At 43.8% G+C, this 72,089-nt stretch overlaps 3 protein-coding genes across 3 annotated transcripts; 1 reads left to right on the top strand and 2 right to left on the bottom strand.

Annotated features, from left to right (window-relative positions):
- Positions 1-20,203: 20,203 nt before the first annotated feature.
- LOC124650137 (DNA-directed RNA polymerase V subunit 7-like) lies at positions 20,204-22,942 on the top strand. Its single transcript, XM_047189694.1, has 2 exons — positions 20,204-20,293; positions 22,201-22,942. Exon 2 carries the CDS (start codon positions 22,211-22,213, stop codon positions 22,736-22,738), a length of 528 nt encoding a protein of 175 aa, XP_047045650.1. The 5' UTR covers positions 20,204-20,293; positions 22,201-22,210; the 3' UTR covers positions 22,739-22,942.
- A 1,623-nt stretch (positions 22,943-24,565) lies between these two features.
- LOC124649426 (disease resistance protein RPM1-like) lies at positions 24,566-27,767 on the bottom strand. Its single transcript, XM_047189070.1, has one exon. The coding sequence runs from the start codon at positions 27,359-27,361 to the stop codon at positions 24,587-24,589; it is 2,775 nt and encodes a 924-aa protein (XP_047045026.1). The 5' UTR covers positions 27,362-27,767; the 3' UTR covers positions 24,566-24,586.
- A 34,939-nt stretch (positions 27,768-62,706) lies between these two features.
- On the bottom strand, positions 62,707-65,242 carry LOC124647232 (protein INVOLVED IN DE NOVO 2-like). The gene is made up of 6 exons (XM_047187199.1): positions 64,693-65,242; positions 64,467-64,615; positions 63,843-63,929; positions 63,463-63,747; positions 63,141-63,359; positions 62,707-63,037 (listed from the first exon to the last, which is right to left on the bottom strand). Exons 1-6 carry the CDS (start codon positions 65,240-65,242, stop codon positions 62,762-62,764), a joined length of 1,566 nt encoding a protein of 521 aa, XP_047043155.1. The 3' UTR covers positions 62,707-62,761.
- Positions 65,243-72,089: the final 6,847 nt, after the last annotated feature.

A 72,089-nucleotide genomic window follows, 5' to 3' on the forward strand; every position in this document is an offset into this window, starting at 1 on the left:
GATATAAGTGCTGGCTTATCTCAAGACGCGATCGTAGGGTTTAATTATAGGTATCTATAATTTCTATACTCCATGCTTGTTTTATGATAATATCTACAGTTTTGTTCATTTTTATATATCGCTTTTGGCATTGCGTTTTCTCTCGAATAGCTCTCGTTGCCGCTTTTGGTTTCGTATAGTAATTTTTCGAATTGACGAAATGCCTACATTTTAGTAAAATCACTATTCAATCAATTTAAACTTCCACATGTGCACGTAGCGCTGCACGCTTTGCTAGCCCCTGGTCAGCCGCTTTTTTCATCGCGTGGTGGCCTCGTTAAATTTTCTGATTGCCGTTTATTTAAAGCCTCATGATTTTAAAGTTCACGCAAGACGAAAGAAACCTTCTAGTGCCGCGCTTATCGCTAGCCAGCAACTGGGGAGCAGAGTTCAAGACATTGTGCCAGCCGATAGAGTTCCCCTAGTCTTCCATCGACATCATCGCTTCATTTTTCATCACCGCCGCCGCCTCCATGAGGAGGGAGTAGTTCTCGATCGGTAGTTAAGTGTGGCTGTACCGTATTATGTGGTGTTAATCCTCTCATATGTAGCTCAATACAATGATCCTTCATGAGTCGTTTTACATGATTGAGATTCATATGAGTTTTTGTATCACTATTGTCTACGCTACTTGTGATGTTATTGCTTTGTCTATTCTCCTTTCACGCAATTGCGACAGTTGTGTGCATCGCGGTAGTACTTGGCTTAGTTATGATCATGCAATTCAGAGGTTATGCGGAGTTAATTATTACTATGATAGTATTGATGTGCATTTATCTCTTCATAGGTGACAGCTGTGTATGCTATGCGTTCGTTTAAATTGCAAAGATCTATTATGCTCTAAAGGTTACTTAAATAGAATGCCGACGTTGTGGAGCTTGTTACTTAAGATTGAGGTGCTTAGGTTATTAATAATCCAATGGTGTTCATTATCGAACAGCTATATATGTATAATAAAGGAAGAGAACTTATTTATTTATGCGATCAATGTTGAGAGTGTCCGTGAAAGTATCCTAGGCCTTAGCTTACAAATATCGAATCATCGCTTGTTTATCGCTTTTATCTTTACTTCCTCAAGTATTATTACGCTCAAGCGCCATATTCATTTATAATTAATTTTGTATTCACTATCTTCTTCGCCGGTCCAGTGCATCTACTATCCACAAAGCGTAGTTGTGTGTCGGGACAATGTTAGACTTCTGTAGTCGCGGATCGCAGGTCAAAGAGAGACATTTTTGACCTCTTCTCTCGAAGTTCCGATAGCCTATAGTGATCCATTTCTAAGTGGAAACTTGTCGTCGTTTCTACAAAACCTTCTCGCTTGGAGGCTCAACATCGCCCGCTGAAGCACTCGCAGACTTATCGCTATCTTCTTCTAGCTCGCTGTCGCGGGCGCAACGCAGTTCGCAACGCTACTCCGGCCCCGTAATTAACTACTTTTTCAAGCGTTATGGCGTCGAAGCTTTCCTTTATAGATCTCGCAATTGCACTTTACTTTCTTGTTAAACACTAGTAAAGGTATAATGGGAAAATATCGCGGAGCTTCTTTGTCCACGTCAAGACACGGTTTAATGCTAAAATTAAAAAAATGAGCCGCCAGTATAAATATTAGTACGGCTTTGAACACCATACGATATAATTCTACTTGTGTGTCGGTTCTGAAAATGATCTTCTTTAGCTCCTCCGTATCGAGGAGAAAAGTTTCTGCAGCTGATTATGATATGCCTTCCATATACGATGATTATAATGATACGTAGTCTTGTCGCTTACTATGGAGGATAAAATCTATTATGACGATACATACTCCTATAAAATTGATTATGCTTATGTTGTATAATTTTATATGATATTCATGATAAGATCGTTCATTTGATAGTTATTGTTGAGTTTGTTCATGATGTTACTGAAAATTATTATGAGAGAGGAAAATAGGTTGTAGAAATTTTCATGTTACTAAAACACCTTCTCTATATGTCGAATTTTTTGAAGTGTCACATCAATGATCTTCTATACTCGCTATTTCTTGTACCAACTTCCGTTTATTTACAAGATATTCCTATGCATAGAAGCATTAGACTTAAAGCGTTTCTAATTTGCTTCTTCGAGTTTTCTTGCTTCAATCCTTATGCCGGAAGATCATTAAAATCGCCGGTTTCATCTTAATGGCTATATAATATTTCTTGGGAGATGTCCCATGTTTTTAGCTTTGCCATAGCATTTCTACCTTGGAATACTATCGTATAAACCTCTCCTATCCCTTTATCTTTTATTGCACGTTGTGCCAGTGTCTTAAATAATACTAGATTTGATTGTCGCCGTTAGTAAACGTATTCTATGTCGCCAACATGTCTTCTTTCAGTAGGTAACTCAGAAACTGCTAATTTATCGCTTGTGTGATCCTCGATGTACCTAACTTCATTCAATTTGAGCATTTTCAATCGGCATGCCTGAAAGCTACTTTGGTCGCTTCGCTTGACATTCCCTGCTCTTTTTTATGCACGTTTTTTGTCGCAGTTGGATTTCTTTGTTCCATTGACTTCCAAGAGCTTTGGGAAATATCCGTAGGCAACGATTGTCACCTCTGAACATGTGAATTTTGAATTGCACTAACCCTCTAATGAGTTTGTCTTGGTGGAGTGAAGCTCAAGGGTCAAGAGAGGAGGACGATATACTACGATCAAGACATGCTTGGGGACGCCCTCGCGGCTCAACTCCTATATTTCGCACTCAAGCCGCCTAGCTTGGGATGCTCCAATCCCCTTCTTCATCGACAACTGTGTTTCTTCTCTGAAAAACTATATTTTATTTTCTAAAAATACATCTTTTGTGCTTTTTCTGGAGTTGTCGTTTGTTTTGTTTTTGTTTGAACAAACTACGCTTGCGTGGGACACGCCGGCCTGCCGGTGTAACATGAACATTTACGTTCTAGCCCATATCGTCTATGGTGGAGTCGAGAAATCGCTTATTAACTGTGCTATTTGGTTGGAAACATATATGCTTCATGCAGTAATTGGTATCTTGAATAATTTGATATTCTTTGGCAATTGTTGTGCTTCATATGGATCATGTTTGGGCTCTTGCATCATGTATTTGTAAATTCCATTAATGAAGAATTACATGGAAGCCGCTAAATTCTTGGTTTGCATGATCAATTTAGAGTCTAGACACGTTAAGTGTTTGAACACCAGTGAAAGACGATGTAAAGTCTTATAATGCTTACAATATGTTCATATGTGTCTTGCTGCATCAGTTTTGAGTTTCGCTTTCAAATAATTTTGTTAGCTCAATTTCTTCGCATCCAAATCTCTGAGCCAAAAACAATGCCATTTGTAACTAATTCACTAATACATGGTATCACATTCCAAGCAAATACTTCATGTGCTACGTTTTAACAATTCAAAATATTATCCTTATTTGTGTCAATGTTTTATAAGCCATGAAGTGAAGTATGTGGTGCCGATCTTTCAACATTTCATTTTTTGACGCACTTTCACAATGGACTAGAGCCATCCGCTTATCCACAACTTTGCAGCATCGGCAATGGGGTTCCTGTACTTCCTTATTAATTTCAACTTGCATTAATAATTTCTTTCTTCACATACTTTGCCCTCGCCCACAAGAGCAACTTAATTTGCAAATAGACTTTTCATATGTGAATGTTGGAATTGGAGTTAGCCATGGCTTGTGTAAGCAAAGGTTGGGAGGAGTGTCATAAATAATTATCCAAAATACATTTTCGTAAACAAAAGAGAAGAGGATGATCTAATCTGTCGGGGTAGAGATAACGCCCTTTCATGGGAGTCACGCTCTGAAAGTCGCTGGTTGAGGTAGTTAGAGTACTCGCTACCATTCGCTTGACAACAACAGTCTCCTCAAGATTTTGCTTTTATGCTCTTTCATATGATTTCAAAATCTTAAAGAGCTTCTAGCACATGATTTAATCCTCAAGTTTCTCGGCGCTATTCTTCACTTCTATTGTTGAAAGTCAGCTCAATTCCACTTCTTCTATCTCGAAGAAAAAACACTTGTGTCAACCGTGTGCATTGATGTCTTTACATGTTCATCTATCGCGACTTGTTATAGCTTCAGCTATTAAAGTATGCTGACAACTATCCATGAGATACATGTTACAAGTTGAAAAGCAATCGCTGAAACTTAATCATTCTCAGTGCTGCTTCAATGCCTTCTACTTGAAGCTACCCATTGTTCTATGCCACCCGTTATGCAGTCTTGCCGATGCTTCGTCTTGAAAGTATTATTGACTGGGCTACGATCTCACGGTGGCTACCATCGTCCAATGCTGCTTCGGTCATCACGCATCTGCGCATCTCATGCGCTTCGCAATAATGCTGATCAAGATTATGCGTTGGTAGCATGTCACTTGCCAGATTCAATCATTGTTATCGCTTACCTGCTTCGGTAGGGCTTAAGTAGGAATCGCGTTGGGGCATGTCTTGACGTACGCCTCAAACGTGCATCTATAATTTCTCATGTTCCATGCTTGTTTTATGACAATATCTACATGTGTTTTTTTATATCGTGTTTTGATAGTGCGCCGAATTAACCTATCAAGATACCGGCATACTCCTTCGCTCGCTGTTTTGCCTCTATAGTTGAATCAATGGACTTTAAATCATCCTGGGCTCTGTTTTATCTTGCTAGTCCACGGCTCTGTAATCACTGCATAGTGGCCGCGCTACCGCAACCCAGCCTTCGCCGCGTCGCTTCCTTATCGCGGTGTGGTTCCTCGCCGTCTTCTGACTATTTATTTAGCCCGACCTAAATCTTCGAGACTTAAAGCCATTTCCGCATTTGCGAAACCTTCTTTTTTGTAGGATATCGCTGGGCTATCGCAGGCCAAAGATGACTGGGACAGATTGCTGCCGATCGCCGACGGAGCGCCTCCCCGAATAAGGGGCTCTCCATCGGCACATCGGCTATCTCATCGGTCGCCGTCGCCCCATGAGGAGGGAGTACTATTCCTCCATCGAAGTTAAGGGCCGCATCGCGAGCTATGTGGTTAACTTCCTTTTCCTATGTAATTAACATGAGCTGTTCTTGCATGATTGAGATTCATATGAGTTTTGTATCAATTATTAGTCTATGTGACATGTTATTAGTAGTCTAATTCTTCCTCACGGGCAGGGTGATATTGTGTGTATCGCGTATTTCTGGCGATCATAATCTTCTTGTAGGTTATGGAGTTAATTATTACTATGATTAGTATTGATGATTTTATTCCCCTTCATATGGGCATATGTATGCTATGTTAAGATTTAAGTTTAAATTGCAAAGACATCTATTATGCTCTAAAGGTTACTTGCTAACTCCGGTCAAGATTGAGGTGCTTTGTGTCCTTACAACGCAATCGGTAAATATCAACAAGAGTATGTACACAAAGGAAGAGAACTATTTATGTGATCAATGGAGTGTCTCACTAAGAAAGCATGATCTCCTGTCTCTGTTTCCAAATACGAATCATCGCTGTTAATGCTTATCGCTATCTTTACTTCCTCGCCATCAACCGCACGCTTGTTATTATACCGCGCCGTTAATTTTGAGATATGTCAAGAGGTAATAATAAAGTGGTTGTTATATCTTATGTTTGCTGATAAATGTTTATAAAGGTACCATGCTATATTATTAACCGGCTGTATGATATAGATAACAAGAAGTCCTAGTATGCCTCCTAAACTAGTTGTTGATTATCGGATGATTAGTTTCATAATCATGAACATTGGATGTTATTAATAACAAGGTTACATCATTATATGAATGATGGACACACTAATTAAAGTGTAGCACAAGATCTGTCGTATTATTATTTGTTATAGTAGCTTTCGATACACAGTTGTCTAGTTCATGAGATCATGCAAATCACTTATCGGAAAGGCACTTTGATTACACTCAAACGGCCACCGCAGGATGGTTATAAGGTGGGATTGTCCGGAAAATATGAGCTGAGGGCATATGATCAATAGTGGATTTGTCCATGAGACGATGATATATTTGCCCTCCGGTGGAATGTCGTCTGGTCGTTTCGTAAGCATATGAATAAGTTCATAAGAGACCATATACCACGGTACGAGTAGATTTGCCCTAATAGAGACGCGGAACATATATAGAGTGATTTTCATCAAACCTCGACAAGAATATCGCGGACAGGCGGGAATTGGTATTATACGTGAATGGCTCCATTCGATCACTAAAGTCATCGTTGACATGTGGGAGCCATTATGGACCCTCCAGATCCCGCCATTGGTTATTGGTCGGAAGTACTGCGAACCGGGGTGACACAACTTTTTAAAGTTACAAATGGTAGACATGGAATGGAGTTCGAATATCTCGGAGTCTCTGACGAGGATCCCGGACACAGAGTCGGAATGGTCCGAAGGTTCTATGGAGTAGTTCTAGAAGGTTCTAGAAACTGAAGAAACCACAAGGAAGGTGGAGTCCCTGGGACATGGCCGGGTCAGGCCCTAGTGGGGGAGGGACCCAAGGACTCCTGGCGGGTTACCATGGAAGGGGGGAATCCCACCCAAGCGGGATTCCCACCTGGGTTTCTATCACATGGCAGTTTTAGTCTGTCTTAGTCTGAAGACCCAGTAGTCCAACTGGGGGCTTCCACTATAGTAACGAGGGCCAGTGGGAGGGGGGCACTGGCCACTCCACGGGCACCGCCGCCCCTGAGCGGCCGGCCAATCTCCCAGTCTCAAGGTCAGGCCTGGTCGCCCTTGGAGTGGCCGGCAACCTCCCAAACCCTAGCCGCCCCCTCTCCTCCATAGCTCCTGGGCGTGCTTTGAAGGGGCGAAGCTCCGCCGGAGTTCTCCACCGCGCACGAATCCAAGCCAAGATGCAATCTAGAAGACGGTAGCAACGAGGGGATAATCGAGTCTCACCCTTGAAGAGATTCCAAAGCCTACAAGATGAGGCTCTTGTTGCTGCGGTAGACGATCACTTGCCGCTTGCAAAAGCGCGTAGAAGATCTTGATCACGGCGCCACGAACGGGCAGCACCTCCGTACTCGGTCACACGTTCGGTTGTTGATGAAGACGACGTCCACCTCCCGTTCCAGCGGGCAGCGGAAGTAGTAGCTCCTCTTGAATCCGACAGCATGACGGCGTGGTGTCGGTGGCGGTGGAGAACTCCGGCGGAGCTTCGCTAAAGCACGCGGGAGCTATGGAGGAGAGGGGGCGGCTAGGGTTTGGGAGGGGGTTGCCGGCCACTCAAGGGGGGCGGCCAGGTTGTGGTCTTGGGGTTTGGGAGGGGGTGGCCGGCCACTCAAGGGGGGCGGCCAGGTTGTGGTCTTGGGGTGGCCGGCCCCCTCCCCTTGGCCCCTCATTATATAGGTGGAAGCCCCAAGTGTTGGACTACAAGTCTCCGAATAAGACCCGAACCCAAAACCTTCCATGTGATAGGGAAACCTACCCAAGGTGGGAATCCCACTTGGGTGGGATTCCCCCCTTCCATGTGGGGGGTGGCCGGCCCCCATAGGGGGAGTCCACTTGGGACTCCTCCCCCACTAGGGTTGGCCGGCCATGGAGGTGGAGTCCCGGGGACTCCACCTTCCTTGGTGGTTTCTTCCGGACTTTTCTAGAACCTTCTAGAACCTTCCATAGAACCTTCCGCATCATTTTAATTCACATAAAATGACATCCTATATATGAATCTTATTCTCCGGACCATTCCGGAACTCCTCGTGATGTCCGGGATCTCATCCGGGACTCCGAACAAATATTCGAACTCCATTCCATATTCAAGTTCTACCATTTCAACATCCAACTTTAAGTGTGTCACCCTACGGTTCGCGAACTATGCGGACATGGTTGAGTACTCACTCCGACCAATAACCAATAGCGGGATCTGGAGATCCATAATGGCTCCCACATATTCAACGATGACTTTAGTGATCGAATGAACCATTCACATATAATACCAATTCCCTTTATCACGCGATATTTTACTTGTCCGAGGTTTGATCTTCGGTATCACTCTATACCTTGTTCAACCTCGTCTCCTGACAAGTACTCTTTACTCGTACCGTGGTATATGGTCTCTTATGAACTTATTCATATGCTTGCAAGACATTAGACGACATTCCACCGAGAGGGCCCAGAGTATATCTATCCGTCATCGGGATGGACAAATCCCACTATTGATCCATATGCCTCAACTCATATTTTCCGGATACTTAATCCCACCTTTATAACCATCCATTTACGCAGTGGCGTTTGGTGTAATCAAAGTACCTTTCCGGTATAAGTGATTTACATGATCTCATGGTCATAAGGACTAGGTAACTATGTATCGAAAGCTTATAGCAAATAACTTAATGACGAGATCTTATGCTACGCTTAATTGGGTGTGTCCATTACATCATTCATATAATGATATAACCTTGTTATTAATAACATCCAATGTTCATGATTATGAAACTAATCATCCATTAATCAACAAGCTAGTTTAGGAGGCATACTAAGGACTTCTTGTTGTCTACATATCATACATGTACTAATGTTTCGGTTAATACAATTATAGCATGGTATATAAACATTTATCATAAACATAAAGATATATAATAACCACTTTTATTATTACCTCTTGGGCATATCTCCAAGAGTAACGGCGCCAGAAAATAGCTTGCTGGCGTGCAGTTGATGGTAGTAATATTGCAGGAAGTAAAGATGCAGTAAAACAGTAAACAAGCGATGATTGCAGTATTTGGAAACAAGGCCTAGGGATCATACTTTCACTAGTGGACACTCTCAACATTGATCACATAAATAAATAAGTTCTCTTCCTTTGTGCTACATATACTCTTGTTCGATAATGAACACCATTCGTTGTGTAGGGCTACAAGAGCACCTCAATGCCGGAGTTAACAAGCTCCACAACATTCGGCATTCATATTTAAGTAACCTTTAGAGCATAATAGATCTTTGCAATTTAAACCGAGTACTAACATAGCATACACACCTTTACACTATGAAGGGGGAATGAATCATATCAATACTATCATAGTAATAATTAAGTCCATAACCTACAAGAGATTATGATCATAACCTACGCCAAGTACTACACGATGCACACACTCGTCACCATTACACCGTGAAGGAGGAATAGACTACTTTAATAACATCACAAGAGTAGCACATAGACTAATAGTGATACAAAACTCATATGAATCTCAATCATGTAAGGCAGCTCATGAGATCATTGTATTGAAGTACATAGGAGAGAGATTAACCACATAGCTACCGGTACAGCCCTTAGCCTCGATGGAGAACTACTCCCTCCTCATGGGAGACAAGCAGCGGTGATGAAGATGGCGGTGGTGTCGATGGAGGAGCCTTCCGGGGCACTTCCCCGTCCCGGCGGCGTGCCGGAACAGAGACTCCTGTCCCCCAGATCTTGGCTTCGCGATGGCGGCGGCTCTGGAAGGTTTCTCGTACCGTGGCTTTTCCGTCTCGAAGATTTAGGTCAGGGAGCTTTAAATAGGCGAAGAGGCGGAGTCGGAAGGCTGACGGGGCCACCACACAGTAGGGCGGCGCGGCCAGGGCCTGGGCCGCGCCGGCCTGGCGTGTGGCCCCCGAGGCTCCCCTCCGGCGGCTCTCGGGTGTTCCGGAAGCTTCGTGGATTTCTAAGATGTCTGGGCGTTGATTTCGTCCAATTCGGAGAATATTTCCTTACTAGGATTTCTGAAACCAAAAACAACGTGAAAACGGAAGCCGGCACTTCGGCATCTTGTCAATAGGTTAGTTCCGGAAAACGCATCAAAACGATATAAAGTGTGAACAAAACATGTAGGTATTGTCATAAAACAAGCATGGAACATAAGAAATTATAGATACGTTTGAGACGTATCAAGCATCCCCAAGCTTAGTTCCTACTCGCCCTCGAGTAGGTAAACGATAACAATGATAATTTCTTAAGTGACATGCTACCAACATAATCTTGATCAACATTATTGTAAAGCATATGAAATGAATGCAGCGATTCGAAGCAATGATGAAGACAATGAGTAAACAAATGAATCATATAGCAAAGACTTTTCATTAATAATACTTTCAAGACAAGCATCAATAAGACTTGCATAAGAGTTAACTCATAAAGCAATAGATTCAAAGTAGAAGGCATTGAAGCAACACAAAGGATGATTAAGTTTCAGCAATTGCTTTCAACTTGTAACATGTATATCTCATGGATAGTTGTCAACATAAAGCAATATAACAAGTGCAATAGGTAAACATGTAAGAATCAATGCACATTTGACACAAGTGTTTTCTTCTGAGATAGAAAGAAGTGGGTGAACTGAATCAACAATAAAGTAAAAGAAAGGCCCTTCGCAGAGGGAAGCAGAGATTAAATCATGTGCTAGAGCTTTTTTAAGTTTTGAAATCAAATAGAGAGCATAAAAGTAAAATTTTGAGAGGTGTTTGTTGTTGTCAACGAATGGTAGCGGGTACTCTAACTACCTTATCAACCAGACTTTCAAGAGCGGCTCCCATAAAGGACGTTATCTCTACCAGCAAGGTAGATCATCCCTCTTCTCTTTTGTTTACACATGTATTTTAGTTTCATTATTTATGACACTCCTCCCAACCTTTTGCTTACACAAGCCATGGCTAACCGAATCCTCGGGTGCCTTCCAACATTCACATACCATGAAGGAGTGTCTATTTGCAAAATTAAGTTGCTTACTGATAGATCAGGGCAAAGCATGTGAAGAGAATTATTAATGCAAGTTAATTAATAAGGGCTGGGAACCCCATTGCCAGCTCTTTTTGCAAAGTTATTGGATAAGCGGATGAAGCCACTAGTCCATTGTGAAAGTCTGTCAAAAGTAAATGACAAGATCGAAAGATAAAACACCACATACTTCCTCATGAGCTATAAAACATTGACACAAATAAGAGATAATATATTTTGAATTGTTTAAAGGTAGCACATGAAGTATTTGCTTGGAATGGCAGAGAAATACCATGTAGTAGGTAGGTATGGTGGACACAAATGGCATTGTTTTTGGCTCAAGGATTTGGATGCACGAGAAGAATTCCTCTCAATACAAGGCTAGGCTAGCAAGGTTGTTTGAAGCAAACTCAAGTATAAAACGGTGCAGAAAGACTCACATATGAACATATTGTAAGCATTATAAGACTCTACACCGTCTTCCTTGTTGTTCAAACACCTTAACCAGAAAATATCTAGACTCTAGAGACCAATCATGCAAACCAAATTTTAACAAGCTCTATGTAATTCTTCATTAATGGGTACAAAGTACATGATGCAAGAGCTTAAACATGATCCATATGAGCACAACAATTGCCAAGTATCAAATTATTCAAGACATTATACCAATTACCACATGAAGCATTTTATGTTTCCAACCAAATAGCAGTTAATGAAACGGTTCTCAACTCCACCATGAACATTAAGAGTAAAGCTAAGAACACATGTGTTCATACGCAACAGCGGAGCGTGTCTCTCTCCCACACAAGCATGAATTTGTTCAAACAAAACAAAAACAAACAGACGCTCCAAGAAAAGCACAAAAGATGTGACCGAATAAAAATATAGTTTCAAGAGAAGAAACCTGATAAGTTGTCGATGAAGAAGGGGATGCCTTGGGCATCCCCAAGCTTAGACGCTTGAGTCTTCTTGAAATATGCAGGGATGAACCACAGGGGCATCCCCAAGCTTAGACTTTTCACTCTTCTTGATCATAGTATATCATCCTCCTCTCTTGACCCTTGAAAACTTCCTCCACACCAAACTCAAAACAAACTCATTAGAGGGTTAGTGCAAATTCAAAATTCACATGTTCAGAGGTGACACAATCATTCTTAACACTTCTGGATATTTCCCAAAGCTACTGGAAGTCAATGGAACAAAGAAATCCATCCAACACAGCAAAAGAGGCAATGCGAAATAAAAGGCAGAATCTGTCAAAACAGAACAGTCCGTAAAGACGAATTTTCCAGGGCACTTAACTTGCTCAGATGAAAATGCTCAAATTGAATGAAAGTTGCGTACATATCTGAGGATCACACACGTAAATTGGCAGATTTTTCTGAGTTACCTACGAGAGAGGCATATTGAAATTCGTGACGAGCAAGAAATCTGTTTCTGCGCAGCAATCCAAATCTAGTATTGACTTTACTATCAAAGACTTTACTTGGCACAACAATGCAATAAAATAAAGATAAGGAGAGGTTGCTACAGTAGTAACAACTTCCAAGACTCAAATATAAAACAAATACTGTAGCAAAATAAAAACATGGGTTATCTCCCAAGAAGTGCTTTCTTTATAGCCATTAAGATGGGCTCAATGAGTTTTAATGATGCTCGCGCAAGAAATAAGAGTTGAAGCAAAAGAGAGCATCAAGAAGCAAATTAGAAACACTTTTAAGTCTAACATGCTTCCTATGCATAGGAATCTTGTAAATAAACAAGTTCATGAAGAGCAAAGTAACAAGCATAGGAAGATAAAACCAGTGTGACTTCAAAAATTTCAGCATATAGAGAGGTGTTTTAGTAACATGAAAATTTCTACAACCATATTTTCCTCTCTCATAATAATTTTCAGTAGCATCATGAACAAACTCAACAATATAACTATCAAATGAAACATTCTTATCATGAGTCTCATGCATAAAATTATTACTACTCCCAACATAAGCATAATCAATTTTATTAGTTGTAGTGGGAGCAAATTCAACAAAGTAGCTATCATTATTATTCTCATCATCAAATATAGGAGGTATAGTATCATCATAATAAACTTTATCCTCCATAGTAGGCGGCACCAAAAGACCATTATCATTATAATCATCGTATATGGGAGGCATATCATAATCAACATAAACTTTCTCCTCGATACCCGGAGGGCTAAAGAGATCATTTTCATCAAAACCGACCTCCCCAAGCTTAGAATTTTCTATATCATTATCAACAATGGTGTTCAAAGCGTTCATACTAATATTACTACTAGCATGCAAATAAGGTTCCATAGGTTTTTTAATTTTCGCATTAAACCATTCATGTCTTGACTCAGGAAATAGTTTAAAAAGCTCACAGATATTTTCCATTATACCTTACTAGTGTTTAACAAGAAACAAAAAGATGCAATTGCAGGATCTAAAGGAAATAGCTTCGAGCACCCACACAATGGCAACAGAAAAGTAGTTAGTTACCTGGGACCGGAGTATGAGTGCCTTTTACGTTACCTCCCCGGCAACGGCGCTAGAAAAGTGCTTGATGTCTACGGGTGCTTCTATTCTTGTAGACAGTGTTGGGCCTCCAAGAGCAGAGGTTTGTAGAACAGACAGACAAGTTTCCCTTAAGTGGATCACCCAAGGTTTATCGAACTCGTGGAGGAAGAGGTCAAAAATATCCCTCTCAAGCAACCCTGCAATCACGATACAAGAAGTCTCTTGTGTCCCCAACACACCTAATACACTTGTCAGATGTATAGGTGCACTAGTTCGGCGAAGAGATAGTGAAATACAAGTGGTATAAATGAATATGAGCAGTAGTAACGGCGCCGTAAAATAGCTTGTCGGCGTGCAGCTTGATGGTAGTAATATTGCAGGAAGTAAAGATGCAGTAAAACAGTAAACAAGCGATGATTGCAGTATTTGTAAGCAAGGCCTAGGGATCATACTTTCACTAGTGGACACTCTCAACATTGATCACATAAATAAATAAGTTCTCTTCCTTTGTGCTACATATACTCTTGTTCGATAATGAACACCATTCGTTGTGTAGGCCTACAAGAGCACCTCAATGCTAGAGTTAACAAGCTCCACAACATTCGGCATTCATATTTAAGTAACCTTTAGAGCATAATAGATCTTTGCAATTTAAACCGAGTACTAACATAGCATACACACTGTCACCTTTACACTATGAAGGGGGAATAAATCACATCAATACTATCATAGTAATAATTAACTCCATAACCTACAAGAGATTATGATCATAACCTACGCCAAGTACTACACGATGCACACACTTGTCACCATTACACCGTGAAGGAGGAATAGACTACTTTAATAACATCACAAGAGTAGCACATAGACTAATAGTGATACAAAACTCATATGAATCTCAATCATGTAAGGCAGCTCATGAGATCATTGTATTGAAGTACATATGAGAGAGATTAACCACATAGCTACCGGTACAGCCCTTAGCCTCGATGGAGAACTACTCCCTCCTCATGGGAGACAGCAGCGGTGATGAAGATGGCGGTGGTGTCGATGGAGGAGGCTTCCGGGGGCACTTCCCCATCCCGGCGGCGTGCCGGAACAGAGACTCCTGTCCCCCAGATCTTGGCTTCGCGATGGCGGCGGCTCTGGAAGGTTTCTCGTACCGTGGCTTTTCCGTCTCGAAGATTTAGGTCAGGGAGCTTTAAATAGGCGAAGAGGCGGAGTCGGAAGGCTGACGGGGCCACCACACAGTAGGGCGGCACGGCCAGGGCCTGGGCCGCGCCGGCCTGGCGTGTGGGCCCCCCAGGGCTCCCCTCTGGCGGCTCTCGGGTGTTCTGGAAGCTTCGTGGATTTCTAAGATGCTGGGCGTTGATTTCGTCCAATTCCGAGAATATTTCCTTACTATGATTTCTGAAACCAAAAACAGCAGAAAACAGGAACTGGCACTTCGACATCTTGTCAATAGGTTAGTTCCGGAAAACGCATCAAAACGATATAAAGTGTGAACAAAACATGTAGGTATTATCATAAAACAAGCATGGAACATAAGAAATTATAGATACCTATAATTCGCTTCGGTGCGTGCGGGATAAACCGCCGCACGCAGAGCTCCGCCGCGCCCGCTCCCTGGCGGGAAGGTCCAAATAAAGCTTTCTCCATATTTTTCTTTTTCTCTTTTCTATTTTAAAACTTATAATTTTAAAAACTTTAAGTTTTTAGCAAAAAAATTATTTTAGATTTGAAAGATGCTCAAACTAAAAATTGTGCAAAAACATTACGCAAAACTTTTATGTTTAGAAATTAATTTGTTTAGAAATAAAAATTTGTTCAAAAATAATTTTGTACATATTTTAAAAATGTTAAAATAAACATTCAGAAAAAGAAGAAAACAGAAAAATGAAAAAGAAACAGCAAATGAAAAACGGAAACCAGAGAACCGGGAAGAACCAGGAAAACCAAAAGAACCAGAATCAGAAGGTTCCGGAACCTCCACAAAAGCAGAATGACAGAAATACGGTGTCATGGGCTGCGACCCAGGTGGTCACCCCGTGGGCACGCACGCGGGCGATGTATAGGATTTGCGGCCGACGACCCCGTACACCAGAAATGAGAATGGAGAAAGGAAGAAACGAAAATATACTCGACACGGGCCATCTGCCCAACCCCTGAGTGCAAGCCCACAGCGTAAATAGATGGCGTTGTTTTCCTCACAAGGAAAAAAGGTAAATGGTGTTCTTTTCAAGCCCCTGCCGACGACTATTTAAGGATCGTCGGTGGAGATGCTCTAAAAGAACCAGAATCAGAAGGTTCCGGAACCTTCACAAAACCAGCATGACAAAAATACGGTGTTATGGGCCGCGACCCAGGTGGTCACCCCGTTGGGCGCGCACACGGGCGACGACCCATACACCAGAAATGAGAATGGAGAAAGGAAGAAAGTAAAATATACTCGTCACGGGCCGAATCCGTCTGCCCAACCCCTGAGTGCAGGCCCACGGCGTAAATAGCTGGAGTTGTTTTTCTCACAAGGGAAAAAAAAGAGCTAAATGGCGTTCTTTTCAAGCAATCCGGATCGTGTTCGTTCACAATTTTTCCCCTTTCCGCCTAGATAAATCTCCGGCCGTGCACCGTCTACAGCTTTTTTCCTCCCCTCTTCCTACGCGGGCCGGAGAGAGGCACGCCGGAGAATAAGCTCCTGGTGGGCAGCCATGGCGGTGGAGACGAGGATCCACGCCGGAGCTCCCACACGGTTCAACAAGTTCGACGGGGAGTGCGGCGGCGTCTCGTCCGTGCACCTCCGCTGCACGGTGACCTTCGAGCACGCATCCCGGCGGCTCCGCGGCGGCGGCGCCGCCGTCCCCGACCGCGTGAAGCCCGAGCTGCAGCAGCTGCCGTGGACGTCCGACGAGGTGCGCCCCTTGCGCGACCCCTCCATCCTCCTCCGCCCCGACGACACCCTCCGCGCCGTGCGCGACATGCTCGCCGCCACGCCGCGGCTGCGCGGCGTCGACCTCTCCCCCGCCAACTGGGACGGCGAGCACACGCCGCGCGTCGTCGCGGCGTGGCTGCAGGAGCAGGGGTCCCGGTGGCTCGGCGGCGCTGCCGGTTCGAGGTGGAGGCGCGGCTGCAGGTGAAGCAGGTGTTCCACGAGCCCAGGGCGGTGCTGCAGCGGTGCCTCGAGGTGGCGATGCAGACGGTCGCGCCGGGGTCCGACGAGGAGTGCGGGATCTGCCTCGACGAGTTCAGGAACGGCGGCAAGTCCGGCCCGGTCAACCTGCCCTGCTCGCACGCCTTCCACCGCCACTGCATGCTCACCTGGCTCGACCGGGGCACCAATTGCCCCTCCTGCCGCTACGACCTCACCGGCATGGTCGCCGCGCCCTGGACGTCACGGACGTCCAATGATACCATGGCCAGAGCCAGACGGCGGTGGCGCGGGTGAGGACGACGGCGGCGTAGGAGTAGTAGGAAGGCTGCCGTTGCAGGGGTGAGGGGAGAGTGGAGACCATGGCCTACAGGGGATTGTGCAGAATCTGTTGCGGTTTGGATCTTTCCCCGTTCCTCAAGTTACCTAGCAATCGGCATTCTCAAACACGATCGACTTTTTTTTCGATGAAAAGAGCAAAACTCCACAATCTTATTGGCAAAATCGTGTCCCAGCCAACGGGCAACAACCATACTCCACCAAAACATGTCCACAAACAACTTCAACAAAACATGCATTAGGTAGCTGACATGAGACACCACTGCATGTCACGCTAGGCGTTCGGGATTTCCCGAAATTTCAAAACGGGTAATTTGGGATATACATAATTTAGGTTTACGAAAATGACACCCAAAAATTTGGGTACCCAACTCGGGTTTGGGTTTGGGTAATCTCGAATTGCCCGACATACAACACTGTTACAGAGAGAAGAGACGTCGGCATCACGTTGCAAATAAGGGGGCCTCGCGCTAGGATGCATAAGCGGCGGTGCACTAGGAGGCGACTTGCTATCATTATTGCACAACTCGCCGTTATCGCCGATTTGGGGAAGAAAGAGGCGAGCGCCGATCTATTGCGGGCAGCGCAGCGACAGGTTGGAGCATGTGAGAGCGAGGGGCGCCGCCGTGTGCAGTTTGGGGTGGGCGGTGCAATGGCTTGGGTAGGCCTACGACCATGTGTTGTGTGCGGTAGGCGACGGCCAAGTCGTGGACTCCTGGTTGGTTGGAGAGAGATGGGAAGAGGAGTCGTGTGTGGTTGGTCTGGGCACAAACACCGACAAAACTAGGGTAGGCGCCTAGGAATTGAGTAGTTGGTGCTTTTACAATATTTTAGGATATTCAAGTTGTTCGGGTTCTGCTTGCTGAAACCCGAATTTCCTGAAACAAATTTGGGTAGTCAGATTTGACACTTGGAAATGTGTTCAGACTTTTCGTGTTCGGAATATAGGGCTTCGGGTTCGAGAATTTCAGGTTCAGTATTAGGGGTTCGGATTTTATGCTCGGCGTGACCCACGGGGAACGAATTTCAACCTGCATACATGCGCCTGGTATTCAATCCATCTCCCCCATGTTGACCTGAGAAGGTTTCATACGACTCTTTGGTGTCGCTGATGTGCCCTTCCTAGCATTATGGCCTACATAATCTATACTTCAAGTGACTAATTCTCACTGACTGAGTTAGTGAACTTATCTATCCTCAGTTGCAACTTGCAACTATACCTAGATCATTCTTCGGGCCGGACCTAACAAGGTCCAACGCAAAATAAAAAGAGAGAATTCCTTATTTGGCTCTGTCTAAAGTTTGCCTTCCTTTTTTGGTCCTGGCAATTTTTTTCTTCCTTTCATGACCCATAAAGTTTGGTTGGTTCCTTATTTGGCCCTCTAGTACAATTTAAACACTAAGATGACTATTTTGCCCTTGCTGCAATATGTGACGAAATTGCACTAAAAAAGTGGTGATATACTAGTTGGTTATTAAAAAAATGATCCCCACTGTGGCCGGTACCAGCGCACCATTTTGCCCCTGCTACAATTTATTCCGGAAAAACTCAAATTTATTGCGGAAATTACTGCATTTTTTTTGTATTTCCACAACTCCAAAAAAAATTGATATTAAATAGGCACAAACATATAGACAATCCGTAGGCACGATAGAAATTTCAGCCCAAAATACATTGTATTTTGAAAGATACAAAAAAGACAAATTTCTAACAGACTATACGTACACTATACGCCTATATAATGTTAGATTTTTGTTTTTTTTCACAGCCCAAAATAAAACGAGTTTGTGCTCGAAACATTGCACATACATCCCAAGCATATACATGTATTTCTGGAATAAATTTGAGATTTTTATAAAACTCAAAAAATTGGCAGCATATTGCAGCAGGGGCAAAATGGTCATCTTAATGCTTAAATTGTACTAGAGGGCCAAATAAGGAACCAGGCAAACTTTGTGGGTCATGAAAGGAAAAAAAAATTTGTCAGGGCCAAAAAAGGAAGGCAAACTTCAGCTAGGGCCAAATAAGGAATTCTCTCAAATAAAAACTCATGCCTATGCCTTGCCCAACTGCCGGACCTAACTTTCAAGGCCAAACCAGACCCATCACTACAAAAGCCCATCGGGTCTCGGGCCGAATCTCTTCTCTATTTCACGCATTTGTCAAGCCCATGCCTAGCCTAGCCCGTGTGTGCTATTAGGCTCGGCCCGGAACTTTTAGGTTGGGCCGGGCTGCTCATGCCCAGCTATAGTTGCAACAACTCATTTCTTAGCATGAATCATGAAGTAATCTAACAGTTTAGGGCATTTTTGGGTTGCAACACTATGAATCACGAAGCTCTATCATCTAAAAATATTTGGCCGTGTACTATATTCTTTCCATATTCGGCAACTTCATGTATATTATCTCTTATATTTTAATAATATATCCCATATCTACTATTTCATTTATCATATTTTTAATGACTATTCCAACGAATCAAATTTCGACTTATAAAACAATTAGTTTTTTTTGGGACGTACATATTATCAAACACTACATTTTCTGGTCTATACACTATATGCACAAGCCCCCCCCCCCCCTCCAACCTACATACTCACATTCCGAGATGTAACTCCTCTTATCTCACGGAATCCTCTTCCACAACACGACGAGTGATAGTGAGTTTGTTACGAAGATGCTCATGAATTCTTTCATCGTCCTAATCTAGAGAGGACGACATCATTCACAGGCATCATTCACATGCCCAGTAGTTGGTCAGTTAATCACAAGAGGGGTGAAGGAAATTTTCTTTTTTCATATGTGAAAACATTTTCTTCTTATTTTCTCTCAGGAATGGCCTGAAAAATATAGAGCAATGAAGAGAAAATTGCTTAAGCAAGAATCTAATTTGATGACATCGTGTTATTAAATCGATCAACAGTTCATCTTTCATTCCTTGGGAATCTCCAAAATGTAGGAATGTGATAGTCTTTGCACGTGTAAAACATAGGATTGTGAAAACACAAAAAATAACCGTGAAAATGGGTGTTTTATTCAGAGAATATAGAAAAACATAGAAATATAAAATGCATAACCAAGTCAAGGTTAAAACTACAAAGGTAAGATTGTGTCATTATTATGCAACTTATAGCATTTGCCTTGTTCTTTGTGCTGGGTAGAAATTGTTAAAAGATATTTGAGTGAATGGTAGAATTCCTTTGTTTTTCCTTCAAAACCTACACCAAAGATCCTCAGTTTTTCCTATTCTCCATCCCCTTGAATCAATGGTGTCATCATCAGAAAAAAAATCATGTTCCTTCACTATTCTTTTAAGGCGCCTTCTTTAAAATCAAAGAGGCCCTAATTAAGAAAACAGCTCAGCAGCCTCCTGTCGTGTGCGGTGGCAGCAGGGTAATTCCGCAGATATTCCTACCCTGCTGTAAAATAGTTGGCTCTGCACTGCTCTGATTCTCTCTGGGTCTCTCTCCCCCCTCACTCTCTGGACACAGCGGCGACCAGCAGTAGCGCGCGGCGGCCATCTCCGGCGCAAACTAGCGGGCGAGCGGCGGCGGTCAGGTATCCACCTCCCCCATGCCTAAATTTCTCCACTTGTCCCTTTGCCCATTGTTCTTTAACCTAAATTCCGAAATCCTAGGTCTTTCTAGACCTTTCCCCTAAATAAGCGTCCAGCGCTGTCGTTCGTTGCTGAATGTTTGCAATCAACCCCGAATCCTCCTCCGTCAGGATCCATCTAGTCGCGTTCTAGATTCGATTGATCTAGTAATAAAATATCGCCTATGCCCCCAAATCTTTGGGGGTTTGCCTAAACCCCACACGATGTTTCAATTCCTTCGGTTGAGAGGAGATGGCATTCATGCGTTCCCTGATAACGGGGTTAAAGATGTGCTATCTAGGTTGTGCCCAGATCGGGAAAATTTTGGCAGAGGGTCCAAAAGTTCCACCTTGAAATTTATGGCGTTTGGCTGTGCAGCCAAGCTGAAATGTTGAATGGTGGATAGATGATATGAGTGCTTCTCTCAGGAATGTTTCGATTCCTAGTTAGGTACAAGATGTGACCTCTAGCATTTTTTTTTTCACGCGAGCACCCCATTCAATTCTGCTGCGCACCCTGCGCCTCGAACCTGGGTGGGCGAGTTCACCACCGTGAGCTCGAGCCACCAAGCCAGCGCTTGGTTCTCAGTTAACTGGTGTTTACAGCATTATTGATACTGCAACAGACCTGGTTATCGTATATACTGTTTCCTTTTTCTTTCATGATCAGTTGATTCGGTTAGAAATGCTATTATGCCCTTCTAACAAAATTTTGGAGAAAGTCTTCAGCAAACAAGCAGCTGGAATTAATTAGAACATGTTCCGTATGTTAATAGCCATTGCAAATACATGCCTCCCTTTTGGTTGTTATATTAGGATATATCCCACTGCTAAAATTAGCGTCGATGATGGCGGAAATCTAGTAGTAATAACAGTTGGGGCCTTTGAATGCTCATAAATTTCTGACACCTTTTCACATCTATGGGACTGTTGCAAGAGAGATGTCCTCTCTGGTGTGGAGTTTTGAGTAGACAATTGAACTTGAAGGAACAAACTTCTTTATACACCGTGCACGCTGCAAGGGGTCCAAAGCCGGTACATTGGTGCACGTGCATATGCCAATTGTGCATAGATATCTTTGATTGCTTGGCTCTCCCGTGCGGGTGAAATGCGGTACTGCCCTTTGCAATAAGAACAGAATGCAGGAATTATTTCACTTAACAATGAGATTATGGGATTTGTGCAAAAAATTGATATAAGAATGCTGCAGCACAACTCTTCTTATAAGTTGACCAAAACTTCACTTTTTCTACAGTTGATGTGTGAAAACAGAGAGTATATAGGGAGTAGAACATTAGAAGAAAAAATCTGTAAATTTGAGCTTTTAGTGCAGATGCCTAATATGTTGTTGTAGCATAATGGTGTTCATATAAAAAGTAAAAACACCATGCCCCCAGTCATTTACAGGGAGTAGAAACACGGAGTCTGATATTTTTTCCCTTTTAAGTTTTACGGAGTACTTTTTTTGCGAGAACTACTTTTTTGTTGCTCCTAATTAAATTTTATGTTTGTTTGTGGACAGTAAATTTGCAATTGTATGTCCTCCATAACAGAAGCAATGCCATTTTTAGTTTATCTGCCATGAAGCATGTGCCTATGATATTTTACCAAGGCCACCTAGTCAGTTGTAGGAAATAAAAATACTATGGCTGACATTTTTTACTCTTTACTATTTTATTCATTTCTCCTAATTTTATTTTATGTTTATTTATGGACAGTAATTTTGCAATCGTATGTCCTCTGTAACAGAAGAAATGCATTTTAAGTTTCCATGCCCTGTAATTCCTTAAGCACGTGTCTCTATGATATTCGGTGAGGGATTGATGCACCACTAAAAGGCTGATTTCTTGTATAAATTTGACTTTTGGCAGGGAATCAACCATGGTTTTCCTTGAGGTGGAGATGTCTTGGAATGTTTTGATCTCTCCTGACCAGTTGAGCCCCAAGGGTCTATTGCTCCGCAAGTCCATCATCGTGCGTCTTCTAGAGGACATAACAAACAGGAAGGCCTCCAAGGACCATGGCTACTACATCGCTGTCAGTGAGCTCAAGGCGATATCTGAAGGGAAGGTTCGCGAGCTTACTGGGGATGTTCTTTTCCCGGTCACATTCAACTGCATCACTCAGAAGCCCATGAAGGGTGAGATCTTGGTGGGCTGTGTGGAGAAGATCCTGAAGCATGGTGTGTTCCTCAAATCTGGACCGATGGAGAACATCTTTCTGTCGTATAAGACGATGGGCGAGTACAAGTACTCGGGTGGTGACAACCCGATGTTCTTGAAGGACCACTCGAAGCTGGAAAAGGATACCATCGTCCGCTTCAAGGTCTTGGGGCACCGCTGGATGGAAGCAGATCGCCAGTTCCAGCTCCTTGTGACGCTGGCTGGTGATTACCTCGGGCCGCTGTGAGCTGCTACCACTGGTTAAACATTGGTCGATGCTGTACATTCGGTTATTCAGGTGGATCGATGAATGGGTGTGTTAGGTGAACTTTGCTGCCTGTGATGTCTGATGGAACATGGTTGCTGTAACCTGTGGTAATTGATGGAAGTTCTAGTTGTGATGCCAAGCAGAGTACTGTGAAGTATAACGAGCCTGCGCATTAACATTTTACTTTCTACTTGTCTGCATGTGTTTGTGACCACCTACAATTGCTTGCATGCTTCCTTTGACAATTCAATATCTTAATCCTTAAACATGCCCTTGGCTTAAACATACCGAGATACTATTTTTTACAGTAAGCATGCACATATACTTCTTCTGCTGAACCAAACTTATATTATATAATCTACCGTTGACAAATTGCCTCACAGAACTACATATAGCTAACATATTGGAACATGTGGCAGTTGATGCCAGCTCTAGCCTGATTCCAATCAGTGTACTGTGAACTATGAGGGACCTGTCTTTTATCATTTCACTTTCTACTTGCCTGCATGTGTTTATGGCCTCTACAATTGCTTACATGCTTCATACAACATTTTGCATGTCAAAATTGCTGAACAAACCCATTGATCTTGGTTGAAGCATACACATACACTAGTAAGATGTAGTGAACTGTGCTGAGCAAACTTAAAATTGCAGTTGAAAATAGGCACACTGAAACATATCGCTAGCATCTGTTGAAGTTAGCCATCAGTGAACTAGGCCTTGATGTGATTCTTCTTCCAATGCTGAATATACTAGCATCTGCAATGGACATCTGAATTCCCAGTCCAGGCAAAAAGGTTGTCCAGAAGACCAGAAGAATAGCAACAAAGAAACTGTATAAACAACATGGTGCCGCGAAGCTGAAGATAATAAACACACAATTGAACATGAAACATGCAATCTTGAAAAGCTCCGGAGCCCTCGCACATAACGGAACTGAACTGTCAGCGTCGAGCACCTAAATGACACCTGGATCCGTTCAGTAGCGTGCCTATCCACCATTGTGCAGTTCAAGGAGTTCATCGACCTGGCCACCATCCTGTACCCGGTTCAGTTGGTCGAGAAGCAACCTGATTCCATCTGCTGGCTATGGACGAAAAACGGTGTCTACTCGGCCTCCTCAGCTTATCACATCCAGTTCAGATGTTCCGACCCCGTGTTTGACTCCGCTAAGGTCTGGAAAGCTTTCGCTGGATGGAAGCAGATCGCCAGTTCCAGTTCCTTGTGATGAGCCTGCGTTTTTAACATTTCACTTTATACTTGCTTGCATGCTTCTTATTGAAGTTAAGCGTCAGTGTACTTTGCCCTTTCATAACTAATGTTTTTACAGTAAGATGCTTAGGCACTAGTGAACTGCGCTGAGCAAAACTTATGTTCTAGAATCTACTTTTGGAAAATAGCCAAAGAAATATATAGCTTGCATCTATTGAAGTTAGGCGTCAGTGAATTAGTCCTTGTTGAGATTCTTTTTCCAGTGTTGAAGTTAGTAGCATCGCAATGGATATCTGAACTGCTAGCGAAGGCAAAAGGTGTCCATAAAAATATAAGAATTTATTTATTTAGACCTGGAAACTGTAAAAACATCAGTAATGCAACGCAAAAACAGCACCGTGCCGCGAGGCTGGCGATTATATTACAATTAATATTAAAATTACCTAGATATAGCAAACACAGACAGAAACATGGACACACGAAGACTTCAAAAGGCGCTAAAAATGACATGTTGAGGATAAAAGCAGGAGGTTATGTGTTACATCATATGCCATATAATGGCTGAAGAAATTATAGTAGAGAAGAACTGATGAAATAGTCTGGATGTAACTGCATTTACTGAATCCTCTCTGCAGCAAGCTCGCCGTTCCTGACGAAACCGACGTAAACTCTCTGAACATGTGATATGCTCTCCTCTCTCTTCTGTCGAACCCTTTGCACAAGCTCTTCTGCTGTAGAATTCAAAGTTAGCTCTTCGAGAGTGCTCACGTGTTCAATGCCACCTGGCAACAACTTCAACTCTGGACAGAGTAGGAGCTTCAAATCAACCAAACTGGGCAGTGCCCCTCTTTCTATCGTCATCTGCCTGAGATGTGGAGCTCCCCAGATTTTTAGTACTCGAAGTTTCTGGAATGACATTGCTCGGAAGTTTATCTTATTGCCATCAAATGCATCATAGAGTTGAAGTTTTACCAACTGATGTAATTCCTCAAGATAACAGAACATATCTTCCTGAAGTTTTGACCAGACTAGTCGTAGAATGGAGAGGCTTTTCAGTGTACTGATTGATAAGAAAAATCGAGGTAATGATTCTTTATCTAATGTCCCTTGCAAGAAAATCTTCTGAAGTAATGGAGGTGGATTGAGTGCATCGAGTTGCAGAACTTCCTCATCATCATATGCATGGATCCCAAGCCGGGTTAGATGAACCATATTGGTAATAGCTATGAACAGCTTTTCACAGTGGCGACCTTGAACTTTACTGATGCCGAATGATCTCAACAGAACTAGAGCACCAAGGTAATTGACCATTTCAGAACTAGATTCCACGAACAATAATGTCTGCAGACTTGCCAAAGAACACATACCACTAATAGGTGCTGGTACACCAATAGAAGGAACATATTGCATAGACGGTATCAATGGTTTCATAGTGACAATAAGATGTGTCAACTTACAGAGCCTTGTAATTTCGACAGGTAGGTTGGTAATTTTGCTTTTCCAAGCATCCAAAACAAGCAGATTCTGTAGCCTTCCAATATGCCGTGAGAGATTTGCAATTTTAGTTCGCCTAAGACCCAGATAACGCAGATTGAACAAGTCAAACACCTCATTTGGCAGACCCTCAATTGAACTATCTTGCAGATTCAATACAGACATCAGCTTAACAGACCTTGAGAATGAACGAAGTGAGCCGAAAGTTAGCGAATTTTGGAAAACAAGCAAGGAACGGAGATGCGGCACAGATTCTGCAAGGTGCGCAATATCCCCTCTTTGAATTGATAAACGGCGTGCTTTCCCAATAAGATGAGTCCTTGAGTAATCAAGGACAATGCAAAAGTTCTCTTCGCGTGCCTTAGAAAGGGCTAATACCCGAAGGATATCATGCATTTGGAAATCATCAACATACCCTGATTCATTCCTCTTAACCTCCAGTAACAGACATCGGTTGATGAGCTCGGTCAAGTAATCTTCTGCAACCTCCTCCAGTGTCTTATGCTCACTCGCTTCAATAAATCCTTCTGCAACCCAGAGCCGTACTAGCCACTTCCTTTGCATCACATGATTCTCTGGGAACATGCAGCAGTAAAGAAAACAGTTTTTCATGTTGTGTGGCAGGTCTTCCAAACTAACCTTCAAGATTATGTTCATATCCAGGATGAAATTGTTTGTAAATTTCATCTCAAGAGTTCTGTATACATTCTCCCATTCCAAAAATGTTGCGCTCTTGAATGACAGGAGGCGCCCAATGCACACAATAGCAATTGGCAAGCCATTGCATTTCTCTACAAACTTGTGCGCCCAATAGTGCAATTCTGGCGGACAATCGCTATTTTCATTCTTCCAAAATGCCTCTTTACAAAACAGATCCCATGCATAGTGATTTTGCAAGGGTTGCAAGTTAATTATTTGGGCTTCGGAAGCAAGCAGTGCAACCTCATATATCCTTGATGTGAAAATTATCCGACCAAGTTTGCCCCCGAAAAATGCATCTTTGCTGTCAAACCAAACATTCACACTCCAAACATCATCTAAAACAAGAACATACCTTTTCTTCTCTAGGTAACGTCGGATTGTCTCCACGAGACTTCTGTAATCTGTGACATCAACATCCTTTGGAAATTCCTTCTTCCTGTCATTCTTCCGGAACTCTTCAACAATCTGTTTTAGCAAATCCTCAGCTTCATAACTATGAGACACAGTGATCCAAGCACAAGTGTCAAAGTCAGTCTTGATGGCGTTGTAAACGTGGGCAGCAAGTGTTGTCTTACCAACACCTCCCATGCCCCAAACAGTGATTATCATGTGTTGCTGCTCTTCATCTTTCATCCATTTCATCAGCAAGTTTCTATTCTCCGCGATCCCCACAAGATCATCTTCCCTTTTAAAATGTACAGACTCTGTAGGTCTTGTATTTGAGCTGCCTACTCTTGTCAGTTTTGCGTCCCTTTCAACACCCTTCAGGTCATATCTGCGCCTTCTCTCTGCGGCACGCTTGAGGTCGGCTTTGATATCGCGCAAATAGTTGGCTAGCCGGTACCATGTCTTGATTTGCCTGACCCTCCTAATTGCTTTCAACAGAAACATCCCCTCGCGATCTTCCCCCAACTTGTAGGTGAACTCATCAATAACATCCTCGATATTGAAGGCAAGACCCCTGATTTGATTCACGAATGCAACGGTAGTCTCATCCGCATCCTTGAACCGCTCAGCAGTTCGGAAGAAGGCTTGCATGCTCTCCAACTCCTCCTTCATTTTCCTTATTTCACCAAATAGGTCTCGCAGAGCAGATGCTTCGTAGACGACGAACGACTTCGCTAGCTCAGCTGCTTCATTTGCCAGGGCATCCCCAAGCTTCAGGATTAGCAACCAGATTAGACCCTCTAACATGGTTGTGTAGATGGAGCTATAGGAACCTTTGCTTGAAGGATCTGCTTGTGTACCATCCTTGGCTAAAGGAAGCTTGGATTTAGTAATCGAGCAGTAGCACACCACCACCCTTGGCCTGTTCAAGACCTCGGAAATGGGATCTTTTATCTTTGCAAGAAGATTCACCACAAAGACGGTCAACAGTTTACTTGTAGCGTCTCGAGCTCTTGTCCACTTGTCCTTGGTTGCTATTTCCAACCGTACCACCTTTTTCCAGCTGATGTGTGGCCTTGAATATCCAGGAATATGTATAACATTTAAATAGAACTCGCAAAAGATACTGGATATGCTTCATGAGTGTGGCTCATGGTACTCTAGTACTGTGACCCGTTTTCTTGGTCTGGGCTTTATGTCGAACATACCAGGTGCCATTTCATCACAGCCCTTTGCTCCCTGATCCTGTGCTTTATCTGAAGCATCGAGAAGAAAAAAAATATCGTAACTAAAACAAACTGCGAATTTAGAATCGGAGAGTAAGAAACTGGAGGGGATGCGTTCTGATCTGCTGTTAGAGCATGTCTAACAGACCCTCGCCCCGTATCGAGCGAATACAGGGTCTGTATCAAATTTTTTGGCACAAACCGTTCCATTTAGTAGACCCCTTATTTAACCCCGTATTTTTAAATATGTAAAACCCGGGAGAATTCATAGATAGTTCTTCACATAGATCATAGATAGAGGATATACAAAATTGCGCGATCCTACTGGATCGCGACTTCTACAATGTTAGGGATGTGCCTAGTCATCGAGGATGATGATCGGAGTGGTGGCGGCGGCCTCCCGAGCCTTTAGCTCCTCGACGGCGGTGATGGCCTGCGCCACCTCCTCCGCGTCCGCCTGCGCCTTGTTGGTGGCGTCCTTCTTGGACGCGACCACCGCCTCCAAGAAGAGGGGGTCCCCCCTCCTCCGCCTCCTCTTCCTCGTCGCCGGCTCGCGGCGCTCCTCCGCTGGAGCTCCCCTCCCACGCGGCCTTCCACGCGCGCTCCTGCTCCCACGCGCTCCGCCACTTCTCGAATTCGCCCCGCTCATCGGCTTCAACGGCGGGTCAACCTTGTGGTAGCGGCCGCCCTCCGCGAAGTCCCGGAGCGTCGACGGCATCCACTCGGACACGACGTACTTGCACGCCACACGCCGACTCCCGGCGACGGAGAATTTGTAGTGGCGGCACCACGCCTCCTCCACCGTGGCCGGCTCGCGTTAACGCTTCGATCCGGCGGCAGGCGAGAGGCTGCTCGTACGTTGTGCGCTCATGGCTGGCGGCGGGGAAATGCGGCGGCGTGCACGTGGGAATTGCTCGCCGGAGTGGTGGAGGCGCACGGCGGGGCTAGGGTTGCGAGTAAGGGGTTGGACCCCCACTCGCACATTCACCCTCTATTTGTAGGGGGCGGCGGGGTGGGTTTGACGGGCCCCGTATTCTGCCGATACGGGTCGGCCCGAATACGGGGCCTGCTAGACGGTCCATTTCGCCCTCACCCCCCTATCCCGCCGGAATAATACGCGATCCATGTCTCCATGGGTTGGGGCACTCACCCAGCAGGCCCGGTTGCTCTGGTCTCCATGGGTTGGGGCCTAGAGGCCATACCTGGCCATGGGAAGCCCGGCCCGACCGGCCCGGCCAGAAATTTCCGGGCTTGGGCCAGCCCGAGCATGCCTGTGGGCCGGACCCGGGCCGAAAATTTAGGTCCGATGACTATGATGGGCCGGGCATGGGCTTGATAAATGCATGAAATAGGGAAGCGGTCCAGCCCGAGGCCCGACGGGCTTTTGCAGTGATGGGCCAGGCTTGGGCCTAAAAGTTAGGCCCGATGGTCGGGCCGGGCCAGGCCTGGGTTTTTTGTGTCGGGCTTTGTTAGGCCCGGCCCGAAGAATGCCCAGATATACTGGGGGCTATGGTCTATGGAAGAGACGGAAAAGCAGAGGAAAAAAGGGAGATGGTGTGGACGCCAGGTTGGAGAAACCTGCTGAAATGGAACCATGCGTGTACCGAACCCCGGCCTCTTTGATCTGCAAAGATTCCTTAAAAGGCAGAATAAAATAGAACTGCAGTGTCATGTTTATTCGGATTCCGTATGCGTGAAAGTTTGTAAAGAATAAAGGATTCTCAGAAATGAGGTTTGAGTAGATGTTTCCGTGAGAATCCACTGAATCAAATAGGCACTTATATTGGGGAAATGCAATTTGGTGTAGATATACCTACTGTTTAAGTTTTTAAAAAAATATTCGAAAATTTCCGAAATAAATATTAGGATGTAAATCTAGATATTCTATGGTTGCACACTGAGTTTCGCGGAAAAAGTTTATTTTTTGTGGCTTGTGTAAAAAAGATAATTTTGAGTGCTCCGAAATAGCTTTTTCACGAGACATGTTTTGTCTTTTTCGTAGGCCACAAAAAAATTATTTTTTCACATAACTTTGTGTGCGAACAATAGAATATCCGGATATACACCGGAGATTTTTTGTCCAAATTTTTTAACGTTTTAAAATACATTTTTCATAATATGTGCATGTACACCTACGAGTCAAAACATCATGGAGGGACCAGAAAAAACCATGATCTTGTGGAGGGGGGGGGGGGGATCAAAATTTTCTATTATAAGCATTATATATTATTTTTTTCTTCACTAACTTTCTAAAAGATGAGGGGACAGTGGCCCCACCCGACTTCAACATAGGTACGCCACTGCAGAGGCTGGCATGTCAAAATCGGTGTTGCTCGTGTGTGTGGGTTGATGTGACCGTGGCTAGAGGGAGCTGAGAGGGGAAATGTTGGCGAGCATGCTAGTGGTGAGGGAGATTATTTAATTTATGTGCCAGATTTTTACGAGAGTGGATTTTATACTTGCACGCATGGGTGTGGGTGTTTCCGTCACCGTCCATTATTCCTTGAGATTCGTCCTCGCCATGGTGTTGGGGATTCGTTGAAAACAAAATAAAATTAACTAACGCAGCCCGATTCCCAGATCTATCTAGGAGTAATGCAGTAACGGTGAAGGTTTCATTGACGTACCATCGTAGACCGAAAGGGGTTAACGTTTCGCTGGAACATGGATGATGTAGTCGTACTCGTCGCTGACCTCAGGGGCGTGATGAAGTCCTCTCGTACGACGTCCAGTGCCGCAAGTGCAGCACCTCATAGGTTTGCATACATACGGTGCTCAACGACGCTCATGTCTCCATTCCAGCGGAGGTGCGAAAGTAGATCTTCTAGATCCAAATCCTGGCAGCCGCTCTGATGAGGAGATCCCATCTATTGATACAACCGTTGTTTCTACAGCCACACAAATACAGGGACCAATCACTCGAGCTCGTGCCAAACAACTTAACTATCAGGTACTTTCGTTTCTTGGAACATTCCTCACATACATGAGAATATGATGCTGCCTAAATCAGATATGTTTGTTACTCTTAGGAATGATGGACCTAGCATGGATGAGGAGGACAAGCATTGGAGCATGATCACACATGGAGGAGATGCAGCAAGCATTGAAGGATTGAAGAGGACGCTGCAAGTGGAGATTTCAGAACTTTGAAACCACCATAAGAAGAGATGAAGACATGGACGAAATATAGAGTTTTCCACTTCATAATTTCATCCATAGCATAATATGGTGCTGCGTCACCTTTAGTTTTGGGCTAGGCCCATGTCATTTTCGTAGGAATTAAGTCAGCCAACTTTTTAGAGTCAGTATTGAAGGGGGAAAGACCTTCTAGGGTTTGGTTCGGCCACCGTACGTATGGCTGGCCGAAACCCCACCTTTTCCTCCTTTAAATACCCCATAGCCGTCACGTTTAGACTCGGATTTTGATTAGACTAAAAGTTAGCCATTGCTACAACTCTCGTGTACTTCTTTTGAAGCCAACACCTAGAACAAGACCGACTATTTGGAATCCCACCTTATTCAATAAATCTTTCATCTATGAAAAAAATCCGCAATATTCTGATTGCAATATTAGCTCTTACTTGTTCTCGATTTCAGGTAGGAATTAAGATCCTCGCTGGTCAGGCTGATCGCACATCCGCAACATCAGTAACTCCCGGAGATTGTCCTAGCGATTGCATTGGCGCACGAGCATTGCACGTGTAGTCGGATCGTCAAGCACGAACTCCACCAACAAATTGACGCTATCATACTCTCATCGAAAGATCGGCCACCTTTTCTCTATCAAGTGGTATCAGATTTCAGGTTGCTCAGTGAGATTTTCCAGTTTTTCCTAGTGTAGATTGCATCTGCCATCATACCCATAAACCACAAAAAAGCCAAAAAACTGTTAGGGTTTTAGATCATCGTCCCATAAACCCCCTGCCACGCCTTGCATTGTCTTTTCAGTTTTGCATAATTCAATTTGTGTCTGCATCTTCATGTCGAGTTGCTGGTCTTAGCGTCTAGTTCCTTTAGAGTTTCGAGTTCTGGTCATATTAGTCGCACCGCCGCCGCCACTCGCATCATACGCCGATCACCGCCACCACAAACATATACACCCACCATATATCCTTTCGCCACTGCCATATACACCCACCATATATCCTTCCGCCACTACCATATACACCCACCAGATCGTTTCCGCCATAGTCATATACATCTGGCATATACCCTGTTTCCTACCGCAACACAGATTCGTGCTATTTCTCTGCCGTGGCAGAGTCCGAGTAGAATTATGTTTTATTGTTTTTTCTTCTTAGCTGTTGCCTTCGAATTTCATCCGTGCTGTAGAAAAATTCCGTGAGATAAGTTTCGGCCGCCGGTAAAGAATTGTGAAGGAGAGCAAAAAAAAGTCTAGAAACGCCTCCGAATTTTTTTCCTAGCTACATTGGTTTTTCACTTTGGCGGTCACTTTTCGCCACTGGCCGTTATAGCGACATTTTTTTGGCGCCTGCGCGCTTTCCGGAGCACTTCCGAAATTTCGACAATTTTTTTCTGAGGCTATACTGTTTTTAGACCTCGGGGATCAAGACACTCGCCATCATAGTGATTTTTCGCATCTCGGTTCGCCACATTATCACCACCTCATCGCTGCTAGTTGCTTGTGTGCCACGCCGTGACCTCGTTAGTGTTCTAGGCTCGCGTCTCTAGTACGGTCTAGCCTAGGACCAGCACAGTACCGTTGTTGAGCATACTTTCAATACTGCATCGCTGTTTTGACAATTGCTATTTTTGCTACCATATTAGCCTTCCTACAACTCCACATATTGTCTCCACGTGCTTTGTGTTGACACCTGGTAATCGGTTTGGCAATCTTTGGAGACGCGGATCCTTGCTGGTTGCCATATCACCTTCCTCATGTTTGGTAAGGACTTGTAAGAGCTTCGTATTTTGCTTGACGGATTACGCGTGAACCACCATATTCCGTAGTTTGTAGGCATATACATTGTTGCTTGTTGCATACTAACTATGACAGGCACAGATTCGGCGACCGTTGACCCGGATAAGATGACGAATGCAGAGATGCATGCTCACTTCACCCATCTTTTGGGCGGGCATGCACAGGACGTCGACGCACGCCTTGGTGATGTTGAAGCCAAACTCACCGACGCGCTGGACAAGATGGATGGCCTCGAGACAGCTTTCAACACCAAGCTCAACGCCAAGTTCCAGGAGGTGTTGTCTGTAGGATAACGTTGCATAGAAAACAAAAATTTTCCTACGGCGAACACGCAATCCAAGCCAAGATGCAATCTAGAAGACGGTAGCAACGAGGGGGTATCGAGTCTCACCCTTGAAGAGATTCCAAAGCCTACAAGAGGAGGCTCTTGTTGCTGCGGTAGACGATCACTTGCCGCTTGCAAAAGCGCGTAGAAGATCTTGATCACGATCGGTTCCGGCGCCACGAACGGGCAGCACCTCCGTACTCGGTCACACGTTCGGTTGTTGATGAAGACGACGTCCACCTCCCCGTTCCAGCGGGCAGCGGAAGTAGTAGCTCCTCTTGAATCCGACAGCACGACGGCGTGGTGTCGGTGGCGGTGTAGAAGTCCGGCGGAGCTTCGCTAAGCTACGCGGGCAATATGGAGTGGAGGAGCTTGGCTAGGGTTTGGGAGGGGTGGCCGGCCACTCTATGGGGGGCGGCCAGCTTGTGGTCTTGGGGTGGCCGGCCCCCTCCCTTGGCCCCTCATTATATAGGTGGATCCCAAGTGTTGGTGTCCAAGTCTTCGAATAAGACCCGAAACCAAAACCTTCCATAGGAGGGGAAACCTAGCCCAACTAGGACTCCCACCCAAAGGTGGGATTCCCACCTCCCATGTGGGGGTGGCCGGCCCCCTATGGTGGAGTCCACTTGGGACTCCACCCCATCTAGGGCTGGCCGGCCATGGAGGTGGAGTCCCTTGTGGACTCCATCTTCCTTGGTGGTTTCTTCCGGACTTTTCTAGAATCTTCTAGAACCTTCCATAGAACCTTCCGCGACATTTTATTTCACATAAAATGACATCCTATATATGAATCTTATTCTCCGGACCATTCCGGAACTCCTCGTGATGTCCGGGATCTCATCCGGGACTCCGAACAAATATTCGAACTCCATTCCATAATTCAAGTGCTACCATTTCAACATCCAACTTTAAGTGTGTCACCCTACGGTTCGAGAACTATGCGGACATGGTTGAGTACTCACTCCGACCAATAACCAATAGCGGGATCTGGAGATCCATAATGGCTCCCACATATTCAACGATGACTTTTGTGATCGAATGAACCATACACATATATTACCAATTCCCTTTGTCTCGCAATATTTTACTTGTCCGAGGTTTGATCTTCGGTATCACTCTATACCTTGTTCAACCTCGTCTCCTGACAAGTACTCTTTACTCGTACCGTGGTATGTGGTCTCTTATGAACTCATTCATATGCTTGCAAGACATTAGACGACATTCCACCGAGAGGGCCCAGAGTATATCTATCCGTCATCGGGATGGACAAATCCCACTCGTTGATCCATATGCCTCAACTCATACTTTCCGGATACTTAATCCCACCTTTATAGCCACCCATTTACGCAGAGTGGTGTTTGGTGTAATCAAAGTACCTTTCCGGTATAAGTGATTTACATGATCTCATGGTCATAAGGACTAGGTAACTATGTATCGAAAGCTTATAGCAAATAACTTAATGACGAGATCTTATGCTACGCTTAATTGGGTGTGTCCATTATATCATTCACACAATGACATAACCTTGTTATTAATAACATCCAATGTTCATGATTATGAAACTAATCATCCATTAATCAACAAGCTAGTTTAAGAGGCATACTAGGGACTTCTTGTTTGTCTACATATCACACATGTACTAATGTTTCGGTTAATACAATTCTAGCATGATATATAAACATTTATCATAAACATAAAGATATAAATAATAACCACTTTATTATTGCCTCTAGGGCATATCTCCTTCGACCTCCCACTTGCACTAGAGTCAATAATCTAGATTACATTGTAATATACCTAACACCCATGGCATTCTGGTGTTGGTCATGCTTTGCCCTAGGGAGAGCTTTAGTCAACGGATCCGCTACATTCGGATCGATGTGTACTTTGCAAATCTTTACTTCTCCATCTTCGATGTACTCGCGAATCGAGTGGTAACGCAGCCTTGATATGCTTCAGCCTCTTGTGTGACCTTGGCTCTTGTGCATTGGCGATGGCACCCATGTTATCACAGTAAATGATTAATGGGTCCAATGCACTAGGAACCACACCGAGCTCTACAATGAACCTCTTCATCCATACCGCTTCTGATGAAGCCTCCGAAGCCGCTATGTACTCGATTCTGTTGAAGATTTCGCCACCATGCACCGCTTCGAGCTTGCCCAGCCTTATCTGCAAGCACCATTCAATATAAACACGTACCTGCATTGTGACTTAGAGTCATCGGGATCGGTGTTCCAACTTGCATCGGTGTAACCGTTTACAACGAGCTCTTGGTCACCTCCATAACAAAGAAACATATCCTTAGTTCTTTTCAAGTACTTCGGGATATTCTTGACCGCTGTCCGGTGTTCCATTCCTGGATCACTTTGATATCTGCTAGTCAAACTAACAGCATGTGCTATATCCGGTCTAGTACATAGCATGGCATACATGATAGATCCTACTGTCGAGGCAGAGGGGGTGTTACTCATCCTTTCTCTTTCTTCTCCGCGTAGCCGGTCCTTGAGTTTTACTCAATACCTTGCCTGGTAACATAGGTAAGAACCCTTTCTTACTTTCGTCCATTCTAAACTTCTTTAGAATCTTGTCCGGATATGTACTCCTGTGATAGCCCTATTAGGCGTCTTGATCTATCTCTATAAATCTTGATGCCTAATATATATGATGCTTCACCAAGGTCTTTCATTGAAAAACTATTATTCAAATAACCCTTAACAACTGCTTAATAGTTCTATATCATTCCCGATCAATAATATGTCATCTACATATAATATCGGGAATGCTACGAGCTCCCACTCACTTTCTTGTAAATACAGGCCTCTCCATGACACTCGTATAAACCCGAAGTCTTTGATCACCTTATCAAAGCGTCGGTTCCAACTTCTTGATGCTTGCTTCGAGTCCATAGATTGAACGCTGAAGTTTGCATACTTTGTCGGCATTTTTAGGATCGACAAAACCTTTGGGTTGTACCATATACAACTCTTCCTCAATGTCTCCATTAAGGAACGCCGTTTTGACATCCATACTGCCAAATCTCATAATCGAAAAATGCAGCTATTGCTAACAAAATCCTCACAGATTTTAGCTTCGCTACGAGTGAGAAAGTCTCATCGTAGTCAACTCCTTGAATTTGTCGGAAACCCTTTGCGACAAGTCGAGCTTTATAGACAGTAATATTACCATCAGCATCTGTTTTTCTCTTGAAGATCCATTTATTCTCGACAGCCTTTTGGCTATCAGGTAAGTCTACCAAAGTCCATACTTTGTTATCATACATGGATCCCATTTCGGATTTCATGGCTTCTTGCCATTTGTTGGAATCTCGGGCTCATCATCGCTTCTTCATACGTCGCGGTGGTCCTCATCATTGTTATCTACAATCATGACATTTAGACAAGGACCATACCAATCAGGAGTGGCACGTTCCCTTGTCGATCTGTGAGGTTCGATAGTTTCCTCGTTCGAAGTTTCATGATCATTATCATTAGCTTCCTCTCGTTGCCGGTGTAGGCGGTACGAGTACAACTTCCGGTACTTGCGCTACTCGATCAACGAGTATAGATTCATCAATCTCATCGAGTTCTACTTTTCTTCCAAGTCACTTCTTTAGTGAGAAATTCTTTCTCAAGAAAGGTTCCGTTCTTAGCAACAAAGATTTTGCCTTCGGATTTGTGATAGAAAGTGTACCCTATAGTTTCCTTAGGGTATCCTATGAAGACGCATTTCTCCGCTTTGGGTTCTAGCTTGTCCGGTTGTAACTTCTTTACATAGGCTTCGCAACCCCAAACTTTCAGGAACGACGGCTTAGGTTTCTTATTAAACCATAATTCATACGGTGTCGTTTCTACGGATTTTGATGGTGCTCTATTTAAAGTGAATGCGGCTGTCTCTAATGCATAACTCCAAAATGATAACGGCAAATCAGTAAGAGACATCATACTACGAACCATATCTAAGAGAGTTCGATTACGACGTTCGGACACACCGTTTCGTTGTGGTGTTCCCGGCGGTGTCAATTGTGAAAGTATTCCGCATTTCTTTAAATGCATGCCAAACTCATAACTCAAATATTCACCTCCACGATCAGATCGTAGAAATTTGATCTTCTTGTTACGTTGATTTTCTACTTCACTTTGAAATTCCTTAAACTTCTCGAAAGTTTCGGATTTATGTTTCATGAAATAGATATACCCATATCTACTCATATCATCTGTGAAGGTTAGAACATAACGATAACCACCGCGCGATGCTACACTCATTGGTCCACATACATCGGTATGTATGATTTCCAATAAGTCAGTAGCTCGCTCCATCATACCAGAAAATGGAGTCTTAGTCATTTTTCCCATTAGACATGCTTCGCATCTATCAAGTGACTCAAAGTCAAGTGATTCAAGTAATCCATCGGTATGGAGTTTCTTCATGCGTTTCACTCCAATATGACCAAGACGACGAGTGCCACATATAAGTAGAATTATCATTAAGTTTAATTCGCTTAGCATCAATGTTATGTATATGCGTATCACTACTATCGAGATCTAACGTAAATAAGCCATTCTTTTGTGGTGCTTGACCATAAAAGATATTATTCATAAAAATAGAACAACCATTATTCTCAGACTTGAATGAATAACCGTCTTGCATTAAACAAGATCCAGATATAATGTTCATGCTCAACGTGGGTACAAAATAACAATTATTTAGGCTTAAAACTAATCCCGAAGGTAGATGTAGAGGAAGTGTGCCGACAGCGATCACATCGACTTTGGATCCATTTCCAACGCGCATCGTCACTTCATCTTTCAGTAGTCTTCGTTTATTCTTTAGTTCCTGTTTCGAGTTACAAATATGAGCAACCGAACTAGTATCAAATACCCAGGTACTAGAACGAGAACCGATGAGATAAACATCTATAACATGTATATCGGATATACCTTCTTTCTTCTTCTTGACAAGGCCGCTCTTCGGATCAGCCGGATACTTGGAGCAATTACGCTTCCGAGTGTCCCTTCTCCTTGCGAGTAATAGCACTCAGCATCGGGTTTAGGGCCGTTCTTAGGTTTCATAGGAGGCGTGGCAGCTTTCTTGCCACCCTTCTTGAATTTTCCCTTAGACTTGCCCTGTTTCTTGGATCTGGTGGTCTTGTTGACCATCAACACTTGGTGCTCTTTCTTGATCTCAATCTCAGCAGCTTTTAGCATGCCAAAGAGTTCGAGTAACTCCTTGTTCATGTTCCGCATATTGTAGTTCATCACAAAGTTCTTGTAACTTGGTGGCGGTGATTGAAGGACACGATTAATCCCCGATCTGTTAGGAATCACTATTCCCAAGTCACCGAGTTTCTTCGCATGCCCGGTCATGGCGAGCATGTGCTCACTAACGGAGCTGCCTTCTTCCATCATACAGCTGAAGAAATGTTTCGATGCTTCATAGCATTCCACGGCCGCATGAGTCTCGAATATAGCTTTCAGCTCATTCATCAACTCATGAGGATCATGGTGCTCAAAACGTTTTTGAAGATCGGATTCCAGATCGCACGGGATGGCACACCGAACTTGAGAGTACCGAGTTTTCCGAGTCGCGTAAACAGCTTTTACTTCATCGGATTCATCTTACGCGGGAGGGTCACCTAGCGGTGCATCAAGCACAAATTGCAGATTTCCGCCGGAGAGGAAGATCCTCACATGACGGAACCAGTCGGTGAAGTTGCTACCGTTGCTCTTAAGTTTCTCTTTCTCTAGGAACCGATTAAAATTGATTGGGGACGCCATCTCTACAACATATATTTGCAATAGTTTAGACTAAGTTTATGACAAATTGAGTTCAAATTTTAATTCAACATAATTAAAACCCTAGGTGAACTCCCACTCAAAACAATATCCCTCGCATTGTCTTAGTGATCACACGAACCAAATCCACCGCACCTTTGTCCGATCATCACGAGACAAGGTGTGATTTTAATGGCGAACACTCAAAGTGTTCATCATATCAACCATATGATTCATGCTCTACCTTTCGGTATCACGTGTTCCGAGACCATGTACGTACATGCTAGGCTCGTCAAGGCCACCTTAGTATCCGCATGTGCAAAACTGTCTTGCACCCGTTGTATGCACTTGTTGATTCTATCACACCCGATCATCACGAGATGCTTCGAAACGACAAGTCTTGGCAACGGTGCTACTAAGGATGAACACTTTATTATCTTGAGATTTTAGTGAGGGATCATCTTATAATGCTACCGTCGCGATCTAAGCAAAATAAGATGCATTAAAAGGATTAACATCACATGCAGTTCATATGTGATATGATATGGCCCTTTTGTCTTTGCGCCTTTGATCTTCATCTCCAAAGCACGGACATGATCTCCATCATCTTCGGGCATGATCTCCATCATCGTCGGCGTAGCACCAAGGTCAATGGCGCCGTCTTCATGATTGTCCTCCATGTAGCAACTATTACAACTACTTTGAAATACTACTCAACATGAAATTTAAAGACAACCATAAGGCTCCTGCCGGTTGCCACAATACAATAATGATCATCTCATACATATTCATCATCACATTATGGCCATATCACATCACCAAACCCTGCAAAAACAAGTTAGACGTCTCTAATTTGGTTTGCATATTTTACGTGGTTTAGGGTTTTCGAGAGAGATCTAATCTACCTACGAACATGAACCACAACGTTGATATTAATGTTTTCAATAGAAGAGTAAATTGAATCTTTACTATAGTAGGAGAGACAGACACCCGCAAAGCCTCTTATGCAATACAAGTTGCATGTCGAACGAGGAACAAGTCTCATGAACGCGGTCATGTAAAGTTAGTCCGAGCCGCTTCATCCCACTATGCCATAAAGATGCAAAGTACTCAAACTAAAGATAACAAGAGCATCAACGCCCACAAACCATTGTGTTCTACTCGTGCAACCATCTATGCATAGACACGGCTCGATACCACTCGTAGGATAACGTTGCATAGAAAACAAAAATTTTCCTACGGCGAACACGCAATCCAAGCCAAGATGCAATCTAGAAGACGGTAGCAACGAGGGGTATCGAGTCTCACCCTTGAAGAGATTCCAAAGCCTACAAGAGGAGGCTCTTGTTGCTGCGGTAGACGATCACTTGCCGCTTGCAAAAGCACGTAGAAGATCTTGATCACGATCGGTTCCGGCGCCACGAACGGGCAGCACCTCCGTACTCGGTCACACGTTCGGTTGTTGATGAAGACGACGTCCACCTCCCCGTTCCGGCGGGCAGCGGAAGTAGTAGCTCCTCTTGAATCCGACGAGCACGACGGCGTGGTGTCGGTGGCGGTGTAGAAGTCCGGCGGAGCTTCGCTAAGCTACGCGGGCAATATGGAGTGGAGGAGCTTGGCTAGGGTTTGGGAGGGGTGGCCGGCCACTCTATGGGGGGCGGCCAGCTTGTGGTCTTGGGGTGGCCGGCCCCTCCCTTGGCCCCTCATTATATAGGTGGATCCCAAGTGTTGGTGTCCAAGTCTTCGAATAAGACCCGAAACCAAAACCTTCCATAGGAGGGGAAACCTAGCCCAACTAGGACTCCCACCCAAAGGTGGGATTCCCACCTCCCATGTGGGGGTGGCCGGCCCCCTATGGTGGAGTCCACTTGGGACTCCACCCCATCTAGGGCTGGCCGGCCATGGAGGTGGAGTCCCTTGTGGACTCCATCTTCCTTGGTGGTTTCTTCCGGACTTTTCTAGAATCTTCTAGAACCTTCCATAGAACCTTCCGCGACATTTTATTTCACATAAAATGACATCCTATATATGAATCTTATTCTCCGGACCATTCCGGAACTCCTCGTGATGTCCGGGATCTCATCCGGGACTCCGAACAAATATTCGAACTCCATTCCATAATTCAAGTGCTACCATTTCAACATCCAACTTTAAGTGTGTCACCCTACGGTTCGAGAACTATGCGGACATGGTTGAGTACTCACTCCGACCAATAACCAATAGCGGGATCTGGAGATCCATAATGGCTCCCACATATTCAACGATGACTTTTGTGATCGAATGAACCATACACATATATTACCAATTCCCTTTGTCTCGCGATATTTTACTTGTCCGAGGTTTGATCTTCGGTATCACTCTATACCTTGTTCAACCTCGTCTCCCGACAAGTACTCTTTACTCGTACCGTGGTATGTGGTCTCTTATGAACTCATTCATATGCTTGCAAGACATTAGACGACATTCCACCGAGAGGGCCCGAGTATATCTATCCGTCATCGGGATGGACAAATCCCACTCGTTGATCCATATGCCTCAACTCATACTTTCCGGATACTTAATCCCACCTTTATAGCCACCCATTTACGCAGTGGTGTTTGGTGTAATCAAAGTACCTTTCCGGTATAAGTGATTTATATGATCTCATGGTCATAAGGACTAGGTAACTATGTATCGAAAGCTTATAGCAAATAACTTAATGACGAGATCTTATGCTACGCTTAATTGGGTGTGTCCATTATATCATTCACACAATGACATAACCTTGTTATTAATAACATCCAATGTTCATGATTATGAAACTAATCATCCATTAATCAACAAGCTAGTTTAAGAGGCATACTAGGGGCTTCTTGTTTGTCTACATATCACACATGTACTAATGTTTCGGTTAATACAATTCTAGCATGATATATAAACATTTATCATAAACATAAAGATATAAATAATAACCACTTTATTATTGCCTCTAGGGCATATCTCCTTCATTGTCTCGGTTACCGCAACCTCGCGGCAACGTGCGATGACGCGCACGCCGCGTTCCTCGTGCGGGTACCGCTCCTGCAGCAGCAGCCGCACCTGACGCGCCTTCTGATCAAGGATACGATGATTATGGAGGGGACGAGGACGAGCAGGTAGATGAGAACGTGCTGGACGGCGAGGAGGTCGAACAACCTGCACCTGGTCGTCCACGACAACTGAACCGCAACGCTCGCCCACCTCTACGCCCGGTACGTGATGATGATCATGTTGCTAAACTGAAACTAAATATTCCGCCATTTGAGGGTAGATATAATCCTGATGCATACCTTACTTGGGAATTGGAAGTAGAGCAACGCTTTGCATGTTTACGCTATCCTTATCATTTGCGTGTTAGTGCTGCTACTTGTGAATTCACAGATTTTGCATCAATTTGGTGGTCTGAATATTGTAGAGTACATCATGCTAATATTCCTACTACTTGGGTTGGTTTAAAACTTGCTATGCGTACTTGTTTTGTTCCTCCACATTATCAACGTGATTTGCTGAAAAAATTGTCTCGCTTAGAACAAGGAAAAAATTCTGTAGAAGACTATTATCAAGAATAGCAAACTGGCATGATTCATTGTGGTATTGTAGAGGATACTGAGGCTATGCTTGCACATTTCTTTGGTAGTTTGAATAAAGAGATTCAGCATATTTTATATTATAAGGAGTACACCACTATTACTCGCTTGTTTCATCTTGCTTGCAAAGCTGAACGTGAAGTGCAGAATCGTCAATCACCATGGAGAAGAGCTAATATTTCTGCAGGTCATACATCGTCATGGTCTCCGCGACAATCAGCACCACCATCTCGTGGGGCTGCATCAGCACCTACTACCTCCAAGTACACCGCACCTACATCACGAGCACCACCTGCTGCTACCCCACCACCATCTGCTGGTCCTCCGCGGAGTTCCTCTTCCATGGCCTCCACGGGGAAGACGTGCGACATTCAATGTTGCAAATGCTTGGGATTTGGACACATAGAGAGAGAATGCAGAACCAAGCGTGTGATGTTGGTGCGTGAAGATGGAGAATATGATTCTGCAAGTGACTTTGATGAAGATACATTGAACCTTATTGCTGCACGTGATGGCGCCAATTCTGATTCTGAGAGAGAGATGGAGGTAATGGTAGCTGACACTGCTGATGAGTACAAGAGCTTAGTTGCACAACGTGTGTGTTGAGCGTGCAATGGAGCAAATCTGAGCATGATCAACGCCACAATCTGTTTCAAACAAGAGGCGTTGTAAAAGAGCAAGCTATACGGATCATCATTGATGGAGGGAACTGCAATAATCTGGCCAGCGTTGACATGGTGGAGAAGGTTTCTCTACCTACAAGACAGCGCACACATCCATATTACATTCAATGGTTTGAGAGATCTCGGAAGCTCAAGGTAACAAGAACTACACGTGTGCATTTTACTATTGGTATATACTCTGATTTTGTTGATTGTGATGTTGTACCTATGCAAGCTTGTTCTTTGTTACTTGGTAGACCTTGGCAATTTGATAGAGAATCTGTTCATAATGGTAAAACTAATCAGTATTCTCTTATGCATGGTGGAAAGAAAATTGGTCTCAAACCTATGAATCCTGAACAAATACTAAAAGATGATCTTGCTAGAGCTAGTAGAGTAAAAAACGAGGAGAAACATAAGAGTGAAAATCAGATTGTTGCTGCAGATTTTGTGCCACATAAGACTAATACTAAATCTGATTCAAACCATGCTACTGAAATTTGTTTGAAAAATCCTTGTTTGCTTGCTAGCAAATCTGATATTGCTGAACTTGATGTGAACAGTAATCAATGCTATGCTATTGTTTGCAAAGAAGTTCTATTTTCATTTGAGGATATGTCTCCTTCTTTGCCACCTGCGGTTGCCAACCTTTTGCATGAATTCATTGATGTGTTCCCACAAGATGTTCCACCTGGACTACCACCTATTAGTGGGATAGAACACCAGATTGACTTGATTCCAGGAGCTTCGTTGCCCAACCGTGCGCCATATCGTACCAATCCTGAAGAGACCAAAGAATTCAGTGACAAATTCAGGTTCTCCAAGATAAAGGTTACATTCGTGAGTCTCTTAGCCCATGTGTTGTTACTATTATCTTGGTACCTAAGAAAGATGGTTCTTCTCGCATGTGTACTGATTGTAGAGCTATTAATAATATTACCATTCGATACCGTCATCTTATACCTCGTTTAGATGATATGCTTGATGAATTGAGTGGTTCTATTATGTTCTCTAAAGTTTATTTGCGTAGTGGTTACCACCAGATTCGTATGCAATTAGGAGATGAATGGAAAATAGCGTTTAAAACTAAGTTCGATTTATATGAGTGGTTAGTAATGCCTTTTGGTTTAACTAATGCACCTAGTACTTTCATGAGACTAATGAACGAAGTTTTACGTGCTTTTATTGGACGTTTTGTGGTGGTATACTTTGATGATATTCTGATTTATAGCAAATCTTTGGAGGATCATTTGGATCATTTACGTGTTGTTTTCAATGCTTTACGTGATGCACGTTTGTATGGTAATCTTGAGAAGTGCACCTTTTGCACCGATCGAGTTGCGTTTCTTGGCTATGTTGTTACTGCGCAGGGTATTGAAGTTGATCTAGCCAAGATTGAGGCAATTGCGAGTTGGTCGCAACCAAGGACGGTCACACAAGTGAGGAGTTTTCTTGGCCTCGCTGGTTTTTATAGGCGCTTTGTGAAAGATTTTGGATCCATTGTTGCGCCGCTGAATGAGCTTAACAAGAAGTATGTTCCCTTTGTGTGGGGCGATGCACAACAAGAAGCCTTCATGATTCTGAAAGATAAGTTAACACATGCTCCATTACTCCAACTTCCTGATTTGAATAAGACTTTTGAGCTAGAATGTGATGCTAGTGGAATTGGTTTGGGAGGTGTGTTATTACAAGAGGGCAAACCTGTTGCATATTTTAGTGAGAAATTGAGTGGGCCATTAGAAACTTGGCAACATTATTTATAGCCTAAAGAATTTGTTATACATTCTGATCATGAATCTTTGAAGCATATTCGTAGTCAATCTATGTTGAATCGCCGCCATGCAAAGTGGGTTGAGTTAATTGAGTATTTTCCTTATGTTATCAAACACAAAAAGGGTAAAGATAATATTATTGTTGATGCTTTGTCGCGCCGTTATACTATGCTATCTCAACTTGATTTCAAGATTATTGGATTAGAAACCATAAAGGAACAATACTTGCGTGATGCTGATTTTAAAGATGTGTTGCTGAATTGTAGAGATGGTAGAACATGGAACAAATTCGTCCTCAATGATGGATTTGTGTTCCGTGCTAAAAAGCTATGCATCCCAGATAGTTCCGTTCGTCTTTTGTTGTTGCAGGAGGCGCATGGAGGAGGATTGATGGGTCACTTTGGTGTGAAGAAGACGAAGAGATTTGTGGCATGCTGCACTACATATCAAAAAGCTAAGTCTCGACTTAATCCACACGGTTTATATATGCTGATACGTCTCCGATGTATCGATAATTTCTTATGTTCCATGCCACATTATTGATGATATCTACATGTTTTATGCATACTTTATATCATTATTATGCGTTTTCCGGAACTAACCTATTGACGAGATGCCGAAGGGCCAGTTGCTGTTTTCTGCTATTTTTGGTTTCAGAAATACTAGTAAGGAAATATTCTCGGAATTGGACGAAATCAACGCCCATCATCTTAGAATCCCCAAGAGCTTCCAGAACACCCGAGAGCCGCCAGAGAGGGGCCACAGGGGGCCCACACATGGTGGCGGCGCGGCCTAGGAGGGGGGCGCGCCGCCCTAGTGTCTGGTGGCCCTGCACTCTTCCGACGCTGCCCTTCCGCCTCTACTTAAGGTCTCCGTCGCGAAAACCCTACCACGTTCGACGAAACCGGAGAAAACCTTCCGGAGCCGCCGCCATCGCGAAGCCAAGATCCGGGGGTGATGTTTACGGTGCTTCTATTCTTGTAGACAGGTGTTGGGCCTCCAAGAGCGAGAGGTTTGTAGAACAGCAGCAAGTTTCCCTTAAGTGGATCACCCAAGGTTTATCGAACTCGGGGAGGAAGAGGTCAAAGATATCCCTCTCATGCAACCCCGCAACCACAAAGCAAGAAGTCTCTTGTGTCCCCAACACACCTAATAGGTGCACTAGTTCGGCGAAGAGATAGTGAAATACAGGTGGTATGAATAAGTATGAGCAAGTAGCAATGGCGCCAGAAAAGTGCTTGTCGGCGTGCGCTGATGGTAGTAATATTGCAGGAAGTAAAGATGCGAGTAAAACAAGAAACAAACAGCGATAGCAGTATTTAGGAACAAGGCCTAGGGATCATACTTTCACTAGTGGACACTCTCAACATTGATCACATAACAGAATAAATAGATAGATGCTAGACTCTACACCCTCTTGTTGGATGATGAACACCACTAATTGTGTAGGATTACACGAACCCTCAATGCCGGAGTTAACAAGCTCCACAATATTCGATATTCATGTTTAAGTAACCTTAGAGTGCATGACGGATCAACATAACCAAACCAAGTAGTAACATAGCATGCACACTCGTCACCTTCACACTACGAAAGGAGGAATAGATCACATCAATACTATCATAGCAATAGTTAACTTCATAATCTACAAGAGATCACAATCATAGCCTACGCCAAGTACTAACACGATGCACACACTGTCACCATTACACCGTGCAGGAGGAATAAACTACTTTAATAACATCACTAGAGTAGCACACAGATAAATTGTGATACAAAACACATTGCAATCATAAAGAGATATAAATAAGCACTTCACGATGGCGGCGGCTCTGGAAGGTCTCTCGTACCTTGGCGGGGACAGGAGTCTCTGTTCCGGCACGCCGCCGGGACGGGGAAGTGCCCCCGGAAGGCTTCTCCATCGACACCACCGCCATCTTCATCAACGCTGCTGTCTCCCATGAGGAGGGAGTAGTTCTCCATCGAGGCTCGGGGCTGTACCGGTAGCTATGTGGTTCATCTCTCTCCTATGTACTTCAATACAATAATCTCATGAGCTGCCTTACATGATTGAGATTCATATGATGATTCTTGTAATCTAGATGTCATTATGCTAGTCAAGTGGATTTTACTTATGTGATCTCCGGAGACTCCTTGTCCCACGTGTGTAAAGGTGACAGTGTGTGCATCGTGTGGGTCTCTTAGGCTATATTTCACAGAATACTTATTCACTGTTATGAATGGCATAGTGAAGTGCTTATATATATATCTCTTTATGATAGCAATGTGTTTTGTATGACAATTTATCTATGTGCTACTCTAGTGATGTTATTAAAGTAGTTTATTCCTCCTGCACGGTGTAATGGTGACAGTGTGCGCATCGTGTAGTACTTGGCGTAGGCTATGATTGTGATCTCTTGTAGATTATGAAGTTAACTATTGCTATGATGGTATTGATGTGATCTATGCCTCCTTTCGTAGTGTGAAGGTGACAGTGTGCATGCTATGTTAGTACTTGTTTTGGTTATGTTGATCTGTTATGCACTCTAAGGTTATTTAAATATGAACATTGAATATTGTGGAGCTTGTTAACTCCGGCATTGAGGGTTCGTGTAATCCTACACGCTTAGTGGTGTTCATCATCCAACAAGAGGGTGTAGAGTCTACCATCTATCTATTTATTCTGTTATGTGATCAATGTTGAGAGTGTCCACTAGTGAAAGTATGATCCCTAGGCCTTGTTCCTAAATATCGCTATCGCTGCTTGTTTACTCGTTTCTACCGCATTTATACTGCCCGCCATATTACTACCATCAATCGCACGCCAGAAGCACTTTTCTCGGCGCCGTACTCATCTGCTCATATTCATTCATACCACTTGTATTTCACTATCTCTTCGTCGAACTAGTGCACCTATTAGGTGTGTTGGGGACACAAGAGACTTCTTGCTTTGTGGTTGCAGGGTTGCATGAGAGGGATATCTTTGACCTCTTCCTCCCCGAGTTCGATAAACCTTGGGTGATCCACTTAAGGGAAACTTGCTGCTGTTCTACAAACCTCTGCTCTTGGAGGCCCAACACTGTCTACAAGAATAGAAGCACACGTAGACATCATATGCCTCTTCCTGTTCCTAGTGTATCTTGGGAGGATATTTCTATGGATTTCATTTTGGGTTTGCCTCATACACAAAAGGGGAGGGATAGTATCTTTGTTTTTGTGGATCGGTTTTCTAAGATGGCCCACTTTATTCCATGTCACAATACTGATGATGCTACACATGTTGCTGATTTGTTCTTTCGCGAAATTATTCGTTTACATGGTGTGCCAAATACTATTGTTTCTGATCGTGATACTAAGTTTCTTAGCCACTTTGGAGATGTTTATGGGCTAAGTTGGAAACTAAATTGCTGTTTAGTACTACATGTCATCCCCAAACTGATGGACAAACTTAAGTAGTAAATAGAACATTGTCTACTATGATGGGGGCTGTTTTGAAGAAGAACTTAAAATTGTGGGAAGAATGTTTACCTCATATTGAATTTGCTTACAATCGGTCGCTGCATTCTAACAATAACATGTGCCCTTTTGAGATTGTGTATGGTTTTGTACCACGTGCACCTATTGATTTGTTGCCTTTACCATCTTCGGTGCAAAATAATTTGGATGCTACAGACCGTGCTGAATTGATACTAAAATTGCATGAGACTACTAAAGTCAACATAGAACGCATGAATGCTAAATATAAAATTATTGGGGATAGAGGAAGAAGAAATCATGTTGTGTTTGATGTTGATAATCTCGTTTGGTTGCATTTGCGCAAAGATCGTTTTCCCGAATTGCGCAAGTCTAAACTCATTGCACACGCTACCGGTCCTTTATGGTGTTAGAGAAAATAAATGATAATGCATATAAACTTGAGCTTCCTGCAGAATTGGGTCCGGTTAGTCCTACATTTAACATTGCAGATTTGAAGCCCTACTTTGGTGAAGAAGAAGAGCTTTCGTCGAGGATGACTTCAATTCAAGAAGGGGGGCATGATGAGGACATCCCATCTATTGACACAACCTCTGTTCCTACAACCACACAAATACAAGGACCAATCACTCGAGCTCATGCCAAACAACTTAACTATCAGGTACTTTCGTTTCTTGGAAATATTCCTCACATACTGTCGATACCCCGGGGGTCGTAGGCTACACAAACCCAGATCTCCATCTGGCATAAGCCTAACCTAGATCTCTAGGGCCTACAGGGTGAGAATCGGTAACACAACAGTGACTCTACGACTTAAAGAGTAATACAAGCTCATAACTGAGCGAAAACCCAAAGTATTACAAGCAGAGGTCACTGACATGACATTTCATCAATCAACGGAAGCAAAGTTATGCTATTCTAAATAGCAAGATAGCAAAAGGCCTAAGAGGCCAGGAGCATAACGGCGACGTCCCAGCCCATAGATTCCAGGCTGCCACATGGGAATCCCAAGCTACTCGTCGATGTCAACCTAGAAACCTTCATTTGTTGGAGCGACTTCGTCTGAAACAAAGCATGCAAAGCTGAGTACAGGGACTCAGCAAGACTTAGTACAACCTGTTAGCAAAGCTGGTATGCGAGGCTTTATGTGGAGCTTATTTTGCGTAAAGCCGGTTTTCCTTTATAAAACAAGAGGGAGCGGAAGGTCGTCTATTCAGATCATTTTAAAAAGGGATAAGAGAGCGATATCTCTAGCTCTACTCGATCATCATATTGAATCCACCGAATCTTCATCATCAGCTGAACCTATCAACTAGGAGCACCCCTCGATACCCTGAGGAGGGATCCTTATCACACATTGATTCCAAGTTTTACGATTAGGTTAAAGTTTTCTATGATCAACACGTCCTTCCCCAAGTCGTCCGTAACCGTGGACACGGCTTTTCGAAAAGATTTAACCCTGCAGGGGTGTACAACTTTACCCACACGCGCCGATCGACTCTTAATGCCAGAACGTTAGCACACTTCCTTGGTGTGCCGGCAGAGGGTGGTCGACCAAAACCTTTCCCTTGCTTCGCCTATTCCATGAGTCAAACTAACTGGGGAGCTCCGTCATCGTAGGTAGCCATTCTCCGAGGCGGTCCCGGTCATTGTGCGCATGGGATCCAGTTCAATGCCTCCAGCATCCTTCACCCCCGCCACGCCCCGTATGATGCACCTTTGAAAACCTTTTCCACGCCTTCGCCATGCAGTAATGCCAAATGGAACTCGCAAACTAATTGACTCATGGGTAAGCTAGGCAAGTTCGGGCCAAGGGGTTCCCATGGGCCCCGTGTGGCTGTACGCTCAGTCTTGGTTCCGAAGGCGAAAACCTTAGGTCCTAGTATCAGCGAGAATGAGTCAAATCACCACATCCCCATGTGGCGGCCCATCCAAGCCTATAAATATGTTTATTAATATCACTGATCTTACCACGTCATCCTGCCATACTAGGTTCATTCGCAGCTCTGATTCATCAACCGGATGGATCAGAATTCGTCAACTAAGCATGGCTAAGCATAATCGATATATCGGCTCTAGCGATGCACACATAGCTCAAACCTAGTCTTGCTGGGAGCAGTGGATCAGAGTATTTAGGCTACAAGGATGGTAAATGCAACACACATAGGATAACTATACCTGCCGATAAAACATATTGGAAAGCGTATGCAATATGTAGGAACCAGAAGTAAAAGCATTTCGAAATCATAATATGAACCAGGCTAGGGCTTGCCTTTGTCCCTGACAAACCAATGTGGATCTTCGATGATCCCATGCTTGACTTGTTCGTCGGTGGACAGACATTGACCTTCGGTGTTGTCGATCTTCATCATCTCGGCACTTGCTCTATCGATCGCGAAGAAGCAAACACCGGAAAGGTAGGACAACAATCAACACATGGCATCGATGCAATGCGCATACAAGAATGATGATATGACAAGTTAATTAGGTACTGAAATTAACCCTAGGTCATCATCAAATTAATTGAGGGCGGGACTAGGGTTAGTAGTTCCGGAGCCTCAGAGGGGTTGATTAAATTCTTCTAAAACAACTAGGGTTTAAAGTTGTTTAACAATGCATGATTTTGCTACCAAATTTTAGATCTCATTTTTCTGAAAATTTTGATATATAATACATATTTTTCTGATTTAAAATGAATAAGTTATGAATTTTACAAGTTTTATTCATTTTAAATCATTTCTGAAAAATCCTGGAAATTAATAAAAACCTGACAGACCGGACCCACATGTCATAGTTTTAATCATTTCCTAAATATTTACGAAAATAATAAAATCCTGACAAGAGGCCCCACCTGTCAATATATTTTCATTTACAGAAAATAAAAGAAAACAAAAGAAAAGGGCGGCGGGCCCCACGGTAGTCAACCGCCGGTGGTCAACTCTGGTGGCCGGCGCCGGTGACCACACAGAGGAGGCGCTAGAGGGCGCCCCTGGACACGCGGGCGAGCGCGTTCGACGCGCAGGGCCAAGGCGAGTCGGACGGTGGCGGCGCCGCGACCTATTGGTCGCCGGAGCATGGCCGGCGACGAGGCCGAGCGGCGGCCGGGCGCAGGAGCTCGGCGTGGAGGCGCTACAGAGGAGGAGAGAGCGGGGTGAGGGCATGGGAAGGTAGAGGGGATCACCCTGGTGGCGATGGTGGAGACGGCGCTGCCGGAGGAGCTGAGGAACGCCAGCGAGCTTCGACGGAGGCTGCGCCGGTGACGACGAAGACGGGGATGTCCCCATCGATTGGGGGCCTCCCGGGCCGATTCCTTCGGCCAGGAGGGTCGGGGCGGCGAGGCGAAGCTCCCAGGCATCACGGCGGAGCGCGGGGGTGGCCGTAGCGGCGGGGGACGGCGATGGTCGACGAGCTACTGTGAGCCATAATGGCTAGGGTTTCGTGCAGGGAGTGAGGAAAAGGGGAAATATGCGGCTAGGGTTCGTCCGCGGCGGCGCAGGCTACTTGTAGACTCCGGCGGGCGGCGGCGGGCATCACGACGCAGCCGGGAGCATCGGGCGGTCGAGTGAGCTCCAGCGAGCTGCTTGGAGGCACGGGGAAGACGGTGACTTTGCAGAAAACCCCCTGGGTTTTCTGCTGGGCTGAGTTGGCCTGCTGTTGGGCCACTTGGGCTGCGGAGAGAGAGGAGAGAAGAGAGGGAATTGGGCTGCTGGCCCAGAACAGAGAGAGAGCTCTTCTCTCTTTTTCCAAAATATGTTTTTGTTTTTCAAACTCTTTTGCATTTTCAAAATCTATTTGAAATATTGAAACAATGGAAAAGAGAGGGAGATTCAAACAACACTTAGGGTTTTCAAAATTTAACTTCAATGCATTTTTTTTAGGAAAATTAAACATGATGCTCATGATGCACAAATAAGCCTAATTAGGTTTAGCAAAACAGGGATGTTACAGATCTATCCCCCTTAAAAGAATCTCGTCCCGAGATTCCAAGGTAGGAATAGAGAAGGTAACAAGAACTACACCGGTCTTCAACGATATTGTCGATACCATGACAATATTCCTTCTTGAAGATGTTGATCCACGACGTCATGAAGAAACTGATCCACAACACCATGAATGAAGTTGATCCACCACACCACGAAGAGCTCTTCATTTTGCTTCCTTCGGGGTTGTTGCTCAACATCACCTAAAGGAAAGAGGGAATGACACTGGAACGATGGATCTTCACAAAGATCGAGTATCTCATGGTCAACTCAGGGAAGGAGTGCTTAGAAACAACTCTTGAGCTGACAAACATGAAACACATCAAGGTAACGGAGGAGACTGAAGAAGTTTCCAATTTTGGTAGACAATTGCTCCACGCTTGACAAGAATACGAATGACGGGGTAGCGGGGAGTTAAACTGCCTTTGATACCATGATGAGGCACTCTTAGAGAGGGTGACTCGTAGAAGCACGGATGATTATCCAACGAGAGCGACTTTGGATTTCAAAATCATAGTCACTCTTCTGGAAGGATGCATGAAACGATTGAAAATCTACTCAAAAGGCTGGGGCACTAGATGACTGACGAATTCACACAACGTGTGAATTGATTAGAACTTCGGGTACAAACCAAAGAAAACGAAAGAACACTGGCTACTGAAGGGCCAGGGTTCATGATATTACTTCATGCTTCTTGAACAAATAGACAACAGAGATTTGGCATCCTAAGAAAAGATACTTCTCTAAGGCTTTGAACTTGAATATGACAAGAGGAGTGCCATTAGTTTAAAGCTTACTCAAAAGTACTGGGGTCACATATGGCTGACGAATTCACACAACGTGTGAATTAAAGAGAACTTCAAGCAAAATCCAAAGGAAGGGGAAAAACATTGTCGAACGACGTAGCAAGGATCATCGGGAGGTGATTCTTCTTCCCACAGAGTTGTTATCACCGGAAAAATGGTTTCGAGGGATTGACCGAGAAACATTTAACAACTCTGCTTCTAATGTTCTCCTTGATGTTCTAGACACCAATATCAGGCTTCTGAAAAGCCTTCAATAAGTCATCAAGTGAAGATCAGACTTTCGGATTGAAAAGACATCATAAGGACAACTCCTAGAATAAGTCGCACAAGGTCCTTATGGGGAGTGCTTATTCTTGTTGTTTCAAGAGATTATGACATTAGACCTTCCGACTAATTCCGTTAACCATGACATCAATCTTGTCGGATTTACAAAGAGACCTATGTCATGAATCCTTGAGAAACGCTAACCATCATTACTGCTTGAGATTCACCTTAGGTTAGGTGTAAAGATATTTGAGACTCAGCAGGTCCAAATAGAAATTTTCAATACTTACCACCAAGGTAAAGTCGCTAGATTCTCAAGACATGGAATACAATGTCAAGCTCCAAAAGATCAAGCTAGATTGCGTAATCCATGTGGTTACGGCTGCCAAAGGCAATTGCATGCACATGAACTTATTGCAATGTAACACAATTGAGTCCTGGTGGGGATATCAAAGAAGATATCAAAGCGATTAAGCTTCTTCTCTTTCTTGAACAAACCAGTTAGTGACTTAGTGTGCATATATGAAATTTTCAAGCAAATGGAGGTAAGAACCTCCCATCTCAAGAATATTCCGCACATGCATAACTGACTTGCGATGATTCCCAAGGAAAGGAAAGGAGACTCTACTCGGATCCACGGCGACATCTTTCAGCAAATGCACATGGACCAGAGAAGGTCACTTCCAGCATCCAGAACACATACTTCGTGATAACACAAAGATGGTTCTTAAAAGTTTCCAACATTAGTGCCAGATGTTCAATATAAACCTCTTTGGACATGGAGGAAATAAGAATGTCATCGATGGGCTCAACAATAAACTTATCAAGGTACTCCAAGAAGAGGGACTCACATGTTGCTTGAACGAGGCAAAAGTATTGGTCAGACCAATGGACATGAAGATGTACTCAGGCGAAACACCATTAGTAAAAACATCATCAAGATAGTCCTCGGAACTGAGTTTGATTTGACGATAACCCAAACCCAAATCAAAGATTTGGGAAGATAGCATATCCACAAAGGAGATACTTCCTTACTTCAACACAAACAAAACTAGATATCCCTTTAAGAAGGAACAAGTCGGATAGAGCATTTTGTCTTTCAACTCTCCAAGTTGTTGTTTAAGCTCAACCAACTAGTCCAGATTATCCAGTATGATTTCTGGAGAAGTAGTGATTCAGAGAACCAGCTTTGACTCATGATCTGGACAACACGGTCATGTGTGAACATGGCGATACTTCTAGAAATACAAATAGAATATCACGAACCACCAGTATGTCACTAAGTTCGAGAGGGGAGATTTATTTACAAAGCAAACGATATGGTCTGGAGAGCTTCGGCACGGACCTAACTATTTAACCAAAGAAGGTGCACCTGAACAATGGACTTGGGATCACAGTCAAACTTTGCTTAGTGATTGTTTAACAATCATGCTAAGAATGACACGAACGTCCTTGGATTTCAAAGCAATGAGAATTGCTAAAAAATTCGGATAGCCACATCAATACAAACACCCCAACATTCCCAAGCACGAACATCTCGGAGGAAGGGCGAGTAAAGATATGTAAGAGCATCACTTCATCGATAAGACCATGAGACTTGGCACGACCTATAGATATAAAAGAGGGTGATACTCTAAGGTAGAACAGAATATAAGCTACATAAGCCTTTTATTCTGCGGATTACAACACTTTGACCAAGTCCTAGAAATGGACGAGGTACTGGAGTTTGTTTCTCCTGACATCTCAAAGTGAAATGTCTTGACGGACCACAAGAGTAATATGCACTGGAAGATTCCAATGCAGAATTACAACTTGGCTGCTAACTAGCAGACAAAGGTCGGAAAGTAACTAAAGAGGAGGAACATGATCAGAATTAGAAATCCTGAGATGTGAATGCACAAGATAGCACTTTTGTGAAACTCATGCTGAAAAGAGAGGTGCGGCAGAGTCACAGACATAGATGTGAGACTCACAAAGAGCACTCTTGTCGTGATCCATTTGGTTCCATAAAAGAACCTCTGCCATAGCTAATGGTAGGAAAGATGTTTTATTGCCGCAATTCAAAAACGACTACAACCAAAGACTTGAGGGCTAGGTGGATTTGAAGTTAGCCATCCTGATGTATGGTTTGACCATAGACAACAGGGTGCAACGGAATGGATCTTGGGTTAAAGGCCAGCATCATGCACTGAGATTCAAAAGAACCCAGCACAATCCGGGACCTTCGGTTCAAGTCCAAGGGTTAAAATACGGAGGAAGGAGTAACTACTATCTGAGTGACATAAAGGACAATACGAGGTAGTAATCACAAGGTAACTTTCAAGAAGCCATACCTAGCTTCATAAGTATACCAAGAAGAAGGAAAGGAGGCGTCCAAGGTGAAAGAAAACCTCGAAGCCTAGAACAGAATAATGTGGAACCCTCAAAATAGAGAGATCATGATGGAAGGAAGTCTCTCGATTGAAACTAAACAAAGAGAGAACAAAGAACACACAAGACTTTAGAGAACTCAACTCTAAGTCAACTGGTTAAGAAACGACCTGCCCTTGAGGCACCTAAGTTTTGAAAGACCAGAAGAGATAGTAAAACCTTTTTAAATCAAAACAAGGTAAGGTGTGACTCTGAATTAGAGCGATACCAGATAATGAGTAAAAAGAATCCTAATCAGGTTTTCGCAAATAGTTTTAGCTTTCAAATAGTTTTCACAACCACTAGACTCGACATCGACCAAAAGAAAGGGTTTCCTACAGGCAGTCCTGCTCTGATACCAAAACCTGTCGCAACCCCGGGGGTCGTAGGCTAGACAAACCCAGATATCCATCTGGCATAAGCCTAACCTAGATCTCTAGGGCCTACAGGGTGAGAATCGGTAACACAACAGTGACTCTACGACTCAAAGAGTAATACAAGCTCCTAACTGAGCGAAAAACCAAAGTATTACAAGCGAGAGGTCACCGACCCGACATTTCATCAATCAACGGAAGCAAAGTTATGCTATTCTAAATAGCAAGATAGCAAAAGGCCTAAGAGGCCAGGAGCATAACGGCGACGTCCCAGCCCATAGATTCCAGGCTGCCACCTGGGAATCCCAAGCTACTCGTCGATGTCAACCTAGAAACCTTCATTTGTTGGAGCGACTTCATCTAAAACAAAGCATGCAAAGCTGAGTACAGGGACTCAGCAAGACTTAGTACAACCTGTTAGCAAAGCTGGTATGCGAGGCTTTATGTGGAGCTTATTTTGCAGAAAGCCAGTTTTCCTTTATAAAACAAGAGGGAGCAGAAGGTCGTCTATTCAGATCATTTTAAAAAGGGATAAGAGAGCGATATCTCTAGCTCTACTGATCATCATATTGAATCCACCGAATCTTCATCATCAGCTGAACCTATCAACTAGGAGCACCCCCTCGATACCCTGAGGAGGGATCCTTATCACACATTGATTCCAAATTTTACGATTAGGTTAAAGTTTTCTATGATCAACACGTCCTTCCCCAAGTCGTCCGTAACCGTGGACACGGCTTTTCGAAAAGATTTAACCCTGCAGGGATGTACAACTTTACCCACACGCGCCGACCGACTCTTAATGCCAGAACGTTAGCACACTTCCTTGGTGTGCCGACAGAGGGTGGTCGACCAAAACCTTTCCCTTGCTTCGCCTATTCCATGAGTCAAACTAACTGGGGAGCTCCGTCATCGTAGGTAGCCATTCTCCGAGGCGGTCCCGGTCATTGTGCGCAGGGGATCCAGTTCAATGCCTCCAGAATCCTTCACTCCGGCCACGCCCTGTATGATGCACCTTTGAAAACCTTTTCCACGCCTTCGCCATGCAGAATGCCAAATGGAACTCGCAAACTAATTGACTCATGGGTAAGCTAGGAAAGTTCGGGCCAAGGGGTTCCCATGGGCCCCGTGTGGCTGTACGCTCAGTCTTGGTTCCGAAGGCGAGAACCTCAGGTCCTAGTATCGGCGAGAACGAGTCAAATCACCACATCCCCATGTGGCGGCCCATCCAAGCCTTTAAACATGTTTATTAACATCACTGATCTTACCACATCATCCTACCATACTAGGTTCATTCGCAGCTCTGATTCATCAATCGGATGGATCAGAATTCGTCAACTAAGCATGGCTAAGCATAGTCGATATATCGGCTCTAGCGATGCACACATAGCTCAAACTTAGTCTTGCTGGGAGCAGTGGATCAGAGTATTTAGGCTATAAGGATGGTAAATGCAACACACATAGGATAACTATACTGCTAGATAAAACATATTGGAAAGCGTATGCAATATGTAGGAACCGAAGTAAAAGCATTTCGAAATCATAATATGAACTAGGCTAGGGCTTGCCTTTGTCCCTGACAAACCAATGTGGATCTTCGATGATCCCATGCTTGACTTGTTCGTCGGTGGACAGACATTGACCTTCGGTGTTGTCGATCTTCATCGTCTCGGCACTTGCTCTATCGATCGCGAAGAAGCAAACACCGGAAAGGTAGGACAACAATCAACACATGGCATCGATGCAATGCGCATACAAGAATTATGATATAACAAGTTAATTAGGTACTGAAATTAACCCTAGGTCATCATCAAATTAATTGAGGTTCGACGGGACTAGGGTTAGTAGTTCCGGAGCCTCAGAGGGGTATTAAATTCTTCTAAAACAACTAGGGTTTAAAGTTGTTTAACAATGCATGATTTTTCTACCAAATTTTATATCTCATTTTTCTGAAAATTTTGATATATAATACATATTTTTCTGATTTAAAATGAATAAGTTATGAAGTTTACAAGTTTTATTCATTTCAAATCATTTCTGAAAAATCCTGGAAATTAATAAAAACCTGACAGACTAGACCCACATGTCATAGTTTTAATCATTTCCTAAATATTTACGAAAATAATAAAATCCTGACAAGAGGCCCCACCTGTCAATATATTTTCATTTACAGAAAATAAAAGAAAACAAAAGAAAAGGGCGGCGGGCCCCACGACAGTCAACCGCCGGTGGTCAACTCCGGTGGCCGGCGCCGGTGACCACACAGAGGAGGCGCTAGAGGGCGCCCCTGGACACGCGGGCGAGCGCGTTCGACGCGCTGGGCCAAGGCGAGTCGGACGGTGGCGGCGCCGCGACCTATTGGTCGCCGGAGCATGGCCGGCTACGAGGCCGAGCGGCGGCCGGGCGCAGGAGCTCGACGCGGAGGCGCTACAGAGGAGGAGAGAGCGGGGCGAGGGCATGGGGAGGTAGAGGGGATCACCCTGGTGGCGATGGTGGAGACGGCGCGGCCGGAGGAGCTGAGGAACGCCGGCGAGCTTCGACGGAGGCTACGCCGGTGACGACGAAGACGGGGATGTCCCCGTCGATTGGGGGCCTCCCGGGCCGATTCCTTCGGCCAGGAGGGTCGGGGCGGCGAGGCGAAGCTCCCAGGCATCACGGCGGAGCGCGGGGGTTGCCGTAGCGGCGGGGGATGGCGATGGTCAACGAGCTACTGTGAGCCATAATGGCTAGGGTTTCGTGCAGGGAGTGAGGGAAAGGGGAAATATGCGGCTAGGGTTCGTCCGCGGTGGCGCATGCTACTTGTAGACGCCGGCGGCGGGCATCGCGACGCAGCCGGGAGCATCGGACGGCCGAGTGAGCTCCAGCGAGCTGCTTGGAGGCGCGGGGAAGACGGTGACTTTGCAGAAACCCCCCTGGGTTTTCTGCTGGGCTGAGTTGGCCTGCTGTTGGGCCACTTGGGCTGCGGAGAGAGAGGAGAGAAGAGAGGGAATTGGGCTACTGGCCCAGAAGAGAGAGAGAGCTCTTCTCTCTTTTTCCAAAATCTGTTTTTGTTTTTCAAACTCTTTTGAATTTTCAAAATCTATTTGAAATATTGAAACAATGGAAAAGAGAGGGAGATTCAAACAACACTTAGGGTTTTCAAATTTTAACTTCAATGCAGTTTTCTTAGGAAAATTAAACATGATGCTCATGATGCACAAACAAGCCTAATTAGGTTTAGCAAAACAGGGATGTTACATATACATGAGAATATGATGCTGCCTAAATCAGATATGTTTGTTACTATTAGGAATGATGGACCTAGCATGGATGAGGACAAACATTAGAGCATGATCACACATGGAGGAGATGGCAGCAAGCATTGGAGGATTGAAGAGGACACCGTAAGTGGAGATTTCAGAACTTTGAAAACACCGTAGGAAGAGATGAAGACATGGACGAAATATAGAGTTTTTCACTTCATAATTTCGTCCATAACATAATATGGTGTTACGTCACCTTTAGTTTTGGGCGAGACCCATGTCATTTTCGCAGGAATTAAGTCAGCCACTTTTTAGAGTCAGTATTGAAGGGGGAAAGGCCATCTAGGGTTTGGTTCGGCCACCATACATATGGCTGGCCGAAACCCCACCTTTTCCTCCTTTAAATACCCTATAGCTGTCATGTTTAGACTCGGATTTTGATTAGACTAAAAGTTAGCCATTGCTGCAACTCTCGTGTACTTCTTTTGAGGCCAATGCCCAGAACAAGACCGACTATTCGGAATCCCACCTCATTCAATAAAGCTTTCATCTATATCCGCAATATTTTGATTGCAATATTAGTTCTTACTTGTTCTCGATTTCAGGTAGGAATTAAGACCCTCCCTGGTCAGGCTGATCACGCATCCGCAAAATCAGTAACTCCCGGAGATTGTCCTAGCGATTGCATTGGCGCACGAGCTTTGCACGTGTAGTCGGATCGTCAAGCACGAACTCCACCAACAAATCGACGCTATCATACTCTCATCGAAAGATCAGCCACCTTTGCCCTACCACGCTCCCGCGTACCAGGTGGAGTACTGCATCCGTGCGCAGCTCTTCGTGCAACCACACGCAGGAGAGAGAACTTGAGAGAGGGGAGGAGCGCCCAAAGGTGGGAGGGGGTGAGGGCTGCGCCCCAAAACTCTAAAAGGGTGGCTGGTTGGGCCACAAGGGCCCAGTCGCCCCCCAGCCCAAAACCCTAGCCGTCCCCAAATCCCATGGGGGTGGCAGGCCACTTAATGGGCCTCCCTCCGGGAGGGGCCCATTGAGGTGGGATGCACCTTTTTATTATTAAATAAATAAATATTTAATATTAATTCATTTAATTAATATATAATACATATTATTTAACTCGCGATGATTAGATACACCTCTCGTACCACTTCGAACATTTTTGGATTTTCTTGGAACCCTTTCGGTTCTCTCTTCTCTATTCTCCAGTGCTTCCGATGAATCCAAAACAATCTTACGTCTCGTTGAACCCTTAACTGTGTTTCCCGACGGTTCGAGAATGACGCAGACATGATCGAGACACTCTCTGATCAATGATCACCAGGGTGTTCTGGAGAGCAATAGTGACCCCCCGTGTATTCTACGAAGATGTGATCACCGTTTGAACCATTACATCGAGTCACATTCCCTTTTTTTACTTCGATAAAGACACTTGTCCGAGACTTGATCATCGGTATCATCATATCTAGTTCGATCTCATTACCGACAAGGCTATTCAACTCGTTTCGTTTGATTCCATCCTCATGACCTAGTCATGTGGTGCAACTTGGATGTACTCTCACCGAGCGGACGTATAGTATCTTCCCGCCACACGGATGAATAAATCCCGCTCTTGACACATACGTCTCAACCCATCCCATTGGAATACCTTAGCAACACCTTTATGACCACCCTGTTACGGTGTCACGATTGATGATGTCGAAGCAGCCATCGATGACAGTGATTAGATGTGGTCTCACGGTCCAAGGATTAGGTTATGCTTTCATAAATATCGTAACGTGAAATTTGTGACTTGATTGTGTTACAATACTTACATTTGGGAATGTCCATCATATCATTCAATCAATGATATGATTCCATTGTCAATGACGTGTGTCCATGATCGGGAAACCTCGATCATCGAATCACAGTGAACTACTTCGCGAATGCTCACTAGGGCCCCTTGGTTTGTTTACCATACCACACATGTGTCAATGTTTTAGATTAATACAATTATAGCATGGCACAAAATTATTATGAACTATTGATATATAATAATAAACATCCTTTATTATTGCCTCTAGGGCACTATATCCAACACCATGGTAGATGGAAAGATTATTTTCTCTCTTCGTTTGTTATCCGAATCTGAAAGCACAACAGACAGTGACGGAAACATCCACACTCATACGTGTAATTACAAAAGAATTTCCCAGATGTTTATCCATAAAACATTTGTGATAAGTTTTACCTAATTTTATTATCCATTGGATTTTTTGAAGATATCGTTGGAGCTGATAAGTCAGGACCATATGTTAGGATGCCGTGAAAGCCGATTAGGCGGACATTGAACGTTGTGGGTATAGGGTACCGTATTCGCATGAGTAGGGTATGGGTGCACTTTTATGTCAATAAGTAGTACTCATATACTACCTGTTAAATCATTGGTAGGGCACGGGTATAGCCTCGTACCCGCGGGTATACCCATACACTGCCGGTTTATTGTAAATTTTCTATGTGACATGTCTACGTTGGTTGACTTATGAGTTAGAATATGAGAATGTGATTATTATATCTTGTTAATTGTTACATACTCAACTACCTGTTATTGAGTTGAGATAATTCATTTTTTAATTAAATTTGTTATCCATAAATTTAAAATTACGAGTGACTTGTGAACAATTTGACCTACCCACCGGGTACCCAATGCGCACGGGTACCCACCAGGAATGGGTATATGGGTAAAGTTTTATACCCATGTGTACGGGTATGGGCAGAAGTTTGTACCCGCTGACTATACGGGTTTGGGTATGGTATTGCTCTACGCTACCCATACCCTACCCATTGCCATCCTTAGCATTGTTCGACACAATTTAATATTTTTTATATAATTTGACAAAAACTGATTAAATGCAAATAATATGCAATTCATTGTGCCTAATTTGATTAAATTATGGCGAGGGAAGAACCCACAGCCATGCTGCGTGTAAGTACAAAAGTATTTTCCGCTAGATAAATACACAACCGAATATTCTACCTAGTTAGCCCCCCTTCATCCTAACAGTTGGGTCGTACCCTTCAGTTAAGATAAAATAACAAAGTGAGATAAAATCTATTACAATGTCGCGAAGTGCCGAAAGAAATTAATAAGAATAAATGTTTTTGGAAAAAAGAGGATTTTGTGTTTTCTAAACGATATCGCCATGAATTTACTGTCTTTTTTCCCGAACAAAATGCCACCATGAATTAATCTTCCAGTTCTATCCAGGAAACACACATTAAGAAAGCACAACAGTTATACCATGTTCCTTCTGTATCTTACACAGAACAGAGGACATTTTTTGAATTCCCATCCCCCCAATCAGATTGAAGTTGAACGTTTTTTTGCTGGAACTTTGAATTCACATCCTCCCAATCCTGGGTCAGCCACTCTCAGCTGCTCCAGAATGTACGCGATCGCCTCGGTCATCGTCGCCTTCCGCCCTTCTTGGAAGTTCCAGATCTCATTCATAACACGCCGTCCGTGAGGACTGTACTCGTTGATCTCGCTCAGAGCGACCTTCACTGCATAGCAGACGCTGTCGCCACACTGGAGCCGCAGCTGTCTCAGTTTTGGATCATTGTCATCAACAACCTCCTGCAATTGTCCAGAAACCCGAGAGGTTGGAGCCAGCCAATGATTCTTAACACAATAGAAGTGCATCTGTGTATGAATGTTGTAGAGAAAATTGGATAGACACCTTATCTTCTCTATCGACCTGAATAGTTGTGAACGGATGCCAGGAGGTCTTCTGTATTTCCTCCTGCCAACTTGAGACCAAGCTTGCAGCTTTGCCCTCTGCATCATCATCCCTGTATTTTCTTTTGCATGCAACCTGAAAAGGCCTTTCATCAAGTTGCCCCATCCTTTTGATTCCAACAACGGCACGCCCGCTAATTGGCATATTCTCCATAAATCCCTGCACATTATGATCATCGTTTCAATAAGAAAAACTTTTAGCAGCAATGTAATTTCCCGCCGAAGAGAGCACTGATAAGTATCGGAAAACTACCCGCTTTTACCTGAATCAACTCTTGGCGATTCTCTTGAAGCTCATTGGTGTTCATCTGCTCTCTTTTGTAGAGGTCTAGCCATGAAGCTTTCAACCTTTCTTGTTCAGCGTCCAGAAATAACGTTGCGGTGCAGATACGCTGATGGTCTGCCACTGTGTCTGTCAGGCTCTCCCCTGCTTCTAGTTTCCTGTTCAGCCACCGCGTCACGGACGCTAGTGCTTCAATTAGTGCTTCCCTTTGCTCCAGCTGCTTCTCGAGTTGAGTTTGCTTACCATGAATGAGTTCCATCTCTCGCTAGAAAGCGTGTGCATAAATACAACTTTGTATATGAGTATGGATTGATTTCTACTTGATCCTATTGACTGTGCTATTCAAAGAGGAGAAGAAACCTTGTGCTTTTCTTGTAGCATCAGAGCCTGGTCACCCAGCTTGCACCCTCCACCTGCCAGTTCCAATGCGTTGATGTCCAAAGCACCCTGAGGCAATAAAAAAGAACACAAGACTAGATCAAGATGGCAAAAGCACATAAACCGGATGCTATGTGAGGATTTTCACTGGTGTCCTCTTAAACTGAGGCTTTCTGGTGGTAAATATTTGTGCCCTGACATTTCACATTGTTTGTTTGTTCACTGCCTGAGTGGAAGCTGCATCTAGTTTGAATGAGAACACTGAAGCCAAATCTAGCATCACACTTTGGAGTACAAATAGATGATTTGAAATAATGTTAGCAGCTGGATGTACACCCTGTTCGATTGTTGAAAGTTCATTTTCATCAGGATAAAATGTTCTCTTTTACTATCTATCTGAATACATGCTGTCCATGATCAACCCAATGATGATCCGACTAGTGTTCTCTATTAGTGACCACTTCGCATGTCATTTTAGTGTTTCAGAGTATGTTCAGATAGATGAATATATACATACTGTCCATGATCTATCTGAACATGCTCTGAAAGACTAGAAGTGACCTCTTTTAAGAATTCAGGTAAGAAAATGACATGAGCATTGCCTACCTTCTCCAGATTTTCGGATCGCCTAATCTTCTCCACCTTGGATTCGATCTCTTTCGTTGCCTCCTCCAGTGCTGCCTTGAGCATCCGATTCTCCTCCTCCACTTCACGGTTCATCTCTGGCACGATCTCGTCAGCTATGGTCCTCAGCTCTGGTAAGAATCAAACAGTATTATCCAATGATCGAGCTGGCACGACCAATCCATGGATGAGCTGATGTGTGAGTTACCGGAAAGCTCGTGGAGGAGGAGACTTGTCTCCTCTTCGGCTGCCAGCACCGCCGCCGCCGCTTCCTCCCACCTGGCCTCCAGGAGCCTCACCGCCCTCTCTTCCTCTGCGGCGACGGCATCCTCGGCTCTCCTCGCGGTGGCGGCGGTTGCACTCAGGAATTTCCCCACCGCGTCCTCACCGCGCAGGTCCTCCTCCACGGCCGTCCAGCCGTACACGGCCATGGCGCCGGGGCACGCGCTCTCGCCATGCCTCTGCTGCTGCTGATGCCACTCCGTCCTCCCGGCGCCGGCGAAGCGGCGGGCGAGCGACTCGGCAGCGCGGAGGCCGGAGAGCGACTTGCCAAAGTGCAGCACCAGGAAGTGGTGGTGGGTGTAAGGCGGCGACGCGTCTTCGACGAGCGGAGTGGTTGCGACGGCCGCCGGGTGCTGCCGGGCGTAGGAGGCCAGGAGGCTCACGGCGGTGTCGTCTTCGCTGTGGGTGGTGGTGGTGGTGGCGAGGACGCCGGCCCACGGCCACACGAGGAGCTCGCCGACCCGGGTATCCGCCATTGGCACGTCGTCTGTAGTCGACATGCAACTGCAGTGTGAGCCTTTTTCAAGTGTGTTGGGTAGGCTTATGGAAGCGGATGAGGCCAATGCAAATCATGTTCGAAGAATATCTTGAACTCTTATTGTGCTTTTTGAGTTTTTTCAAAAAAAAACTGGCCAGCTGGTAAGTGACGGAAAATCCAGTGTGTTTTTTGAGTTTTTTCAGACCGAATACATTGAGTACAAGTTCGTACCAAACTGAACATGTTAACTGAAGCTCTGTCTGGGACTCCTTTATTTTTTGAGAAGTCTGGAACTCCTTGCTGGAGCTGAACGGAGCGGCTCTCTCCAATCTTTATTTCATTGTCTACTTACGAATAAATAAATAAATAAATAAATAAGATGAAAATAGATGCTAGATAATTAATCCAAACATGATTCAATAGAGAATTTCAATTTTCCCCCTATTTATATGTGTGTGGCGCTAATCATCCTAATTAATGAAAACTCGTCTAGATTAACTTTCTTTTGCACCCTATTTTTTATTGAGGCTCGGAAGTATCACAAAAATGACGAGAAATGAAATACATGGTGAAGAGAAGGCTAGACATTCCGCCAAAAAAAAGAGAAGGCTAGACATGATCATCAATGACGCCCTTGCTCTTTGTATATTTCGCCACGCTAGAAATTGCATGAAATTTGGTCAGAATCTAGTTGGCACGGTAGATTTTCGCTACAATCAAGGCTAGTCCGGTGATGGCGACAACAAGGACACGAAGCTCCAGAGCTGAAAGTTCCCTCCCGTCAAAATTTCCTCTTTCCAGTTCACTGAAATTTGGGCCATGAAAATTGGAGGAAAAAGGGATAATTGGGGTTGCATTTGGGGAGTTGGATTTTTTTTTGCCCACCACTATGAGGCAACAGCCCCACATCAACCCATTTTATTCCAAATAACAAAACAATAGCTTATATGTACAAAAAGGAGAAAAAAAGGAAGCCTACCTATTTTAAGAACTAAGACTCTAAGGCAGAGACTTAATCCGATCTAACAAACCATCCCTATATTTTGCCTTGATCCTATACTGTAACAAGTAAGTATCATGAATAAACTTGGCCTTCCACTTTGCAAAGGTAGGCTTTCCATCTCTAAATATTTTGCCATTCCTGATGAGCCATATATTCCAGCATGCTAACATTAGAACCTCCATAAAAAATGGCTTAGCAAAAGCCTTCCGCGCATAACCCACCACCACGTGTACTTCATCGTGAGGCAACCATTCAATCTGCAAATAATTTCAAACACGAGCACTCAAGTTGCACTTAAAGAACAGATGGATCCTATCCTCATGCACATGGAGAGGCACGGTTCACAATGAAAAGAGTCAGAGATATTCCAATGCCTTCGCTGAATCAAGTCTCTGGTATTTAACCGATCCACTAACAAAAGCTAGGCAAAAAATTGTCTTCATGACACAACTGGACTTCCAGATCCATTTAAAAGATATTTCGAACTTTAATGTGACTGTGAATTTGCTTATAGAATTTCGCCGCAGCATACTTCTCACCCCAACGGTATGTCCAAGCATCATTACTGTTGGAAACAGAGTTTTGCTCCATAACCATTTGCAACTCTTGCAGTTCCTGAAATGTTGGCTGTGATAAAGGTCTATAGAATAAATTAGACAAATCTTCAATGCTATATACTTCAGCAGCCATGATATTCTCATCAAGAGCAAATGAACACAATTTGGGGTATCTAGTTTTATTTGTAACCGAGTTACCATTTAGAGACCAATGATCATTCCAGAACATAAAGGTGTCTCCTCTTCCCATCTTAACCTTAGCTACAAATCTAAAATTATCAACATGTTATATCACATCTCTCCACTAGAAGGATCCACATAAATTCTCAGCATGTGGCACTCTACCATCATAGTGAGCACTCCAAATGAGTTAAACCCAAGGAACATCACACTTATTATAGAATTTATCCAGGAACTTGATAAGCTGACTTGCATTTTGTTATTGGAAATTGACAATACCCAAGCCCCCATTGTATGTTGGTTTGCAAACCATTTCCCATGCAGCTAAAGATTGCTTCGGTTCACCATCTTTATCTTTCCATAAACACTACCTTAAAATTATGTCAAGTTTCACTGTAAGACCAACAGGAAGCTGTAGTGACCACAAAAAATGGAGACGCGTAGAGGCTTAGGTAGAATTGATCAATTGATGTCGGGCTCCTTGTGAAAGGAAGCATGAACTAGACGATAACTTCCTCTCTAATCTACACACCAACGGAGATAGCTCAGTAATCGTTGTCCTGGTAGTTCGCAATGACAATCCGAGATAAGTAAACAGCATCCTACCCAACTGACAACTAAACATCTCCGACAAATGCTTAATTCTGTCTTCTTCCACATTGATAGGTATCATTAGAGACATGTCAAAATTTATTCGAAGCCCAGTCGATTCAGAGAACTTATGAAGCACCTCCTTTAAGGCCATCAAATGATCATCATCATCGGGCAGTGTATCATCAGCATACTGGATTATTGGGAAATCCATGTCATTGGTCTCTATTGGTCTACAAAGATTGCCTAAGTGCACTAGCTCATTAACTGCAGATTGCAGCAGATCCGAGCCAAAGAGATAAAGAAAATATGAGAAATTGGATCCCCTTATCTAACTCCTCATTTACATTTAAACTGTTTTCGTGGAATTCCATTGAAAAAAATAGAAGAGGTACTAGTAGAAATAATTTCTCTTGCCCAATTGATCCATTTATCATTAAAACCTTTATGCTTCATCACTTGAATAATTGCTTCGTGCTCAATAGTATCGAAAGCCTTTGCAAAATCCAGCTTCAAGATGATTATCGGTTTTTTAGAACTATGACAAAGATAGAGATATTCAAAAGACCACGCAAGACAGTCATGTATTAACCTATTCCGAAGGAAACCATACTGGTTCTTGTGCAAACAATCTAAAATCCTCGATTGCAAACGATTAGCAGCTAACTTTGTTAGGAACTTGACACACATATTAGTCAGAGATATGAGCCTGAAATCATTCACAATTACTGAAACATATTTTTTTTTGCACCAATGTAATGAAAGAACCATTGATATTCTGCAACTTAACTATCTCATTGTGAAAATCTGCAGCCAACTTATAAAAGTCCTTTTTAATAATATGTCAACATTTCTTGGAAAATAACCCATTAAATCCATCTGGACCAGGGCTCTGTCCACAAGCATTTCCTTAATCACATCATCCATCTCCTTCTCATGGAATGGTATTGTTAACTCATCCAATTCATCCAATGTCTTGATTAAATTTGGTAGATCAAACTGCATTGATATTCCATCAGATTTCCCCATTCTATTCTTATATTTTGTCCACAGGAGAGCAGCCATAGCTTGGTGGTTAGATATCTCATCCCATCTTCATCCTGCAATACACTAATAGAATTCCTCCTAAATCTTTCAGCTGCCATTGCATGGAAGAATTTAGTATTATATTCTCCTTGCTTAATCCATCTTGTTGTGCATCTCTTTTTCCAGTAATTGCATTCAGCTGCCATCAACTCCTCCAAATGCAACTTCACCACTTGCCTAAAATTAAACTCAGGCCGATACAAAGTTCTCTCTTCTTCCAGTGTATCCAATATGAGAATTACTTTATTACAATTTTGAATCAGACTTTTAAGCCTAGCCAGACTCATGTGTCATTTCTTCAGTTCCTGCCTTAGGCCCCTTTAAGCTTGTCAACAACAATGGCTGAACTATAAGATTTGGAGGAACCCTTAGCCCATGCAGCATCTACACATTCCTTAAACCCTGACAAATCAACCCAATAATTATCAAACCCAAAAATCCTTGCTTTTGGGATGGAAGTGTCAATATTTGCAACACAAGGTACATGATCTGATCCTTTCTTGGTGAAGGTAAAATCATAGTATTGGGAAAATCATAGATCCAATTAGAGCTTGTGAAAAACCAGTCCAACTGCTCAAGAAGTGGATCTCTTTGCATATTAGACCAAGTATATCTCCTTCCCTTTAGAGGCAGCTCAAGCAAACCCAAATGTCCTATTATCTCATTAAATAAGAACATATCGTTAACGTCACCCCTGACTTGTTTCTATTTTCTTGCGATCGGATGGAATTAAAGTTGCCTAGGACTAACCAATTGTCATTGCATGGAATTTGTAGGTTATATGACCAAGCAACAAAACGATATTTTTCTGTACCATGACAAGGTCCATAAACACAAAGAAGGAACCAGCTATCATTGTTGTGCATGGAGGTAAAGTTAATACGTATACCAAACCTTTGCACCTCCACAAGCATTCCACGAAAGACTGAGGGGTTCCAAATCACCAGGATGCCTCCTGATGCACCCATCGAGGGAGAAAAAGAAAATTTATCAAATCTCTTATAGCTAAAAGTCCTTAGCAATCGCCAATAAAAAAAATTCACATTTTGTTTCTCGTAAGCAAATTATATCACAGTCACTTTCATCATTTTTTGAGCGAACTTCCCTTTGCCTAGATTTAGAATTCAAACCTCTGACATTCCAACATAAAACCCTCCACTTTCTCTTAGATAATTTACTCATTAAAAACAGAGAACGAAAAATAGCACAAGTGCAGGCACATAATACCCCACATACTTAGCAACAAGGCAATCTGGAACTGACATATCACATTACATTAGACAAACTTAGCAACCCACTCCAAAAGCGCTGAATGAACTGTCTGACACACCAACACCAACAGACTGACATATGTAGTGAACTCCCAAAAGTAAGACTGTAAAACCCCAGTACCCTGTATCCCTCCACCAAAATACTCCGAGACTTGCATGAGTTCTCTAATCATCATCCTTCCTTGCATGATCATCAGGTCCAGGAGCAGCTTCAAGTAGCTCCTTTGTCAACTTTCTCATTGGAATTCCTAGTTGATGGCCAATTTGTTGCAGCACATGTATTGGAGTTTCAAAGGTTCTTTGCACATCCTCCTCACCAGCACTGGAATTTTGTTGTTGTTGACTATTAGTTGTAGTACCAGCAGTCTCCTCAAACTGAACAACCAACATCTTAGCTCCTTTTTTTTCTTTGGTGGGGCTGCCATAATAGGAGTAGGACGATAGCCTTTCTAGTTTAAACAGCTCCGAGTGAAACACCTTTCAGCTGACTGAACCAAGGGAACAGTATCCTTCCTTCCGCTCTTGCTCCTGACTGGAACAGGGCTTGCAGAGAATTGCACTAGTCGTGAAGATTCATCCAGCCCTGTCTCCAGTGACTCCAGATCGGCAACAACTGACCTCCTTGTGAACAACAATGGTAGCTAGAATAGAAGATGCCTGCAACATTGTGATATATTTGTTGGAGATATGCCCAAGATGCAATAATAAAATGGTTATTATCTTTGTGTTTATGATAAATGTTTGCATACAATGCTATAATTGTATTAACCGAAATATTGATACATGTGTGTTATGTAAACAACAAGGAGTCCCTAGTAAGCCTCTTATATAACTAGCTTATTGATTAATAGATGATCATAGTTTCGTGATCATGAACATTGGATGTTATTAATAACAAGGATATGTCATTAGATGAATGGTATAATGGACACACACCCAAATAAGCGTAGCATAAGATCACGTCATTAAGTTCAGTTTGCTATAAGCTTTCTATACATAGTTACCTAGTCCTTCGACCATGAGATCATGTAAATCACTTATACCGGAAGGGTACTTTGATTACATCAAACACCACTGCGTAAATGGGTGGTTATAAAGGTGGGATTAAGTATTCGTAAAGTATGAGTTGAGGCATATGGATCAAGAGTGGGATTTGTCCATCCCGATGACGGATAGATATACTCTGGGCCCTCTCGGTGGAATGTCTTCTGATTAGCTTGCAAGCATGTGAATAGTTCACAAGAGATGATATGCCACGGTACGAGTAAAGAGTACTTGTCGGAGATGAGGTTGAACGAGGTATAGAGATACCAATGATCAAACCTCGGACAAGTAAAATATCGCGAGACAAAGGGAATTGGTATCGTATGTAAATGGTTCAATCCATCATTAAGTTATAGTTGAATATGTGGGAGCCATTATGGATCTACGGATCCCGCTATTGGTTATTGGTCGGAGAAGAGTCTCGACCATGTTTGCATAGTTCACGAACTGTAGGGTGACACACTTAAGGTTTGATGTCGTTTTAAGTAGATATGGAATATGGAATGGAGTTCAAAGTTTTATTCGGAGTCTCGGATGGGATCCAGGACATCACGAGAAGGTCCAGAATGGTCCGGAGAATAAGATTCGTATATAGGAAGTCACTTTCCAAGTTTGGAAATGATCCGGTGCATTTATGGAAGGCGCTAGAATGTTCTAGAACCTTCCGGATGAAATCACCATGGAATGTGGAGTCTCGGTTGGACTCCATCAAACCCAAACAGCCAACCAAGTGGGAGGGTGGAGTCCATAGAGGACTCCACCTCCTTGGCCGGCCAAAGAAAGGGGGAAGGGGAGAGTTCCTGTCCCTCTAGGTTTCGTCCATAAGGAAGTTTTTGAATTGGGGTCTTATTCGAAGACTGTGGGCAAACCCTTGGGGTTCCACCTATATAATGAGGAGGAGAGGGAGGGGGCAGCCTTGTACTTGGCCACACCACCATAGGGGGGCCCCTGGCCGACGCCCCTACCCCCTCCCTCCCAAACCCTAGCACACCTCCCTCCTCATATACCTCCCGTAGCGCTTAGGCGAAGCCCTGCCGGAGTTCTCCACCACCACCGCCACCACGCCGTCGTGCTGTCGGGATTCCGAGGAGGATCTACTACATCCGCTGCCCG

This window comes from Lolium rigidum, chromosome 4, assembly GCF_022539505.1.
Source record: "Lolium rigidum isolate FL_2022 chromosome 4, APGP_CSIRO_Lrig_0.1, whole genome shotgun sequence".
Classification (NCBI taxonomy): Eukaryota; Viridiplantae; Streptophyta; class Magnoliopsida; order Poales; family Poaceae; genus Lolium; species Lolium rigidum.

Coding starts and splice junctions, on each gene's coding strand:
- LOC124650137 (XM_047189694.1), top strand. CDS start 22,211: ATGGTTTTCCTTGAGGTGGAGATGTCTTGGAATGTTTTGATCTCTCCT.
- LOC124649426 (XM_047189070.1), bottom strand. CDS start 27,361: ATGTTAGAGGGTCTAATCTGGTTGCTAATCCTGAAGCTTGGGGATGCC.
- LOC124647232 (XM_047187199.1), bottom strand. CDS start 65,242: ATGGCGGATACCCGGGTCGGCGAGCTCCTCGTGTGGCCGTGGGCCGGC. Junction 63,360..63,462: donor ATCGCCAAGAGTTGATTCAG/GTAAAAGCGGGT, acceptor CATAATGTGCAG/GGATTTATGGAGAATATGCC. Junction 63,038..63,140: donor AGGTCGATAGAGAAGATAAG/GTGTCTATCCAA, acceptor GGACAATTGCAG/GAGGTTGTTGATGACAATGA.